A 70,969-nucleotide genomic window follows, 5' to 3' on the forward strand; every position below is an offset into this window, starting at 1 on the left:
CGCGCGCGCCTGCGCGGCCTGTGCCGGCCTGCGCGCGCGCGCCTGCGCGGCCTGTGCCGGCCTGCGCGCGCGCGCCTGCGCGGACTGTACCGGCCTGCGCGCGCGCGCCTGCGTGGCCTGCCCGCGCGCGCCTGCGCGGCCTGCGCCGGCCTGCCCGCGCGCGCCTGCGCGGCCTGCGCCGGCCTGCCCGCGCGCGCCTGCGCGGCCTGTGCCGGCCTGCGCGCGCGCGCCTGCGCGGCCTGTGCGGCCTGCGCCGGCCTGTCCCCGCGCGCCTGCGCGGCCTGTGCGGCCTGCGCCGGCCTGTCCCCGCGCGCCTGCGCGGCCTGTGCCGGCATGCGCGCGCGCGCCTGCGCGGACCGTGCCGGCCTGCGCGCGCGCGTAGGCAGCCCGTGCCGACGCGCGCGCGCGCGCCTTGGCCGACCACTGCATGAAAATTTGCACGTCACCTCAAAATGACATGATTAATTCATTTTTGTTGAAATAATTAATTTTTGAGGTGTGAAAATTTTTATTTAATTATTTTAATTATTAAAAAAATAATAAATAAAAGGAAAAAAATGGGAAAAATATGAAGACACAATAGAATAATATTTTAATTTTTTACGCATCGTATTTGTATCGCGAAATATTTATTTTATTATATTCAGTTATATTGTGCGTCCCAAATGTTTGAAAAATAATTGAGAAAAAAACTGGAGAGTTCACGTTCGCGCGGACACTGCCGACGTGCGCGCGCAGGCAGCCACTGCCGACGTGCACGCGCAGCAGCCACTGCCGACGGCCGCGCGCAGGCAGCCAGTGCCTACGTGCGCGCGCAGGCAGCCACTGCCGACGTGCGCGCGCGCGCCTGTGCGGGCACTGCCGACGTGCGCGCGCGCGCGCCTCGGGCGTCGCGTCACCTCAAAATCACATGATTAATTCATTTTTGTTGAAATAATTTATTTTTGAGTTATGAAAATTTTTATTTAATTATTTTAATTATTAAAAAAAAAAAAAAAAAAAACGCTTGCGCGGACGCCGGGCCTCGGGCGTCCACTGCATGAAAATTTTCGCGTCACCTCAAAATCACATAATTAATTGATTTTTGTTGAAATAATTTATTTTTGAGTTATGAAAATTTTTATTTAATTATTTTAATTATTAAAAAAAAAAAAAAAAAAAAAAACGCTTGCGCAGACGCTGCCGGCGCGCGTGCGCAGGCGGACACTGCCGGGCGGGCGCACGCGCGCCTGCGCGGGCACTGCCGGGCGGGGCCGCGCGCGCCTGCGCGGGCACTGCAAGGCGGGCGCGCGCGCGCCTGCGCGGGCACTGCCGGGCGGGGCCGGGCGCGCCTGCGCGGGCACAGCCGGGCGGGCGCGCGCGCGCCAGCGCGGGCACTGCCGGGCGCGGCCGCGCGCGCCTGCGCGGGCACTGCCGGGCGGGGGCGCGCGCGCATGCGCGGGCACTGCCGGGCGGGGGCGCGCGCGTCTGCGCGGGCACTGCCGGGCGGGCGCGCGCGCGCCTGCGCGGGCACTGCCGGGCGGGGCCGCGCGCGCCTGCGCGGGCACTGCCGGGCGGGGCCCCGTGCGCCTGCGCGGGCACTGCCGGGCGGGCGCGCGCGCGCCTGCGCGGGCACTGCCGGGCGGGGCCGCGCGCGCCTGCGCGGGCACTGCCGGGCGGGCGCGCGCGCGCCTGCGCGGGCACTGCCGGGCGGGGCCGGGCGCGCCTGCGCGGGCACTGCCGGGCGGGGCCGCGCGCGCCTGCGCGGGCACTGCCGGGCGGCGCCGCGCGCGCCTGCGCGGGCACTGCCGGGCGGGCGCCCGCGCCTGCGCGGGCACTGCCGGGCGGGCGCGCGCGCGCCTGCGCGGGCACTGCCGGGCGGGGCCGCGCGGGCACTCGGGCGGGCGCGCGCGCGCCTGCGCGGACTGTGCCGGCCTGCGCGCGGGCGCCAGAGCGGGCACTGCCGGGCGCGCGGGCGCCTGCGCGGCCTGCGCGCGCGCGCCTGCGCGGCCTGCGCGGCGTGTGCCGGCCTGCCCGCGCGCGCCTGCGCGGCCTGTGCCGGCCTGCGCGCGCGCGCCTGCGCGGCCTGTGCGGCCTGCGCCGGCCTGCCCGCGCGTGCCTGCGCGGCCTGTGCCGGCATGCCTGCGCGGCCTGCGCGGCGTGTGCCGGCCTGCCCGCGCGCGCCTGCGCGGCCTGTGCCGGCCTGCCTGCGCGGCGTGTGCCGGCCTGCCCGCGCGCGCCTGCGCGGCCTGTGCCGGCCTGCGCGCGCGCGCCTGCGCGGACTGCACCGGCCTGCGCGCACGCGCCTGCGCGGCCTGTGCCGGCATGCGCGCGCGCGCCTGCGCGGCCTGTGCCGGCCTGCGCGCGCGCCTGCGCGGCCTGTACGGCCTGCGCCGGCCTGTCCCCGCGCGCCTGCGCGGCCTGTGCCGGCATGCGCGCGCGCGCCTGCGCGGCCTGTGTTGGCCTGCGCGGACCGTGCCGGCCTGCGCGCGCGCGCCTGCGCGGCCTGTGCGGCCTGCGCGGCCCGTGCCGGCCTGCGCGCGCGTGCAGGCAGCCCTTGCCGACGCGCGCGCGCGCGCGCCTTGGCCGACCACTGCATGAAAATTTGCACGTCACCTCAAAATGACATGATTAATTCGTTTTTGTTGAAATAATTAATTTTTGAGGTGTGAAAATTTTTATTTAATTATTTTAATTATTAAAAAAATAATAAATAAAAGGAAAAATATGGGAAAAATATGAAGACACAATAGAATAATATTTTAATTTTTTACGCATCGTATTTGTATCGCGAAATATTTATTTTATTATATTCAGTTATATTGTGCGTCCCAAATGTTTAAAAAATAATTGAGAAAAAAACTGGAGAGTTCACGTTCGCGCGGACACTGCCGACGTGCGCGCGCAGTCAGCCACTGCCGACGTGCGCGCGCAGTCAGCCACTGACGACGTGCGCGCGCAGCAGCCACTGCCGACGGCCGCGCGCAGCAGCCACTGCCGAGGGCCGCGCGCAGGCAGCCAATGCCGACGTGCGCGCGCGCGCCTGTACGGACAGTGCCGACGGCCGCGCGCGCGCCTGTGCGGGCACTGCCGACGTGCGCGCGCGCGCGCAGGCAGCCCGTGCCGACGTGCGCGCGCGCGCGCCTCGGGCGTCGCGTCACCTCAAAATCACATGATTAATTCATTTTTGTTGAAATAATTTATTTTTGAGTTATGAAAATTTTTATTTAATTATTTTAATTATTAAAAAAAAAAAAAAAAAACGCTTGCGCGGACGCCGGGCCTCGGGCGTCCACTGCATGAAAATTTTCGCGTCACCTCAAAATCACATGATTAATTCATTTTTGTTGAAATAATTTATTTTTGAGTTATGAAAATTTTTATTTAATTATTTTAATTATTAAAAAAAAAAAAAAAAAACGCTTGCGCGGACGCTGCCGGCGCGCGCGCGCAAGCGGGCACTGCCGGGCGGGCGCGCGCAGCCGCCACTGCCGACGGCCGCGCGCAGGCAGCCACTGCCGACGTGCGCGCGCGCGCCTGTACGGACAGTGCCGACGGCCGCGCGCGCGCCTGTGCGGGCACTGCCGACGTGCGCGCGCAGGCAGCCCATGCCGACGTGCGCGCGCGCGCGCCTCGGGCGTCGCGTCACCTCAAAATCACATTATTAATTCATTTTTGTTGAAATAATTTACTTTTGAGTTATGAAAATTTTTATTTAATTATTTTAATTATTAAAAAAAAAAAAAAAACGCTTGCGCGGACGCCAGGCCTCGGGCGTCCACTGCATGAAAATTTTCGCGTCACCTCAAAATCACATGATTAATTCATTTTTGTTGAAATAATTTACTTTTGAGTTATGAAAATTTTTATTTAATTATTTTAATTATTAAAAAAAAAAAAAAAAAAAAAAACGCTTGCGCGGACGCCGGGCCTCGGGCGTCCACTGCATGAAAATTTTCGCGTCACCTCAAAATCACATGATTAATTGATTTTTGTTGAAATAATTTATTTTTGACTTATGAAAATTTTTATTTATTATTTTAATTATTAAAAAAAAAAAAAAAAAAATGCTTGCGCGGACGCTGCCGCCGCGCGCGCGCAGGCGGGCACTTGCCGTGCGGGCGCGCGCGCGCCTGCGCGGGCACTGCCGGGCGGGGCCGGGCGCGCCTGCGCGGGCACAGCCGGGCGGGGCCGCAATCGCCTGCGCGGGCACTGCCGGGCGGGGCCGCGCGCGCCTGCGCGGGCACTGCCGGGCGGGGCCGCGCGCGCCTGCGCGGACTGTGCCGGCCTGCGCGCGGGCGCCAGTGCGGGCACTGCCGGGCGCGCGGGCGCCTGCGCGCGCGCGCCTGCGCGGCGTGTGCCGGCCTGCCCGCGCGCGCCTGCGCGGCCTGTGCCGGCCTGCGCGCGCGCGCCAGCGCGGCCTGTGCCGGCCTGCGCGCGCGCGCCTGCGCGGCCTGTGCGGCCTGCGCCGGCCTGCCCGCGCGTGCCTGCGCGGCCTGTGCCGGCATGCCTGCGCGGCCTGCGCGGCGTGTGCCGGCCTGCCCGCGCGCGCCTGCGCGGCCTGTGCCGGCCTGCCTGCGCGGCGTGTGCCGGCCTGCCCGCGCGCGCCTGCGCGGCCTGTGCCGGCCTGCGCGCGCGCGCCTGCGCGGACTGTACCGGCCTGCGCGCACGCGCCTGCGCGGCCTGCGCCGGCATGCGCGCGCGCGCCTGCGCGGCCTGTGCCGGCCTGCGCGCGCGCCTGCGCGGCCTGTACGGCCTGCGCCGGCCTGTCCCCGCGCGCCTGCGCGGCCTGTGCCGGCATGCGCGCGCGCGCCTGCGCGGCCTGTGTTGGCCTGCGCGGACCGTGCCGGCCTGCGCGCGCGCGCCTGCGCGGCCTGTGCGGCCTGCGCGGCCCGTGCCGGCCTGCGCGCGCGTGCAGGCAGCCCGTGCCGACGCGCGCGCGCGCCTTGGCCGACCACTGCATGAAAATTTGCACGTCACCTCAAAATGACATGATTAATTCGTTTTTGTTGAAATAATTAATTTTTGAGGTGTGAAAATTTTTATTTAATTATTTTAATTATTAAAAAAATAATAAATAAAAGGAAAAATATGGGAAAAATATGAAGACACAATAGAATAATATTTTAATTTTTTACGCATCGTATTTGTATCGCGAAATATTTATTTTATTATATTCAGTTATATTGTGCGTCCCAAATGTTTGAAAAATAATTGAGAAAAAAACTGGAGAGTTCACGTTCGCGCGGACACTGCCGACGTGCGCGCGCAGGCAGCCACTGCCGATGTGCGCGCGCAGGCAGCCACTGCCGACGGCCGCGCGCAGCAGCCACTGCCGACGTGCGCGCGCGCGCTTGTACGGACAGTGCCGACGGCCGCGCGCGTGCCTGTGCGGGCACTGCCGACGTGCGCGCGCGCGCGCAGGCAGCCCGTGCCGACGTGCGCGCGCGCGCGCCTCGGGCGTCGCGTCACCTCAAAATCACATGATTAATTCATTTTTGTTGAAATAAGTTATTTTTGAGTTATGAAAATTTTTATTTAATTATTTTAATTATTAAAAAAAAAAAAAAAAAAACGCTTGCGCGGACGCCGGGCCTCGGGCGTCCACTGCATGAAAATTTTCGCATCACCTCAAAATCACATGATTAATTCATTTTTGTTGAAATAATTTATTTTTGAGTTATGAAAATTTTTATTTAATTATTTTAATTATTAAAAAAAAAAAAAACGCTTGCGCGGACGCCGGGCCTCGGGCGTCCACTGCATGAAAATTTTCGCATCACCTCAAAATCACATGATTAATTCATTTTTGTTGAAATAATTTATTTTTGAGTTATGAAAATTTTTATTTAATTATTTTAAATATTAAAAAAGAAAAAACGCTTGCGCGGACGCTGCCGGCGCGCGCAGCAACCACTGCCGACGGCCGCGCGCAGGCAGCCACTGCCGACGGCCGCGCGCAGGCAGCCACTGCCGACGTGCGCGCGCGCGCCTGTACGGACAGTGCCGACGGCCGCGCGCGCGCTTGTGCGGGCACTGCCGACGTGCGCGCGCAGGCAGCCCGTGCCGACGTGCGCGCGCGCGCGCCTTGGGCGTCGCGTCACCTCAAAATCACATGATTAATTCATTTTTGTTGAAATAATTTACTTTTGAGTTATGAAAATTTTTATTTAATTATTTTAATTATTAAAAAAAAAAAAAAAAAAAAAACGCTTGCGCGGACGCCGGGCCTCGGGCGTCCACTGCATGAAAATTTTCGCGTCACCTCAAAATCACATGATTAATTCATTTTTGTTGAAATAATTTATTTTTGAGTTATGAAAATTTTTATTTAATTATTTTAATTATTAAAAAAAAAAAACGCTTGCGCGGACGCTGCCGGCGCGCGCGCGCAGGCGGGCACTGCCGGGCGGGCGCGCGCGCGCCTGCGCGGGCACTGCCGGGCGGGGCCGCGCGCGCCTACGCGGGCACTGCCGGGCGGGGCCGCGCGCGCCTGCGCGGGCACTGCAGGGCGGGCGCGCGCGCGCCTGCGCGGGCACTGCCGGGCGGGCGCGCGCGCGCCTGCGCGGGCACTGCCGGGCGCGCCTGCGCGGGCACTGCCGGGCGGGGCCGCGCGCGCCTGCGCGGGCACTGCCGGGCGGGGCCGCGCGCGCCTGCGCGGGCACTGCCGGGCGGGGCCGGGCGCGCCTGCGCGGGCACAGCCGGGCGGCGCCGGGCGCGCCTGCGCGGGCACTGCCGGGCGGGGCCGCGCGCGCCTGCGCGGGCACTGCCGGGCGGGGCCGCGCGCGCCTGCGCGGGCACTGCCGGGCGGGCGCCCGCGCCTGCGCGGGCACTGCCGGGCGGGCGCGCGCGCGCCTGCGCGGGCACTGCCGGGCGGGGCCGCGCGGGCACTCGGGCGGGCGCGCGCGCGCCTGCGCGGACTGTGCCGGCCTGCGCGCCGCCGCCAGTGCGGGCACTGCCGGGCGCGCGGGCGCCTGCGCGGCCTGCGCGGCGTGTGCCGGTCTGCCCGCGCGCGCCTGCGCGGCCTGTGCCGGCCTGCGCGCGCGCGCCTGCGCGGCCTGTGCCGGCCTGCGCGCGCGCGCCTGCGCGGCCTGTGCCGGCCTGCGCGCGCGCGCCTGCGCGGCCTGTGCGGCCTGCGCCGGCCTGCCCACGCGCGCCTGCGCGGCCCGTGCCGGCATTCGCGCGCGCGCCTGCGCGGCCCGTGCCGGCCTGCGCGCGCGCGCAGGCAGCCCGTGCCGACGCGCGCGCGCGCGCGCCTTGGCCGACCACTGCATGAAAATTTGCACGTCACCTCAAAATGACATGATTAATTCATTTTTGTTGAAATAATTAATTTTTGAGGTGTGAAAATTTTTATTTAATTATTTTAATTATTAAAAAAATAATAAATAAAAGGAAAAAAATGGGAAAAATATGAAGACACAATAGAATAATATTTTAATTTTTTACGCATCGTATTTGTATCGCGAAATATTTATTTTATTATATTCAGTTATATTGTGCGTCCCAAATGTTTGAAAAATAATTGAGAAAAAAACTGGAGAGTTCACGTTCGCTCGGACACTGCCGACGTGCGCGCGCAGGCAGCCACTGCCGACGTGCGCGCGCAGCAGCCACTGCCGACGGCCGCGCGCAGGCAGCCACTGCCGACGTGCGCGCGCGCGCCTGTACGGAAAGTGCCGACGGCCGCGCGCGCGCCTGTGCGGGCACTGCCGACGTGCGCGCGCGCGCACGCATCCCGTGCCGACGTGCGCGCGCGCGCGCCTCGGGCGTCGCGTCACCTCAAAATCACATGATTAATTCATTTTTGTTGAAATAATTTATTTTTGAGTTATGAAAATTTTGATTTAATTATTTTAATTATTAAAAAAAACAAAAAAAAACGCTTGCGCGGACGCCGGGCCTCGGGCGTCCACTGCATGAAAATTTTCGCGTCACCTCAAAATCACATGATTAATTCATTTTTGTTGAAATAATTTATTTTTGAGTTATGAAAATTTTTATTTAATTATTTTAATTATTAAAAAAAAAAAAAAAAAAAAACGCTTGCGCGGACGCTGCCGGCGCGCGCGCGCAGGCGGGCACTGCCGGGCGGGCGCGCGCAGCAGCCTCTGCCGACGGCCTGTGCCGGCCTGCGCGCGCGCGCCTGCGCGGTCTGTGCCGGCCTGCGCGCGCGCACCTGCGCGGCCTGTGCGGCCTGCGCCGGCCTGTCCCCGCGCGCGTGCGCGGCCTGTGCCGGCATGCGCGCGCGCGCCTGCGCGGACCTTGCCGGCCTGCGCGCGCGCGCCTGCGCGGACCTTGCCGGCCTGCGCGCGCGCGCCTGCGCGGCCTGCGCGGCCCGTGCCGGCATGCGCGCGCGCGCCTGCGCGGCCCGTGCCGGCCTGCGCGCGCGCCTGCGCGGCCAGTGCCGGCCTGCGCGCGCGCGCAGGCAGCCCGTGCCGACGCGCGCGCGCGCGCCTTGGCCGACCACTGCATGAAAATTTGCACGTCACCTCAAAATGACATGATTAATTCATTTTTGTTGAAATAATTAATTTTTGAGGTGTGAAAATTTTTATTTAATTATTTTAATTATTAAAAAAATAATAAATAAAAGGAAAAAAATGGGAAAAATATGATGACACAATAGAATAATATTTTAATTTTTTACGCGTCCCAAATGTTTGAAAAATAATTGAGAAAAAAACTGGAGAGTTCACGTTCGCGCGGACACTGCCGACGTGCGCGCGCAGCAGCCACTGCCGACAGCCGCGCTCAGGCAGCCACTGCCGACGTGCGCGCGCGCGCCTTTGCGGGCACTGCCGACGTGCGCGCGCGCGCGCAGGCAGCCCGTGCCGACGTGCGCGCGCGCGCGCCTCGGGCGTCGCGTCACCTCAAAATCACATGATTAATTCATTTTTGTTGAAATAATTTATTTTTGAGTTATGAAAATTTTTATTTAATTATTTTTATTATTAAAAAAAAAAAAAAAAACGCTTGCGCGGACGCCGGGCCTCGGGCGTCCACTGCATGAAAATTTTCGCGTCACCTCAAAATCACATGATTAATTCATTTTTGTTGAAATAATTTATTTTTGAGTTATGAAAATTTTTATTTAATTATTTTAATTATTAAAAAAAAAAAAAAAAAACGCTTGCGCGGACGCCGGGCCTCGGGCGTCCACTGCATGAAAATTTTCGCGTCACCTCAAATCACATGATTAATTCATTTTTGTTGAAATAATTTATTTTTGAGTTATGAAAATTTTTATTTAATTATTTTAATTTTTAAAAAAAAAAAAAAAAAAACGCTTGCGCGGACGCTGCCGGCGCGCGCGTGCAGGCGGGCACTGCCGGGCGGGCGCGCGCAGCAGCCACTGCCGACGGCCGCGCGCAGGCAGCCACTGCCGACGTGCCCGCACGCGCCTGTACGGACAGTGCCGACGGCCGCGCGCGCGCCTGTGCGGGCACTGCCGACGTGCGCGCGCAGGCAGCCCGTGCCGACGTGCGCGCGCGCGCGCCTCGGGCGTCGCGTCACCTCAAAATCACATGATTAATTCATTTTTGTTGAAATAATTTACTTTTGAGTTATGAAAATTTTTATTTAATTATTTTAATTATTAAAAAAAAAAAAAAAAAAACACTTGCGCGGACGCCAGGCCTCGGGCGTCCACTGCATGAAAATTTTCGCGTCACCTCAAAATCACATGATTAATTCATTTTTGTTGAAATAATTTATTTTTGAGTTATGAAAATTTTTATTTAATTATTTTAATTATTAAAAAAAAAAAAAAAAAAAAAACGCTTGAGCGGACGCTGCCGGCGCGCGCGCGCAGGCGGGCACTGCCGGGCGGGCGCGCGCAGCAGCCACTGCCGACGGCCGCGCGCAGGCAGCCACTGCCGACGGCCGCGCGCAGGCAGCCTCTGCCGACGTGCGCGCGCGCGCCTGTACGGACACTGCCGACGTGCGCGCGCGCGCGCCTCGGGCGTCGCTTCACCTCAAAATCACATGATTAATTCATTTTTGTTGAAATAATTTACTTTTGAGTTATGAAAATTTTTATTTAATTATTTTAATTATTAAAAAAAAAAAAAAAACGCTTGCGCGGACGCCGGGCCTCGGGCGTCCACTGCATGAAAATTTTCGCGTCACCTCAAAATCACATGATTAATTTATTTTTGTTGAAATAATTTATTTTTGAGTTATGAAAATTTTTATTTAATTATTTTAATTATTAAAAAAAAAAAAAAAAAACGCTTGCGCGGACGCCGGGCCTCGGGCGTCCACTGCATGAAAATTTTCGCGTCACCTCAAAATCACATGATTAATTCATTTTTGTTGAAATAATTTATTTTTGAGTTATGAAAATTTTTATTTAATTATTTTAATTATTAAAAAAAAAAAAAAACGCTTGCGCGGACGCCGGGCCTCGGGCGTCCACTGCATGAAAATTTTCGCGTCACCTCAAAATCACATGATTAATTCATTTTTGTTGAAATAATTTATTTTTGAGTTATGAAAATTTTTATTTAATTATTTTAATTATTAAAAAAAAAAAAAAAAAAAACGCTTGCGCGGACGCTGCCGGCGCGCGCGCGCAGGCGGGCACTGCCGGGCGGGCGCGCGCAGCAGCCTCTGCCGACGGCCGCGCGCAGGCAGCCACTGCCGACGTGCGCGCGAACGCCTGTACGGACAGTGCCGACGGCCGCGCGCGCGCCTGTGCGGGCACTGCCGACGTGCGCGCGCAGGCAGCCCGTGCCGACGTGCGCGCGCGCGCGCCTCGGGCGTCGCGTCACCTCAAAATCACATGATTAATTCATTTTTGTTGAAATAATTTACTTTTGAGTTATGAAAATTTTTATTTAATTATTTTAATTATTAAAAAAAAAAAAAAAAAACGCTTGCGCGGACGCCGGGCCTCGGGCGTCCACTGCATGAAAATTTTCGCGTCACCTCAAAATCACATGATTAATTCATTTTTGTTGAAATAATTTATTTTTGAGTTATGAAAATTTTTATTTAATTATTTTAATTATTAAAAAAAAAAAAAAAAAACGCTTGCGCGGACGCCGGGCCTCGGGCGTCCACTGCATGAAAATTTTCGCGTCACCTCAAATCACATGATTAATTCATTTTTGTTGAAATAATTTATTTTTGAGTTATGAAAATTTTTATTTAATTATTTTAATTTTTAAAAAAAAAAAAAAAAAAACGCTTGCGCGGACGCTGCCGGCGCGCGCGTGCAGGCGGGCACTGCCGGGCGGGCGCGCGCAGCAGCCACTGCCGACGGCCGCGCGCAGGCAGCCACTGCCGAGGTGCCCGCACGCGCCTGTACGGACAGTGCCGACGGCCGCGCGCGCGCCTGTGCGGGCACTGCCGACGTGCGCGCGCAGGCAGCCCGTGCCGACGTGCGCGCGCGCGCGCCTCGGGCGTCGCGTCACCTCAAAATCACATGATTAATTCATTTTTGTTGAAATAATTTACTTTTGAGTTATGAAAATTTTTATTTAATTATTTTAATTATTAAAAAAAAAAAAAAAAAAAAAAACACTTGCGCGGACGCCAGGCCTCGGGCGTCCACTGCATGAAAATTTTCGCGTCACCTCAAAATCACATGATTAATTCATTTTTGTTGAAATAATTTATTTTTGAGTTATGCAAATTTTTATTTAATTATTTTAATTATTAAAAAAAAAAAAAAAAAAAAAAACGCTTGAGCGGACGCAGCCGGCGCGCGCGCGCAGGCGGGCACTGCCGGGCGGGCGCGCGCAGCAGCCACTGCCGACGGCCGCGCGCAGGCAGCCACTGCCGACGGCCGCGCGCAGGCAGCCTCTGCCGACGTGCGCGCGCGCGCCTGTACGGACAGTGCCGACGGCCGCGCGCGCGCCTGTGCGGGCACTGCCGACGTGCGCGCGCGCGCGCCTCGGGCGTCGCTTCACCTCAAAATCACATGATTAATTCATTTTTGTTGAAATAATTTACTTTTGAGTTATGAAAATTTTTATTTAATTATTTTAATTATTAAAAAAAAAAAAAACGCTTGCGCGGACGCCGGGCCTCGGGCGTCCACTGCATGAAAATTTTCGCGTCACCTCAAAATCACATGATTAATTTATTTTTGTTGAAATAATTTATTTTTGAGTTATGAAAATTTTTATTTAATTATTTTAATTATTAAAAAAAAAAAAAAAAAACGCTTGCGCGGACGCCGGGCCTCGGGCGTCCACTGCATGAAAATTTTCGCGTCACCTCAAAATCACATGATTAATTCATTTTTGTTGAAATAATTTATTTTTGAGTTATGAAAATTTTTATTTAATTATTTTAATTATTAAAAAAAAAAAAACGCTTGCGCGGACGCCGGGCCTCGGGCGTCCACTGCATGAAAATTTTCGCGTCACCTCAAAATCACATGATTAATTCATTTTTGTTGAAATAATTTATTTTTGAGTTATGAAAATTTTTATTTAATTATTTTAATTATTAAAAAAAAAAAAAAAAAAAAAAAACGCTTGAGCGGACGATGCCGGCGCGCGCGCGCAGGCGGGCACTGCCGGGCGGGCGCGCGCAGCAGCCACTGCCGACGGCCGCGCGCAGGCAGCCACTGCCGACGGCCGCGCGCAGGCAGCCTCTGCCGACGTGCGCGCGCGCGCCTGTACGGACACTGCCGACGTGCGCGCGCGCGCGCCTCGGGCGTCGCTTCACCTCAAAATCACATGATTAATTCATTTTTGTTGAAATAATTTACTTTTGAGTTATGAAAATTTTTATTTAATTATTTTAATTATTAAAAAAAAAAAAAAAAACGCTTGCGCGGACGCCGGGCCTCGGGCGTCCACTGCATGAAAATTTTCGCGTCACCTCAAAATCACATGATTAATTTATTTTTGTTGAAATAATTTATTTTTGAGTTATGAAAATTTTTATTTAATTATTTTAATTATTAAAAAAAAAAAAAAAAAACGCTTGCGCGGACGCCGGGCCTCGGGCGTCCACTGCATGAAAATTTTCGCGTCACCTCAAAATCACATGATTAATTCATTTTTGTTGAAATAATTTATTTTTGAGTTATGAAAATTTTTATTTAATTATTTTAATTATTAAAAAAAAAAAAAAACGCTTGCGCGGACGCCGGGCCTCGGGCGTCCACTGCATGAAAATTTTCGCGTCACCTCAAAATCACATGATTAATTCATTTTTGTTGAAATAATTTATTTTTGAGTTATGAAAATTTTTATTTAATTATTTTAATTATTAAAAAAAAAAAAAAAAAAAAAAACGCTTGCGCGGACGCTGCCGGCGCGCGCGCGCAGGCGGGCACTGCCGGGCGGGCGCGCGCAGCAGCCTCTGCCGACGGCCGCGCGCAGGCAGCCACTGCCGACGTGCGCGCGAACGCCTGTACGGACAGTGCCGACGGCCGCGCGCGCGCCTGTGCGGGCACTGCCGACGTGCGCGCGCAGGCAGCCCGTGCCGACGTGCGCGCGCGCGCGCCTCGGGCGTCGCGTCACCTCAAAATCACATGATTAATTCATTTTTGTTGAAATAATTTACTTTTGAGTTATGAAAATTTTTATTTAATTATTTTAATTATTAAAAAAAAAAAAAAAAACGCTTGCGCGGACGCCGGGCCTCGGGCGTCCACTGCATGAAAATTTTCGCGTCACCTCAAAATCACATGATTAATTCATTTTTGTTGAAATAATTTATTTTTGAGTTATGAAAATTTTTATTTAATTATTTTAATTATTAAAAAAAAAAAAAAAAACGCTTGCGCGGACGCTGCCGGCGCGCGCGCGCAGGCGGGCACTACCGGGCGGGCGCGCGCGCGCAGGCGGGCACTGCCGGGCGGGCGCGCGCAGCAGCCACTGCCGACGGCCGCGCGCAGGCAGCCACTGCCGACGTGCGCGCGCAGGCAGCCCGTGCCGACGGGCGCGCGCGCGCCTCGGGCGTCGCGTCATCTCAAAATCACATGATTAATTCATTTTTGTTGAAATAATTTATTTTTGAGTTATGAAAATTTTTATTTAATTATTTTAATTATTAAAAAAAAAAAAAAAAAAAAAAACGCTTGCGCGGACGCTGCCGGCGCGCGCGCGCAGGCGGGCACTGCCGGGCGGGCGCGCGCAGCAGCCACTGCCGACGGCCGCGCGCAGGCAGCCACTGCCGACGTGCGCGCGCGCGCCTGTACGGACAGTGCCGACGGCCGCGCGCGCGCCTGTGCGGGCACTGCCGACGTGCGCGCGCAGGCAGCCCGTGCCGACGTGCGCGCGCGCGCGCCTCGGGCGTCGCGTCACCTCAAAATCACATGATTAATTCATTTTTGTTGAAATAATTTACTTTTGAGTAATGAAAATTTTTATTTAATTATTTTAATTATTAAAAAAAAAAAAAAAAACGCTTGCGCGGACGCCGGGCCTCGGGCGTCCACTGCATGAAAATTTTCGCGTCACCTCAAAATCACATGATTAATTCATTTTTGTTGAAATAATTTATTTTTGAGTTATGAAAATTTTTATTTAATTATTTTAATTATTAAAAAAAAAAAAAAAAAACGCTTGCGCGGACGCCGGGCCTCGGGCGTCCACTGGATGAAAATTTTCGCGTCACCTCAAATCACATGATTAATTCATTTTTGTTGAAATAATTTATTTTTGAGTTATGAAAATTTTTATTTAATTATTTTAATTTTTAAAAAAAAAAAAAAAAAAAACGCTTGCGCGGACGCTGCCGGCGCGCGCGTGCAGGCGGGCACTGCCGGGCGGGCGCGCGCAGCAGCCACTGCCGACGGCCGCGCGCAGGCAGCCACTGCCGAGGTGCCCGCACGCGCCTGTACGGACAGTGCCGACGGCCGCGCGCGCGCCTGTGCGGGCACTGCCGACGTGCGCGCGCAGGCAGCCCGTGCCGACGTGCGCGCGCGCGCGCCTCGGGCGTCGCGTCACCTCAAAATCACATGATTAATTCATTTTTGTTGAAATAATTTACTTTTGAGTTATGAAAATTTTTATTTAATTATTTTAATTATTAAAAAAAAAAAAAAAAAAAAACACTTGCGCGGACGCCAGGCCTCGGGCGTCCACTGCATGAAAATTTTCGCGTCACCTCAAAATCACATGATTAATTCATTTTTGTTGAAATAATTTATTTTTGAGTTATGCAAATTTTTATTTAATTATTTTAATTATTAAAAAAAAAAAAAAAAAAAAAAACGCTTGAGCGGACGCAGCCGGCGCGCGCGCGCAGGCGGGCACTGCCGGGCGGGCGCGCGCAGCAGCCACTGCCGACGGCCGCGCGCAGGCAGCCACTGCCGACGGCCGCGCGCAGGCAGCCTCTGCCGACGTGCGCGCGCGCGCCTGTACGGACAGTGCCGACGGCCGCGCGCGCGCCTGTGCGGGCACTGCCGACGTGCGCGCGCGCGCGCCTCGGGCGTCGCTTCACCTCAAAATCACATGATTAATTCATTTTTGTTGAAATAATTTACTTTTGAGTTATGAAAATTTTTATTTAATTATTTTAATTATTAAAAAAAAAAAAAACGCTTGCGCGGACGCCGGGCCTCGGGCGTCCACTGCATGAAAATTTTCGCGTCACCTCAAAATCACATGATTAATTTATTTTTGTTGAAATAATTTATTTTTGAGTTATGAAAATTTTTATTTAATTATTTTAATTATTAAAAAAAAAAAAAAAAAACGCTTGCGCGGACGCCGGGCCTCGAGCGTCCACTGCATGAAAATTTTCGCGTCACCTCAAAATCACATGATTAATTCATTTTTGTTGAAATAATTTATTTTTGAGTTATGAAAATTTTTATTTAATTATTTTAATTATTAAAAAAAAAAAACGCTTGCGCGGACGCCGGGCCTCGGGCGTCCACTGCATGAAAATTTTCGCGTCACCTCAAAATCACATGATTAATTCATTTTTGTTGAAATAATTTATTTTTGAGTTATGAAAATTTTTATTTAATTATTTTAATTATTAAAAAAAAAAAAAAAAAAAAAAACGCTTGCGCGGACGCTGCCGGCGCGCGCGCGCAGGCGGGCACTGCCGGGCGGGCGCGCGCAGCAGCCTCTGCCGACGGCCGCGCGCAGGCAGCCACTGCCGACGTGCGCGCGAACGCCTGTACGGACAGTGCCGACGGCCGCGCGCGCGCCTGTGCGGGCACTGCCGACGTGCGCGCGCAGGCAGCCCGTGCCGACGTGCGCGCGCGCGCGCCTCGGGCGTCGCGTCACCTCAAAATCACATGATTAATTCATTTTTGTTGAAATAATTTACTTTTGAGTTATGAAAATTTTTATTTAATTATTTTAATTATTAAAAAAAAAAAAAAAAAACGCTTGCGCGGACGCCGGGCCTCGGGCGTCCACTGCATGAAAATTTTCGCGTCACCTCAAAATCACATGATTAATTCATTTTTGTTGAAATAATTTATTTTTGAGTTATGAAAATTTTTATTTAATTATTTTAATTATTAAAAAAAAAAAAAAAAAACGCTTGCGCGGACGCTGCCGGCGCGCGCGCGCAGGCGGGCACTACCGGGCGGGCGCGCGCGCGCAGGCGGGCACTGCCGGGCGGGCGCGCGCAGCAGCCACTGCCGACGGCCGCGCGCAGGCAGCCACTGCCGACGTGCGCGCGCAGGCAGCCCGTGCCGACGGGCGCGCGCGCGCCTCGGGCGTCGCGTCACCTCAAAATCACATGATTAATTCATTTTTGTTGAAATAATTTATTTTTGAGTTATGAAAATTTTTATTTAATTATTTTAATTATTAAAAAAAAAAAAAAAAAACGCTTGCGCGGACGCTGCCGGCGCGCGCGCGCAGGCGGGCACTGCCGGGCGGGCGCGCGCAGCAGCCACTGCCGACGGCCGCGCGCAGGCAGCCACTGCCGACGTGCGCGCGCGCGCCTGTACGGACAGTGCCGACGGCCGCGCGCGCGCCTGTGCGGGCACTGCCGACGTGCGCGCAGGCAGCCCGTGCCGACGTGCGCGCGCGCGCGCCTCGGGCGTCGCGTCACCTCAAAATCACATGATTAATTCATTTTTGTTGAAATAATTTACTTTTGAGTAATGAAAATTTTTATTTAATTATTTTAATTATTAAAAAAAAAAAAAAAAATGCTTGCGCGGACGCCGGGCCTCGGGCGTCCACTGCATGAAAATTTTCGCGTCACCTCAAAATCACATGATTAATTCATTTTTGTTGAAATAATTTATTTTTGAGTTATGAAAATTTTTATTTAATTATTTTAATTATTAAAAAAAAAAAAAAAAAACGCTTGCGCGGACGCCGGGCCTCGGGCGTCCACTGCATGAAAATTTTCGCGTCACCTCAAATCACATGATTAATTCATTTTTGTTGAAATAATTTCTTTTTGAGTTATGAAAATTTTTATTTAATTATTTTAATTTTTAAAAAAAAAAAAAAAAAAAACGCTTGCGCGGACGCTGCCGGCGCGCGCGTGCAGGCGGGCACTGCCGGGCGGGCGCGCGCAGCAGCCACTGCCGACGGCCGCGCGCAGGCAGCCACTGCCGACGTGCGCGCGCAGGCAGCCCGTGCCGACGGGCGCGCGCGCGCCTCGGGCGTCGCGTCACCTCAAAATCACATGATTAATTCATTTTTGTTGAAATAATTTATTTTTGAGTTATGAAAATTTTTATTTAATTATTTTAATTATTAAAAAAAAAAAAAAAAAAAAAACGCTTGCGCGGACGCTGCCGGCGCGCGCGCGCAGGCGGGCACTGCCGGGCGGGCGCGCGCAACAGCCACTGCCGACGGCCGCGCGCAGGCAGCCACTGCCGACGTGCGCGCGCGCGCCTGTACGGACAGTGCCGACGGCCGCGCGCGCGCCTGTGCGGGCACTGCCGACGTGCGCGCGCAGGCAGCCCGTGCCGACGTGCGCGCGCGCGCGCCTCGGGCGTCGCGTCACCTCAAAATCACATGATTAATTCATTTTTGTTGAAATAATTTACTTTTGAGTAATGAAAATTTTTATTTAATTATTTTAATTATTAAAAAAAAAAAAAAAACGCTTGCGCGGACGCCGGGCCTCGGGCGTCCACTGCATGAAAATTTTCAAGTCACCTCAAAATCACATGATTAATTCATTTTTGTTGAAATAATTTATTTTTGAGTTATGAAAATTTTTATTTAATTATTTTAATTATTAAAAAAAAAAAAAAAACGCTTGCGCGGACGCCGGGCCTCGGGCGTCCACTGCATGAAAATTTTCGCGTCACCTCAAATCACATGATTAATTCATTTTTGTTGAAATAATTTATTTTTGAGTTATGAAAATTTTTATTTAATTATTTTAATTTTTTTAAAAAAAAAAAAAAAACGCTTGCGCGGACGCTGCCGGCGCGCGCGTGCAGGCGGGCACTGCCGGGCGGGCGAGCGCAGCAGCCACTGCCGACGGCCGCGCGCAGGCAGCCACTGCCGACGTGCGCGCGCGCGCCTGTACGGACAGTGCCGACGGCCGCGCGCGCGCCTGTGCGGGCACTGCCGACGTGCGCGCGCGCGCGCCTCGGGCGTCGCGTCACCTCAAAATCACATGATTAATTCATTTTTGTTGAAATAATTTACTTTTGAGTTATGAAAATTTTTATTTAATTATTTTAATTATTAAAAAAAAAAAAAAAAAACGCTTGCGCGGACGCCGGGCCTCGGGCGTCCACTGCATGAAAATTTTCGCGTCACCTCAAAATCACATGATTAATTCATTTTTGTTGAAATAATTTATTTTTGAGTTATGAAAATTTTTATTTAATTATTTTAATTATTAAAAAAAAAAAAAAAAAAACGCTTGCGCGGACGCCGGGCCTCGGGCGTCCACTGCATGAAAATTTTCGCGTCACCTCAAAATCACATGATTAATTCATTTTTTTTGAAATAATTTATTTTTGAGTTATGAAAATTTTTATTTAATTATTTTAATTATTAAAAAAAAAAAAAAAAAAAAAACGCTTGCGCGGACGCTGCCGGCGCGCGCGCGCAGGCGGGCACTGCCGGGCGGGCGCGCGCAGCAGCCACTGCCGACGGCCGCGCGCAGGCAGCCACTGCCGACGTACGTGCGCGCGCCTGTACGGACAGTGCCGACGGCCGCGCGCGCGCCTGTGCGGGCACTGCCGACGTGCGCGCGCAGGCAGCCCGTGCCGACGTGCGCGCGCGCGCGCCTCGGGCGTCGCGTCACCTCAAAATCACATGATTAATTCATTTTTGTTGAAATTATTTACTTTTGAGTTATGAAAATTTTTATTTAATTATTTTCATTATTAAAAAAATAAAAAAAAAAAAACGCTTGCGCGGACGACAGGCCTCGGGCGTCCACTGCATGAAAATTTTCGCGTCACCTCAAAATCACATGATTAATTCATTTTTGTTGAAATAATTTATTTTTGAGTTATGAAAATTTTTATTTAATTATTTTAATTATTAAAAAAAAAAAAAAAAAAAAAAAACGCTTGCGCGGACGCTGCCGGCGCGCGCGCGCAGGCGGGCACTGCCGGGCGGGCGCGCGCGCGCCTGCGCGGGCACTGCCGGGCGTGGCCGCGCGCGCCTGCGCGGGCACTGCCGGGCGGGGCCGCGCGCGCCTGCGCGGGCACTGCCGGGCGGGCGCGCGCGCGCCTGCGCGGGCACTGCCGGGCGGGGCCGGGCGCGCCTGCGCGGGCACAGCCGGGCGGGGCCGGGCGCGCCTGCGCGGGCACTGCCGGGCGGGGCCGGGCGCGCCTGCGCGGGCACAGCCGGGCGGGGCCGGGCGCGCCTGCGCGGGCACTGCCGGGCGGGGCCGCGCGCGCCTGCGCGGGCACTGCCGGGCGGGCGCGCGCGCGCCTGCGCGGGCACTGCCGGGCGGGGCCGCGCGGGCACTCGGGAGGGCGCGCGCGCGCCTGCGCATACTGTGCCGGCCTGCGCGCGGGCGCCAGTTCGGGCACTGCCGGGCGCGCGGGCGCCTGCGCGCGCGCTCCTGCGCGGCCTGCGCGGCGTGTGCCGGCCTGCCCGCGCGCGCCTGCGCGGCCTGTGCCGGCCTGCGCGCGCGCGCCTGCGCGGCCTGTGCGGCCTGCGCCGGCCTGCCCGCGCGCGCCTGCGCGGCCTGTGCCGGCCTGACCGCGCGCGCCTGCGCGGCGTGTGCCGGCCTGACCGCGCGCGCCTGCGCGGCCTGTGCCGGCATGCATGCGCGGCCTGCGCGGCGTGTGCCGGCCTGCCCGCGCGCGCCTGCGCGGCCTGTGCCGGCCTGCGCGCGCGCGCCTGCGCGAACTGTACCGGCCTGCGCGCGCGCGCCTGCGCGGCCTGCGCCGGCCTGCCCGCGCGGCCTGTGCCGGCATGCGCGCGCGCGCCTGCGCGGCCTGTGCCGGCCTGCGCGCGCGCACCTGCGCGGCCTTTGCGGCCTGCGCCGGCCTGTCCCCGCGCGCGTGCGCGGCCTGTGCCGGCATGCGCGCGCGCGCCTGCGCGGCCTGTGTTGGCCTGCGCGGACCGTGCCGGCCTGCGCGCGCGCGCCTGCGCGGCCTGCGCGGCCCGTGCCGGCATGCGCGCGCGCGCCTGCGCGGCCCGTGCCGGCCTGCGCGCGCGCCTGCGCGGCCAGTGCCGGCCTGCGCGCGTGCGCAGGCAGCTCGTGCCGACGCGCGCGCGCGCGCCTTGGCCGACCACTGCATGAAAATTTGCACGTCACCTCAAAATGACATGATTAATTCATTTTTGTTGAAATAATTAATTTTTGAGGTGTGAAAATTTTTATTTAATTATTTTAATTATTAAAAAAATAATAAATAAAAGGAAAAAAATGGGAAAAATATGAAGACACAATAGAATAATATTTTAATTTTTTACGCATCGTATTTGTATCGCGAAATATTTATTTTATTATAGTCAGTTATATTGTGCGTCCCAAATGTTTGAAAAATAATTGAGAAAAAAACTGGAGAGTTTACGTTCGCGCGGACACTGCCGACGTGCGCGCGCAGGCAGCCACTGCCGACGTGCGCGCGCAGCAGCCACTGCCGACGGCCGCGCGCAGCTGCCACTGCCGACGGCCGCGCGCAGGCAGCCACTGCCGACGTGCGCGCGCGCCTTTGCGGGCACTGCCGACGTGCGCGCGCGCGCAGGCAGCCCGTGCCGACGTGCGCGCGCGCGCGCCTCGGGCGTCGCGTCACCTCAAAATCACATGATTAATTCATTTTTGTTGAAATAATTTATTTTTGAGTTATGAAAATTTTTATTTAATTATTTTTATTATTAAAAAAAAAAAAAAAAAAAAACGCTTGCGCGGACGCTGCAGGCGGGCACTGCCGGGCGGGCGCGCGCAGCAGCCACTGCCGACGGCCGCGCGCAGGCAGCCACTGCCGACGTGCGCGCGCGCGCCTGTACGGACAGTGCCGACGGCCGCGCGCGCGCCTGTGCGGGCACTGCCGACGTGCGCGCGCAGGCAGCCCGTGCCGACGTGCGCGCGCGCGCGCCTCGGGCGTCGCGTCACCTCAAAATCACATGATTAATTCATTTTTGTTGAAATAATTTACTTTTGAGTAATGAAAATTTTTATTTAATTATTTTAATTATTAAAAAAAAAAAAAAAAAAACGCTTGCGCGGACGCCGGGCCTCGGGCGTCCACTGCATGAAAATTTTCGCGTCACCTCAAAATCACATGATTAATTCATTTTTGTTGAAATAATTTATTTTTGAGTTATGAAAATTTTTATTTAATTATTTTAATTATTAAAAAAAAAAAAAAAAAAAAACGCTTGCGCGGACGCTGCCTGCGCGCGCGCAGGCGGGCACTGCCGGGCGGGCGCGCGCGCGCATGCGGGCACTGCCGGGCGGGCGCGCGCAGCAGCCACTGCCGACGGCCGCGCGCAGGCAGCCACTGCCGACGTGCGCGCGCGCGCCTGTACGGACAGTGCCGACGGCCGCGCGCGCGCCTGTGCGGGCACTGCTGACGTGCGCGCGCAGGCAGCCCGTGCCGACGTGCGCGCGCGCGCGCCTCGGGCGTCGCGTCACCTCAAAATCACATGATTAATTCATTTTTGTTTAAATAATTTACTTTTGAGTTATGAAAATTTTTATTTAATTATTTTAATTATTAAAAAAAAAAAAAAAAATGCTTGCGCGGACGCCGGGCCTCGGGCGTCCACTGCATGATAATTTTCGCGTCACCTCAAAATCACATGATTAATTCATTTTTGTTGAAATAATTTATTTTTGAGTTATGAAAATTTTTATTTAATTATTTTAATTATTAAAAAAAAAAAAAAAAAACGCTTGCGCGGACGCCGGGCCTCGGGCGTCCACTGCATGAAAATTTTCGCGTCACCTCAAAATCACATGATTAATTCATTTTTCTTGAAATAATTTATTTTTGAGTTATGAAAATTTTTATTTAATTATTTTAATTATTAAAAAAAAAAAAAAAAAAAAACGCTTGCGCGGACGCTGCCGGCGGGCGCGCGCAGGCGGGCACTGCCGGGCGGGCGCGCGCGCGCCTGCGCGGGCACTGCCGGGCGGGGCCGCGCGCGCCTGCGCGGGCACTGCCGGGCGGGGCCGCGCGCGCCTGCGCGGGCACTGCCGGGCGGGGCCGAACGCGCCTGCGCGGGCACAGCCGGGCGGGGCCGCGCGCGCCTGCGCGGGCACTGCCGGGCGGGCGCCCCGCCTGCGCGGGCACTGCCGGGCGGGGCCGCGCGGGCACTCGGGCGGGCGCGCGCGCGCCTGCGCGGACTGTGCCGGCCTGCGCGCGGGCGCCAGTGCGGGCACTGCCGGGCGCCCGGGCGCCTGCGCGGCCTGCGCGGCGTGTGCCGGCCTGCCCGCGCGCGCCTGCGCGGCCTGTGCCGGCCTGCGCGCGCTCGCCTGCGCGGCCTGTGCGGCCTGCGCCGGCCTGCCCGCGGGCGCCTGCTAGGCCTGTGCCGGCATGCCTGCGCGGCCTCCGCGGCGTGTGCCGGCCTGCCCGCGCGCGCCTGCGCGGCCTGTGCCGGCATGCCTGCGCGGCGTGTGCCGGCCTGCCCGCGCGCGCCTGCGCGGCCTGTGCCGGCCTGCGCGCGCGCGCCTGCGCGGCCTGTGCCGGCCTGCGCGCGCGCGCCTGCACGGACTGTACCGGCCTGCGCGCGCGCGCCTGCGCGGCCTGCGCCGGCCTGCCCGCGCGCGCCTGTGCGGCCTGTGCCGGCATGCGCGCGCGCGCCTGCGCGGCCTGTGCCGGCCTGCGCGGTCTGTGCCGGCCTGCGCGCGCGCACCTGCGCGCCCTGTGCGGCCTGCGCCGGCCTGTCCCCGCGTGCCTGCGCGGCCTGTGCCGGCCTGCGCGCGCGCGCCTGCGCGGCCTGTGTTGGCCTGCGCGCGCGCGCCTGCGCGGCCTGCGCGGCCCGTGCCGGCATGCGCGCGCGCGCCTGCGCGGCCCGTGCCGACGCGCGCGCGCGCGCGCCTTGGCCGACCACTGCATGAAAATTTGCACGTCACCTCAAAATGACATGATTAATTCATTTTTGTTGAAATAATTAATTTTTGAGGTGTGAAAATTTTTATTTAATTATTTTAATTATTAAAAAAATAATAAATAAAAGGAAAAAAATGGGAAAAATATGAAGACACAATAGAATAATATTTTAATTTTTTACGCATTGTATTTGTATCGCGAAATATTTATTTTATTATATTCAGTTATATTGTGCGTCCCAAATGTTTGAAAAATAATTGAGAAAAAAACTGGAGAGTTCACGTTCGCGCGGACACTGCCGACGTGCGCGCGCAGGCAGCCACTGCCGACGTGCGCGCAGCAGCCACTGCCGACGGCCGCGCGCAGCAGCCACTGCCGACGGCCGCGCGCAGGCAGCCACTGCCGACGTGCGCGCGCGCGCCTGTACGGACAGTGCCGACGGCCGCGCGCGCGCCTGTGCGGGCACTGCCGACGTGCGCGCGCGCGCAGGCAGCCCGTGCCGACGTGCGCGCGCGCGCGCCTCGGGCGTCGCGTCACCTCAAAATCACATGATTAATTCATTTTTGTTGAAATAATTTATTTTTGAGTTATGAAAATTTTTATTTAATTATTTTAATTATTAAAAAAAAAAAAAAAAAAAAACGCTTGCGCGGACGCTGCCGGCGCGCGCGCGCAGGCGGGCACTGCCGGGCGGGCGCGCGCAGCAGCCACTGCCGACGGCCGCGCGCAGGCAGCCACTGCCAAAGGCCGCGCGCAGGCAGCCACTGCCGACGTGCGCGCGCGCGCCTGTACGGACAGTGCCGACGGCCGCGCGCGCGCCTGTGCGGGCACTGCCGACGTGCGCGCGCGCGCGCCTCGGGCGTCGCGTCACCTCAAAATCACATGATTAATTCATTTTTGTTGAAATAATTTACTTTTGAGTTATGAAAATTTTTATTTAATTATTTTAATTATTAAAAAAAAAAAAAAAAACGCTTGCGCGGACGCCGGGCCTCGGGCGTCCACTGCATGAAAATTTTCGCGTCACCTCAAAATCACATGATTAATTCATTTTTGTTGAAATAATTTATTTTTGAGTTATGAAAATTTTTATTTAATTATTTTAATTATTAAAAAAAAAAAAAAAAAAAAACGCTTGCGCGGACGCTGCCGGCGCGCGCGCGCAGGCGGGCACTGCCGGGCGGGCGCGCGCAGCAGCCACTGCCGACGGCCGCGCGCAGGCAGCCACTGCCGACGTGCGCGCGCGCGCCTGTACGGACAGTGCCGACGGCCGCGCGCGCGCCTGTGCGGGCACTGCCGACGTGCGCGCGCGCGCGCCTCGGGCGTCGCGTCACCTCAAAATCACATGATTAATTCATTTTTGTTGAAATAATTTACTTTTGAGTTATGAAAATTTTTATTTAATTATTTTAATTATTAAAAAAAAAAAAAAAAAACGCTTGCGCGGACGCCGGGCCTCGGGCGTCCACTGCATGAAAATTTTCGCGTCACCTCAAAATCACATGATTAATTCATTTTTGTTGAAATAATTTATTTTTGAGTTATGAAAATTTTTATTTAATTATTTTAATTATTAAAAAAAAAAAAAAAAAACGCTTGCGCGGACGCCGGGCCTCGGGCGTCCACTGCATGAAAATTTTCGCGTCACCTCAAAATCACATGATTAATTCATTTTTTTTGAAATAATTTATTTTTGAGTTATGAAAATTTTTATTTAATTATTTTAATTATTAAAAAAAAAAAAAAAAAAAAAACGCTTGCGCGGACGCTGCCGGCGCGCGCGCGCAGGCGGGCACTGCCGGGCGGGCGCGCGCAGCAGCCACTGCCGACGGCCGCGCGCAGGCAGCCACTGCCGACGTACGTGCGCGCGCCTGTACGGACAGTGCCGACGGCCGCGCGCGCGCCTGTGCGGGCACTGCCGACGTGCGCGCGCAGGCAGCCCGTGCCGACGTGCGCAGCGCGCGCGCCTCGGGCGTCGCGTCACCTCAAAATCACATGATTAATTCATTTTTGTTGAAATTATTTACTTTTGAGTTATGAAAATTTTTATTTAATTATTTTCATTATTAAAAAAATAAAAAAAAAAAAAAACGCTTGCGCGGACGCCAGGCCTCGGGCGTCCACTGCATGAAAATTTTCGCGTCACCTCAAAATCACATGATTAATTCATTTTTGTTGAAATAATTTATTTTTGAGTTATGAAAATTTTTATTTAATTATTTTAATTATTAAAAAAAAAAAAAAAAAAAAAACGCTTGCGCGGACGCTTCCGGCGCGCGCGCGCAGGCGGGCACTGCCGGGCGGGCGCGCGCGCGCCTGCGCGGGCACTGCCGGGCGTGGCCGCGCGCGCCTGCGCGGGCACTGCCGGGCGGGGCCGCGCGCGACTGCGCGGGCACTGCCGGGCGGGGCCGCGCGCGCCTGCGCGGGCACTGCCGGGCGGGCGCGCGCGCGCCTGCGCGGGCACTGCCGGGCGGGGCCGGGCGCGCCTGCGCGGGCACAGCCGGGCGGGGCCGGGCGCGCCTGCGCGGGCACAGCCGGGCGGGGCCGGGCGCGCCTGCGCGGGCACTGCCGGGCGGGGCCGCGCGCGCCTGCGCGGGCACTGCCGGGCGGGCGCGCGCGCGCGCCTGCGCATACTGTGCCGGCCTGCGCGCGGGCGCCAGTTCGGGCACTGCCGGGCGCGCGGGCGCCTGCGCGGCCTGCGCGGCGTGTGCCGGCCTGCCCGCGCGCGCCTGCGCGGCCTGTGCCGGCCTGCGCGCGCGCGCCTGCGCGGCCTGTGCGGCCTGCGCCGGCCTGCCCGCGCGCGCCTGCGCGGCCTGTGCCGGCATGCCTGCGCGTCCTGCGCGGCGTGTGCCGGCCTGACCGCGCGCGCCTGCGCGGCCTGTGCCGGCATGCATGCGCGGCCTGCGCGGCGTGTGCCGGCCTGCCCGCGCGCGCCTGCGCGGCCTGTGCCGGCCTGCGCGCGCGCGCCTGCGCGAACTGTACCGGCCTGCGCGCGCGCGCCTGCGCGGCCTGCGCCGGCCTGCCCGCGCGGCCTGTGCCGGCATGCGCGCGCGCGCCTGCGCGGCCTGTGCCGGCCTGCGCGCGCGCGCCTGCGCGGTCTGTGCCGGCCTGCGCGCGCGCACCTGCGCGGCCTTTGCGGCCTGCGCCGGCCTGTCCCCGCGCGCGTGCGCGGCCTGTGCCGGCATGCGCGCGCGCGCCTGCGCGGCCTGTGTTGGCCTGCGCGGACCGTGCCGGCCTGCGCGCGCGCGCCTGCGCGGCCTGCGCGGCCCGTGCCGGCATGCGCGCGCGCGCCTGCGCGGCCCGTGCCGGCCTGCGCGCGCGCCTGCGCGGCCAGTGCCGGCCTGCGCGCGTGCGCAGGCAGCTCGTGCCGACGCGCGCGGCGCGCGCCTTGGCCGACCACTGCATGAAAATTTGCACGTCACCTCAAAATGACATGATTAATTCATTTTTGTTGAAATAATTAATTTTTGAGGTGTGAAAATTTTTATTTAATTATTTTAATTATTAAAAAAATAATAAATAAAAGGAAAAAAATGGGAAAAATATGAAGACACAATAGAATAATATTTTAATTTTTTACGCATCGTATTTGTATCGCGAAATATTTATTTTATTATAGTCAGTTATATTGTGCGTCCCAAATGTTTGAAAAATAATTGAGAAAAAAACTGGAGAGTTTACGTTCGCGCGGACACTGCCGACGTGCGCGCGCAGGCAGCCACTGCCGACGTGCGCGCGCAGCAGCCACTGCCGACGGCCGCGCGCAGCTGCCACTGCCGACGGCCGCGCGCAGGCAGCCACTGCCGACGTGCGCGCGCGCCTTTGCGGGCACTGCCGACGTGCGCGCGCGCGCAGGCAGCCCGTGCCGACGTGCGCGCGCGCGCGCGCCTCGGGCGTCGCGTCACCTCAAAATCACATGATTAATTCATTTTTGTTGAAATAATTTATTTTTGAGTTATGAAAATTTTTATTTAATTATTTTTATTATTAAAAAAAAAAAAAAACGCTTGCGCGGACGCCGGGCCTCGGGCGTCCACTGCATGAAAATTTTCACGTCACCTCAAAATCACATGATTAATTCATTTTTGTTGAAATAATTTATTTTTGAGTTATGAAAATTTTTATTTAATTATTTTAATTATTAAAAAAAAAAAAAAAAAACGCTTGCGCGGACGCCGAGCCTCGGGCGTCCACTCCATGAAAATTTTCGCGTCACCTCAAAATCACATGATTAATTCATTTTTGTTGAAATAATTTATTTTTGAGTTATGAAAATTTTTATTTAATTATTTTAATTATTAAAAAAAAAAAAAAAAAAAACGCTTGGGCGGACGCTGCCGGCGCGCGCGCGCAGGCGGGCACTGCCGGGCGGGCGCGCGCGCGCAGGCGGGCACTGCCTGGCGGGCGCGCGCGCGCAGGCGGGCACTGCCGGGCGGGCGCGCGCGCGCAGGCGGGCACTGCCGGGCGGGCGCGCGCGCGCAGGCGGGCACTGCCGGGCGGGCGCGCGCGCGCAGGCGGGCACTGCCGGGCGGCCGCGCGCAGCAGCCACTGCCGACGTGCGCGCGCGCGCCTGTACGGACAGTGCCGACGGCCGCGCGCGCGCCTGTGCGGGCACTGCCGACGTGCGCGCGCAGGCAGCCCGTGCCGACGTGCGCGCGCGCGCGCCTTGGGCGTCGCGTCACCTCAAAATCACATGATTAATTCATTTTTGTTGAAAATAATTTACTTTTGAGTTATGAAAATTTTTATTTAATTATTTTAATTATTAAAAAAAAAACGCTTGCGCGGACGCCGGGCCTCGGGCGTCCACTGCATGAAAATTTTCGCGTCACCTCAAAATCACATGATTAATTCATTTTTGTTGAAATAATTTATTTTTGAGTTATGAAAATTTTTATTTAATTATTTTAATTATTAAAAAAAAAAACGCTTGCGCGGACGCTGCCGGCGCGCGCGCGCAGGCGGGCACTGCCGGGCGGGCGCGCGCAGCAGCCACTGCCGACGGCCGCGCGCAGGCAGCCACTGCCGACGTGCGCGCGTGCGCCTGTACGGACAGTGCCGACGGCCGCGCGCGCGCCTGTGCGGGCACTGCCGACGTGCGCGCGCGCGCGGCCTCGGGCGTCGCTTCACCTCAAAATCACATGATTAATTCATTTTTGTTGAAATAATTTACTTTTGAGTTATGAAAATTTTTATTTTAATTATTTTAATTATTAAAAAAAAAAAAGAACGCTTGCGCGGACGCCGGGCCTCGGGCGTCCACTGCATGAAAATTTTCGCGTCACCTCAAAATCACATGATTAATTCATTTTTGTTGAAATAATTTATTTTTGAGTTATGAAAATTTTTATTTAATTATTTTAATTATTAAAAAAAAAAAAAAAAAAACGCTTGCGCGGACGCCGGGCCTCGGGCGTCCACTGCATGAAAATTTTCGCGTCACCTCAAAATCACATGATTAATTCATTTTTGTTGAAATAATTTATTTTTGAGTTATGAAAATTTTTATTTAATTATTTTAATTATTAAAAAAAAAAAAAAACGCTTGCGCGGACGCCGGGCCTCGGGCGTCCACTGCATGAAAATTTTCGCGTCACCTCAAAATCACATGATTAATTCATTTTTGTTGAAATAATTTATTTTTGAGTTATGAAAATTTTTATTTAATTATTTTAATTATTAAAAAAAAAAAAAAAAACGCTTGCGCGGACGCTGCCGGCGCGCGCGCAGGCGGGCACTGCCGGGCGGGCGCGCGCGCGCATGCGGGCACTGCCGGGCGGGCGCGCGCAGCAGCCACTGCCGACGGCCGCGCGCAGGCAGCCACTGCCGACGTGCGCGCGCGCGCCTGTACGGACAGTGCCGACGGCCGCGCGCTCGCCTGTGCGGGCACTGCCGACGTGCGCGCGCAGGCAGCCCGTGCCGACGTGCGCGCGCGCGCGCCTCGGGCGTCGCGTCACCTCAAAATCACATGATTAATTCATTTTTGTTGAAATAATTTACTTTTGAGTTATGAAAATTTTTATTTAATTATTTTAATTATTAAAAAAAAAAAAAAAACGCTTGCGCGGACGCCGGGCCTCGGGCGTCCACTGCATGATAATTTTCGCGTCACCTCAAAATCACATGATTAATTCATTTTTGTTGAAATAATTTATTTTTGAGTTATGAAAATTTTTATTTAATTATTTTAATTATTAAAAAAAAAAAAAAAAACGCTTGCGCGGACGCTGCCGGCGCGCGCGCGCAGGCGGGCACTACCGGGCGGGCGCGCGCAGCAGCCACTGCCGACGGCAGCGCGCAGGCAGCCACTGCCGACGTGCGCGCGCAGGCAGCCCGTGCCGACGGGCGCGCGCGCGCCTCGGGCGTCGCGTCACCTCAAAATCACATGATTAATTCATTTTTGTTGAAATAATTTATTTTTGAGTTATGAAAATTTTTATTTAATTATTTTAATTATTAAAAAAAAAAAAAAAAAAAAAAAACGCTTGCGCGGACGCTGCCGGCGCGCGCGCGCAGGCGGGCACTGCCGGGCGGGCGCGCGCAGCAGCCACTGCCGACGGCCGCGCGCAGGCAGCCACTGCCGACGTGCGCGCGCGCGCCTGTACGGACAGTGCCGACGGCCGCGCGCGCGCCTGTGCGGGCACTGCCGACGTGCGCGCGCAGGCAGCCCGTGCCGACGTGCGCGCGCGCGCGCCTCGGGCGTCGCGTCACCTCAAAATCACATGATTAATTCATTTTTGTTGAAATAATTTACTTTTGAGTTATGAAAATTTTTATTTAATTATTTTAATTATTAAAAAAAAAAAAAAAAAAAAAACGCTTGCGCGGACGCCGGGCCTCGGGCGTCCACTGCATGAAAATTTTCGCGTCACCTCAAAATCACATGATTAATTCATTTTTCTTGAAATAATTTATTTTTGAGTTATGAAAATTTTTATTTAATTATTTTAATTATTAAAAAAAAAAAAAAAAAAACACCGCTTGCGCGGACGCTGCCGACGGGCGCGCGCAGGCGGGCACTGCCGGGCGGGGCCGCGCGCGCCTGCGCGCGCCTGCGCGGGCACTGCCGGGCGGGCGCGCGCGCGCCTGCGCGGGCACTGCCGGGCGGGGCCGCGCGCGCCTGCGCGGGCACTGCAGGGCGGGCGCGCGCGCGCCTGCGCGGGCACTGCAGGGCGGGCGCGCGCGCGCCTGCGCGGGCACTGCAGGGCGGGCGCGCGCGCGCCTGCGCGGGCACTGCAGGGCGGGCGCGCGCGCGCCTGCGCGGGCACTGCCGGGCGGGGCCGCGCGCGCCTGCGCGGGCACTGCCGGGCGGGCGCGGGCGCGCGCGCGCCTGCGCGGGCACTGCCGGGCGGGGCCGGGCGCGCCAGCGTGGGCACTGCCGGGCGGGCGCGCGCGCGCCTGCGCGGGCACTGCCGGGCGGGGCCGCGCGCGCCTGCGCGGGCACTGCCGGGCGGGCGCGCGCGCGCCTGCGCGGGCACTGCCGGGCGGGGCCGCGCGCGCCTGCGCGGGCACTGCCGGGCGGGCGCGCGCGCGCCTGCGCGGGCACTGCCGGGCGGGGCCGCGCGGGCACTCGGGCGGACGCGCGCGCGCCTGCGCGGACTGTGCCGGCCTGCGCGCGGGCGCCAGTGCGGGCACTCCCGGGCGCCCGGGCGCCTGCGCTCGCGCGCCTGCGCGGCCTGCGCGGCGTGTGCCGGCCTGCCCGCGCGCGCCTGCGCGGCCTGTGCCGGCCTGCGCGCGCTCGCCTGCGCGGCCTGTGCGGCCTGCGCCGGCCTGCCCGCGCGCGCCTGCGCGGCCTGTGCCGGCATGCCTGCGCGGCCTCCGCGGCGTGTGCCGGCCTGCCCGCGCGCGCCTGCGCGGCCTGTGCCGGCATGCCTGCGCGGCCTGCGCGGCGTGTGCCGGCCTGCCCGCGCGCGCCTGCGCGGCCTGTGCCGGCCTGCGCGCGCGCGCCTGCGCGGCCTGTGCCGGCCTGCGCGCGCGCGCCTGTGCCGGCCTGCGCGCGCGCGCCTGCACGGACTGTACCGGCCTGCGCGCGCGCGCCTGCGCGGCCTGCGCCGGCCTGCCCGCGCGCGCCTGCGCGCGCGCGCCTGCGCGGTCTGTGCCGGCCTGCGCGCGCGCACCTGCGCGCCCTGTGCGGCCTGCGCCGGCCTGTCCCCGCGCGCCTGCGCGGCCTGTGCCGGCATGCGCGCGCGCGCCTGCGCGGCCTGTGTTGGCCTGCGCGGACCGTGCCGGCCTGCGCGCGCGCGCCTGCGCGGCCCGTGCCGGCATGCGCGCGCGCGCCTGCGCGGCCAGTGCCGGCCTGCGCGCGCGCGCACGCGCGCCTTGGCCGACCACTGCATGAAAATTTGCACGTCACCTCAAAATGACATGATTAATTCATTTTTGTTGAAATAATTAATTTTTGAGGTGTGAAAATTTTTATTTAATTATTTTAATTATTAAAAAAATAATAAATAAAAGGAAAAAAATGGGAAAAATATGAAGACACAATAGAATAATATTTTAATTTTTTACGCATTGTATTTGTATCGCGAAATATTTATTTTATTATATTCAGTTATATTGTGCGTCCCAAATGTTTGAAAAATAATTGAGAAAAAAACTGGAGAGTTCACGTTCGCGCGGACACTGCCGACGTGCGCGCGCAGGCAGCCACTGCCGACGTGCGCGCGCAGCAGCCACTGCCGACGGCCGCGCGCAGCAGCCACTGCCGACGGCCGCGCGCAGGCAGCCACTGCCCACGTGCGCGCGCGCGCCTGTGCGGGCACTGCCGACGTGCGCGCGCGCGCGCAGGCAGCCCGTGCCGACGTGCGCGCGCGCGCCTCGGGCGTCGCGTCACCTCAAAATCACATGATTAATTCATTTTTGTTGAAATAATTTATTTTTGAGTTATGAAAATTTTTATTTAATTATTTTAATTATTAAAAAAAAAAAAAAAAAAACGCTTGCGCGGACGCTGCCGGCGCGCGCGCGCAGGCGGGCACTGCCGGGCGGGCGCGCGCGCGCAGGCGGACACTGCCGGGCGGGCGCGCGCGCGCAAGCGGGCACTGCCGGGCGGGCGCGCGCAGCAGCCACTGCCGACGGCCGCGCGCAGGCAGCCACAGCCGACGTGCGCGCGCGCGCCTGTACGGACAGTGCCGACGGCCGCGCACGCGCCTGTGCGGGCACTGCCGACGTGCGCGCGCAGGCAGCCCGTGCCGACGTGCGCGCGCACGCGCCTCGGGCGTCGCATCACCTCAAAATCACATTATTAATTCATTTTTGTTGAAATAATTTACTTTTGAGTTATGAAAATTTTTATTTAATTATTTTAATTATTAAAAAAAAAAAAAAAAAAAAACGCTTGCGCGGACGACGGGCCTCGGGCGTCCACTGCATGAAAATTTTCGAGTCACCTCAAAATCACATGATTAATTCATTTTTGTTGTAATAATTTATTTTTGAGTTATGAAAATTTTTATTTAATTATTTTAATTATTAAAAAAAAAAAAAAACGCTTGCGCGGACGCCGGGCCTCGGGCGTCCACTGCATCAAAATTTTCGCGTCACCTCAAAATCACATGATTAATTCATTTTTCTTGAAATAATTTATTTTTGAGTTATGAAAATTTTTATTTAATTATTTTAATTATTAAAAAAAAAAAAAAAAAACACCGCTTGCGCGGACGCTGCCGGCGGGCGCGCGCAGGCGGGCACTGCCGGGCGGGGCCGCGCGCGCCTGCGCGGGCACTGCAGGGCGAGCGCGCGCGCGCCTGCGCGGGCACTGCCGGGCGGGCGCGCGCGCGCCTGCGCGGGCACTGCCGGGCGGGGCCGGGCGCGCCTGCGCGGGCACTGCCGGGCGGGGCCGCGCGCGCCTGCGCGGGCACTGCCGGGCGGGGCCGCGCGCGCCTGCGCGGGCACTGCCGGGCGGGCGCGCGCGCGCCTGCGCGGGCACTGCCGGGCGGGCGCCTGCGCGGGCACTGCCGGGCGGGGCCGCGCGCGCCTGCGCGGGCACTGCAGGGCGGGCGCGCGCGCGCCTGCGCGGGCACTGCAGGGCGGGCGCGCGCGCGCCTGCGCGGGCACTGCCGGGCGGGCGCGCGCGCGCCTGCGCGGGCACTGCCGGGCGGGGCCGGGCGCGCCTGCGCGGGCACAGCCGGGCGGGGCCGGGCGCGCCTGCGCGGGCACTGCCGGGCGGGGCCGCGCGCGCCTGCGCGGGCACTGCCGGGCGGGCGCGCGCGCGCCTGCGCGGGCACTGCCGGGCGGGCGCGCGCGCGCCTGCGCGGGCACTGCCGGGCGGGCGCGCGCGCGCCTGCGCGGGCACTGCCGGGCGGGGCCGCGCGGGCACTCGGGCGGGCGCGCGCGCGCCTGCGCGGACTGTGCCGGCCTGCGCGCCGCCGCCAGTGCGGGCACTGCCGGGCGCGCGGGCGCCTGCGCGCGCGCGCCTGCGCGGCCTGCGCGGCGTGTGCCGGTCTGCCCGCGCGCGCCTGCGCGGCCTGTGCCGGCCTGCGCGCGCGCGCCTGCGCGGCCTGTGCGGCCTGCCCGCGCGCGCCTGCGCGGCCTGCGCGGCCCGTGCCGGCATGCGCGCGCGCGCCTGCGCGGCCCGTGCAGGCCTGCGCGCGCGCCTGCGCGCGCGCGCAGGCAGCCCGTGCCGACGCGCGCGCGCGCGCGCCTTGGCCGACCACTGCATGAAAATTTGCACGTCACCTCAAAATGACATGATTAATTCATTTTTGTTGAAATAATTAATTTTTGAGGTGTGAAAATTTTTATTTAATTATTTTAATTATTAAAAAAATAATAAATAAAAGGAAAAAAATGGGAAAAATGTGAAGACACAATAGAATAATATTTTAATTTTTTACGCATCGTATTTGTATCGCGAAATATTTATTTTATTATATTCAGTTATATTGTGCGTCCCAAATGTTTGAAAAATAATTGAGAAAAAAACTGGAGAGTTCACGTTCGCGCGGACACTACCGACGTGCGCGCGCAGGCAGCCACTGCCGACGTGCGCGCGCAGCAGCCACTGCCGACGGCCGCGCGCAGCAGCCACTGCCGACGGCCGCGCGCAGGCAGCCACTGCCGACGTGCGCGCGCGCGCCTGTACGGACAGTGCCGACGGCCGCGCGCGCGCCTGTGCGGGCACTGCCGACGTGCGCGCGCGCGCGCCTGTGCGGGCACTGCCGACGTGCGCGCGCGCGCGCCTCGGGCGTCGCGTCACCTCAAAATCACATGATTAATTCATTTTTGTTGAAATAATTTATTTTTGAGTTATGAAAATTTTTATTTAATTATTTTAATTATTAAAAAAAAAAAAAAAAAAACGATTGCGCGGACGCCGGGCCTCGGGCGTCCACTGCATGAAAATTTTCGCGTCACCTCAAAATCACATGATTAATTCATTTTTGTTGAAATAATTAATTTTTGAGTTATGAAAATTTTTATTTAATTATTTTAATTATTAAAAAAAAAAAAAAAAACGCTTGCGCGGACGCTGCCGGCGCGCAGGCGCAGGCGGGCACTGCCGGGCGGGCGCGCGCAGCAGCCACTGCCGACGGCCGCGCGCAGGCAGCCACTGCCGACGTGCGCGCGTGCGCCTGTACGGACAGTGCCGACGGCCGCGCGCGCGCCTGTGCGGGCACTGCCGACGTGCGCGCGCGCGCGCCTCGGGCGTCGCTTCACCTCAAAATCACATGATTAATTCATTTTTGTTGAAATAATTTACTTTTGAGTTATGAAAATTTTTATTTAATTATTTTAATTATTAAAAAAAAAAAAGAACGCTTGCGCGGACGCCGGGCCTCGGGCGTCCACTGCATGAAAATTTTCGCGTCACCTCAAAATCACATGATTAATTCATTTTTGTTGAAATAATTTATTTTTGAGTTATGAAAATTTTTATTTAATTATTTTAATTATTAAAAAAAAAAAAAAAAAAACGCTTGCGCGGACGCCGGGCCTCGGGCGTCCACTGCATGAAAATTTTCGCGTCACCTCAAAATCACATGATTAATTCATTTTTGTTGAAATAATTTATTTTTGAGTTATGAAAATTTTTATTTAATTATTTTAATTATTAAAAAAAAAAAAAAACGCTTGCGCGGACGCCGGGCCTCGGGCGTCCACTGCATGAAAATTTTCGCGTCACCTCAAAATCACATGATTAATTCATTTTTGTTGAAATAATTTATTTTTGAGTTATGAAAATTTTTATTTAATTATTTTAATTATTAAAAAAAAAAAAAAAACGCTTGCGCGGACGCTGCCGGCGCGCGCGCGCAGGCGGGCACTGCCGGGCGGGCGCGCGCGCGCATGCGGGCACTGCCGGGCGGGCGCGCGCAGCAGCCACTGCCGACGGCCGCGCGCAGGCAGCCACTGCCGACGTGCGCGCGCGCGCCTGTACGGACAGTGCCGACGGCCGCGCGCTCGCCTGTGCGGGCACTGCCGACGTGCGCGCGCAGGCAGCCCGTGCCGACGTGCGCGCGCGCGCGCCTCGGGCGTCGCGTCACCTCAAAATCACATGATTAATTCATTTTTGTTGAAATAATTTACTTTTGAGTTATGAAAATTTTTATTTAATTAATTTAATTATTAAAAAAAAAAAAACAAAACGCTTGCGCGGACGCCGGGCCTCGGGCGTCCACTGCATGATAATTTTCGCGTCACCTCAAAATCACATGATTAATTCATTTTTGTTGAAATAATTTATTTTTGAGTTATGAAAATTTTTATTTAATTATTTTAATTATTAAAAAAAAAAAAAAAACGCTTGCGCGGACGCTGCCGGCGCGCGCGCGCGCGCGCAGGCGGGCACTGCCGGGCGGGCGCGCGCAGCAGCCTCTGCCGACGGCCGCGCGCAGGCAGCCACTGCCGACGTGCGCGCGAACGCCTGTACGGACAGTGCCGACGGCCGCGCGCGCGCCTGTGCGGGCACTGCCGACGTGCGCGCGCAGGCAGCCCGTGCCGACGTGCGCGCGCGCGCGCCTCGGGCGTCGCGTCACCTCAAAATCACATGATTAATTCATTTTTGTTGAAATAATTTACTTTTGAGTTATGAAAATTTTTATTTAATTATTTTAATTATTAAAAAAAAAAAAAAAAAACGCTTGGGCGGACGCCGGGCCTCGGGCGTCCACTGCATGAAAATTTTCGCGTCACCTCAAAATCACATGATTAATTCATTTTTGTTGAAATAATTTATTTTTGAGTTATGAAAATTTTTATTTAATTATTTTAATTATTAAAAAAAAAAAAAAAACGCTTGCGCGGACGCCGGGCCTCGGGCGTCCACTGCATGAAAATTTTCGCGTCACCTCAAAATCACATGATTAATTCATTTTTGTTGAAATAATTTATTTTTGAGTTATGAAAATTTTTATTTAATTATTTTAATTATTAAAAAAAAAAAAAAAACGCTTGCGCGGACGCCGGGCCTCGGGCGTCCACTGCATGAAAATTTTCGCGTCACCTCAAAATCACATGATTAATTCATTTTTGTTGAAATAATTTATTTTTGAGTTATGAAAATTTTTATTTAATTATTTTAATTATTAAAAAAAAAAAAAAAAAAAAAAACGCTTGCGCGGACGCTGCCGGCGCGCGCGCGCAGGCGGGCACTGCCGGGCGGGCGCGCGCGCGCCTGCGCGGGCACTGCCGGGCGGGGCCGCGCGCGCCTGCGCGGGCACTGCCGGGCGGGCGCGCGCGCGCCTGCGCGGGCACTGCCGGGCGGGGCCGGGCGCGCCTGCGCGGGCTGTGCCGGGCGGGCGCGCGCGCGCCAGCGCGGGCACTGCCGGGCGGGCGCGCGCGCGCCTGCGCGGGCACTGCCGGGCGGGGCCGGGCGCGCGGGCACTGCCGGGCGGGCGCGCGCGCGCCTGCGCGGGCACTGCCGGGCGGGGCCGGGCGCGCCTGCGCGGGCACAGCCGGGCAAGGCCGGGCGCGCCTGCGCGGGCACAGCCGGGCGGGGCCGGGCGCGCCTGCGCGGGCACTGCCGGGCGGGACCGCGCGCGCCTGCGCGGGCACTGCCGGGCGGGGCCGCGCGGGCACTCGGGCGGGGCCGCGCGGGCACTCGGGCGGGCGCGCGCGCGCCTGCGCGGACTGTGCCGGCCTGCGCGCGGGCGCCTGCGCGGCCTTCGCGGCGTGTGCCGGCCTGCGCCCGCGCGCCTGCGCGGCCTGTGCCGGCATCCCTGCGCGGCCTGCGGGGCGTGTGCCGGCCTGCCCGCGCGCGCCTGCGCGGCCTGTGCCGGCATGCCTGCGCGGCCTGCGCGGCCTGTGCCGGCCTGAGCGCGCGCGCCTGAGCGGACTGTACCGGCCTGCGCGCGCGCGCCTGCTCGGCCTGCGCCGGCCTGCCCGCGCGCCTGCGCGGCCTGTGCCGGCATGCGCGCGCGCGCCTGCGCGGCCTGTGCCGGCATGCGCGCGCGCGCCTGCGCGGCCTGTGCCGGCCTGCGCGCGCGCGCCTGCGCGGTCTGTGCCGGCCTGCGCGCGCGCACCTGCGCGGCCTGTGCGCCCTGCGCCGGCCTGTCCCCGCGCGCCTGCGCGGCCTGTGCCGGCATGCGCGCGCGCGCCTGCGCGGCCTGTGCCGGCATGCGCGCGCGCGCCTGCGCGGCCTGTGTTGGCCTGCGCGGACCGTGCCGGCCTGCGCGCGCGCGCCTGCGCGGCCTGCGCGGCCCGTGCCGGCATGCGCGCGCGCGCCTGCGCGGCCCGTGCCGGCATGCGCTCGCGCGCAGGCAGCCCGTGCCGACGCGCGCGCGCGCGCCTTGGCCGACCACTGCATGAAAATTTGCACGTCACCTCAAAATGACATGATTAATTCATTTTTGTTGAAATAATTAATTTTTGAGGTGTGAAAATTTTTATTTAATTATTTTAATTATTAAAAAAATAATAAATAAAAGGAAAAAAATGGGAAAAATATGAAGACACAATAGAATAATATTTTAATTTTTTACGCATCGTATTTGTATCGCGAAATATTTATTTTATTATATTTAGTTATATTGTGCGTCCCAAATGTTTGAAAAATAATTGAGAAAAAAACTGGAGAGTTCACGTTCGCGCGGACACTACCGACGTGCGCGCGCAGGCAGCCACTGCCGACGTGCGCGCGCAGCAGCCACTGCCGACGGCCGCGCGCAGCAGCCACTGCCGACGGCCGCGCGCAGGCAGCCACTGCCGACGTGCGCGCGCGCGCCTGTACGGACAGTGCCGACGGCCGCGCGCGCGCCTGTGCGGGCACTGCCGACGTGCGCGCGCGCGCGCCTGTGCGGGCACTGCCGACGTGCGCGCCCGCGCGCCTGTGCGGGCACTGCCGACGTGCGCGCGCGCGCGCCTCGGGCGTCGCGTCACCTCAAAATCACATGATTAATTCATTTTTGTTGAAATAATTTATTTTTGAGTTATGAAAATTTTTATTTAATTATTTTAATTATTAAAAAAAAAAAAAAAAAAACGATTGCGCGGACGCCGGGCCTCGGGCGTCCACTGCATGAAAATTTTCGCGTCACCTCAAAATCACATGATTAATTCATTTTTGTTGAAATAATTTATTTTTGAGTTATGAAAATTTTTATTTAATTATTTTAATTATTAAAAAAAAAAAAAAAAAACGCTTGCGCGGACGCTGCCGGCGCGCAGGCGCAGGCGGGCACTGTCGGGCGGGCGCGCGCAGCAGCCACTGCCGACGGCCGCGCGCAGGCAGCCTCTGCCGACGTGCGCGCGTGCGCCTGTACGGACAGTGCCGACGGCCGCGCGCGCGCCTGTGCGGGCACTGCCGACGTGCGCGCGCGCGCGCCTCGGGCGTCGCTTCACCTCAAAATCACATGATTAATTCATTTTTGTTGAAATAATTTACTTTTGAGTTATGAAAATTTTTATTTAATTATTTTAATTATTAAAAAAAAAAAAGAACGCTTGCGCGGACGCCGGGCCTCGGGCGTCCACTGCATGAAAATTTTCGCGTCACCTCAAAATCACATGATTAATTCATTTTTGTTGAAATAATTTATTTTTGAGTTATGAAAATTTTTATTTAATTATTTTAATTATTAAAAAAAAAAAAAAAAAAAACGCTTGCGCGGACGACGGGCCTCGGGCGTCCACTGCATGAAAATTTTCGCGTCACCTCAAAATCACATGATTAATTCATTTTTGTTGAAATAATTTATTTTTGAGTTATGAAAATTTTTATTTAATTATTTTAATTATTAAAAAAAAAAAAAAAAAACGATTGCGCGGACGCCGGGCCTCGGGCGTCCACTGCATGAAAATTTTCGCGTCACCTCAAAATCACATGATTAATTCATTTTTGTTGAAATAATTTATTTTTGAGTTATGAAAATTTTTATTTAATTATTTTAATTATTAAAAAAAAAAAAAAAAACGCTTGCGCGGACGCTGCCGGCGCGCAGGCGCAGGCGGGCACTGCCGGGCGGGCGCGCGCAGCAGCCACTGCCGACGGCCGCGCGCAGGCAGCCTCTGCCGACGTGCGCGCGTGCGCCTGTACGGACAGTGCCGACGGCCGCGCGCGCGCCTGTGCGGGCACTGCCGACGTGCGCGCGCGCGCGCCTCGGGCGTCGCTTCACCTCAAAATCACATGATTAATTCATTTTTGTTGAAATAATTTACTTTTGAGTTATGAAAATTTTTATTTAATTATTTTAATTATTAAAAAAAAAAAAGAACGCTTGCGCGGACGCCGGGCCTCGGGCGTCCACTGCATGAAAATTTTCGCGTCACCTCAAAATCACATGATTAATTCATTTTTGTTGAAATAATTTATTTTTGAGTTATGAAAATTTTTATTTAATTATTTTAATTATTAAAAAAAAAAAAAAAAAAAAACGCTTGCGCGGACGCCGGGCCTCGGGCGTCCACTGCATGAAAATTTTCGCGTCACCTCAAAATCACATGATTAATTCATTTTTGTTGAAATAATTTATTTTTGAGTTATGAAAATTTTTATTTAATTATTTTAATTATTAAAAAAAAAAAAAAACGCTTGCGCGGACGCCGGGCCTCGGGCGTCCACTGCATGAAAATTTTCGCGTCACCTCAAAATCACATGATTAATTCATTTTTGTTGAAATAATTTATTTTTGAGTTATGAAAATTTTTATTTAATTATTTTAATTATTAAAAAAAAAAAAAAAAAAACGCTTGCGCGGACGCTGCCGGCGCGCGCGCGCAGGCGGGCACTGCCGGGCGGGCGCGCGCAGCAGCCACTGCCGACGGCCGCGCGCAGGCAGCCACTGCCGACGTGCGCGCGCGCGCCTGTACGGACAGTGCCGACGGCCGCGCACTCGCCTGTGCGGGCACTGCCGACGTGCGCGCGCAGGCAGCCCGTGCCGACGTGCGCGCGCGCGCGCCTCGGGCGTCGCGTCACCTCAAAATCACATGATTAATTCATTTTTGTTGAAATAATTTACTTTTGAGTTATGAAAATTTTTATTTAATTATTTTAATTATTAAAAAAAAAAAAAAAACGCTTGCGCGGACGCCGGGCCTCGGGCGTCCACTGCATGATAATTTTCGCGTCACCTCAAAATCACATGATTAATTCATTTTTGTTGAAATAATTTATTTTTGAGTTATGAAAATTTTTATTTAATTATTTTAATTATTAAAAAAAAAAAAAAAAAAGCTTGCGCGGACGCTGCCGGCGCGCAGCGCGCGCGCAGGCGGGCACTGCCGGGCGGGCGCGCGCAGCAGCATCTGCCGACGGCCGCGCGCAGGCAGCCACTGCCGACGTGCGCGCGAACGCCTGTACGGACAGTGCCGACGGCCGCGCGCGCGCCTGTGCGGGCACTGCCGACGTGCGCGCGCAGGCAGCCCGTGCCGACGTGCGCGCGCGCGCGCCTCGGGCGTCGCGTCACCTCAAAATCACATGATTAATTCATTTTTGTTGAAATAATTTATTTTTGAGTTATGAAAATTTTTATTTAATTATTTTAATTATTAAAAAAAAAAAAAAACGCTTGCGCGGACGCCGGGCCTCGGGCGTCCACTGCATCAAAATTTTCGCGTCACCTCAAAATCACATGATTAATTCATTTTTCTTGAAATAATTTATTTTTGAGTTATGAAAATTTTTATTTAATTATTTTAATTATTAAAAAAAAAAAAAAAAAACACCGCTTGCGCGGACGCTGCCGGCGGGCGCGCGCAGGCGGGCACTGCCGGGCGGGGCCGCGCGCGCGCCTGCGCGGGCACTGCCGGGCGGGCGCGCGCGCGCCTGCGCGGGCACTGCCGGGCGGGGCCGGGCGCGCGCGCGCCTGCGCGGGCACTGCCGGGCGGGGCCGCGCGCGCCTGCGCGGGCACTGCCGGGCGGGGCCGCGCGCGCCTGCGCGGGCACTGCAGGGCGGGCGCGCGCGCGCCTGCGCGGGCACTGCAGGGCGGGCGCGCGCGCGCCTGCGCGGGCACTGCAGGGCGGGCGCGCGCGCGCCTGCGCGGGCACTGCCGGGCGGGGCCGCGCGCGCCTGCGCGGGCACTGCCGGGCGGGCGCGCGCGCGCCTGCGCGGGCACTGCCGGGCGGGGCCGGGCGCGCCAGCGTGGGCACTGCCGGGCGGGCGCGCGCGCGCCTGCGCGGGCACTGCCGGGCGGGGCCGCGCGCGCCTGCGCGGGCACTGCCGGGCGGGCGCGCGCGCGCCTGCGCGGGCACTGCCGTGCGGGGCCGCGCGCGCCTGCGCGGGCACTGCCGGGCGGGCGCGCGCGCGCCTGCGCGGGCACTGCCGGGCGGGGCCGCGCGCGCCTGCGCGGGCACTGCCGGGCGGGCGCGCGCGCGCCTGCGCGGGCACTGCCGGGCGGGGCCGGGCGCGCCTGCGCGGGCACAGCCGGGCCGGGCCGGGCGCGCCTGCGCGGGCACTGCCGGGCGGGGCCGCGCGCGCCTGCGCGGGCACTGCCGGGCGGGGCCGCGCGCGCCTGCGCGGGCACTGCCGGGCGGGCGCGCGCGCGCCTGCGCGGGCACTGCCGGGCGGGCGCGCGCGCGCCTGCGCGGGCACTGCCGGGCGGGGCCGCGCGGGCACTCGGGCGGGCGCGCGCGCGCCTGCGCGGACTGTGCCGGCCTGCGCGCCGCCGCCAGTGCGGGCACTGCCGGGCGCGCGGGCGCCTGCGCGGCCTGCGCGGCGTGTGCCGGTCTGCCCGCGCGCGCCTGCGCGGCCTGTGCCGGCCTGCGCGCGCGCGCCTGCGCGGCCTGTGCGGCCTGCCCGCGCGCGCCTGCGCGGCCTGCGCGGCCCGTGCCGGCATGCGCGCGCGCGCCTGCGCGGCCCGTGCAGGCCTGCGCGCGCGCGCAGGCAGCCCGTGCCGACGCGCGCGCGCGCGCGCCTTGGCCGACCACTGCATGAAAATTTGCACGTCACCTCAAAATGACATGATTAATTCATTTTTGTTGAAATAATTAATTTTTGAGGTGTGAAAATTTTTATTTAATTATTTTAATTATTAAAAAAATAATAAATAAAAGGAAAAAAAGGGGAAAAATGTGAAGACACAATAGAATAATATTTTAATTTTTTACGCATCGTATTTGTATCGCGAAATATTTATTTTATTATATTCAGTTATATTGTGCGTCCCAAATGTTTGAAAAATAATTGAGAAAAAAACTGGAGAGTTCACGTTCGCGCGGACACTACCGACGTGCGCGCGCAGGCAGCCACTGCCGACGTGCGCGCGCAGCAGCCACTGCCGACGGCCGCGCGCAGCAGCCACTGCCGACGGCCGCGCGCAGGCAGCCACTGCCGACGTGCGCGCGCGCGCCTGTACGGACAGTGCCGACGGCCGCGCGCGCGCCTGTGCGGGCACTGCCGACGTGCGCGCGCGCGCGCCTGTGCGGGCACTGCCGACGTGCGCGCGCGCGCGCCTCGGGCGTCGCGTCACCTCAAAATCACATGATTAATTCATTTTTGTTGAAATAATTTATTTTTGAGTTATGAAAATTTTTATTTAATTATTTTAATTATTAAAAAAAAAAAAAAACGATTGCGCGGACGCCGGGCCTCGGGCGTCCACTGCATGAAAATTTTCGCGTCACCTCAAAATCACATGATTAATTCATTTTTGTTGAAATAATTTATTTTTGAGTTATGAAAATTTTTATTTAATTATTTTAATTATTAAAAAAAAAAAAAAAACGCTTGCGCGGACGCTGCCGGCGCGCAGGCGCAGGCGGGCACTGCCGGGCGGGCGCGCGCAGCAGCCACTGCCGAAGGCCGCGCGCAGGCAGCCACTGCCGACGTGCGCGCGTGCGCCTGTACGGACAGTGCCGACGGCCGCGCGCGCGCCTGTGCGGGCACTGCCGACGTGCGCGCGCGCGCGCCTCGGGCGTCGCTTCACCTCAAAATCACATGATTAATTCATTTTTGTTGAAATAATTTACTTTTGAGTTATGAAAATTTTTATTTAATTATTTTAATTATTAAAAAAAAAAAAGAACGCTTGCGCGGACGCCGGGCCTCGGGCGTCCACTGCATGAAAATTTTCGCGTCACCTCAAAATCACATGATTAATTCATTTTTGTTGAAATAATTTATTTTTGAGTTATGAAAATTTTTATTTAATTATTTTAATTATTAAAAAAAAAAAAAAAAAACGCTTGCGCGGACGCCGGGCCTCGGGCGTCCACTGCATGAAAATTTTCGCGTCACCTCAAAATCACATGATTAATTCATTTTTGTTGAAATAATTTATTTTTGAGTTATGAAAATTTTTATTTAATTATTTTAATTATTAAAAAAAAAAAAAAAACGCTTGCGCGGACGCCGGGCCTCGGGCGTCCACTGCATGAAAATTTTCGCGTCACCTCAAAATCACATGATTAATTCATTTTTGTTGAAATAATTTATTTTTGAGTTATGAAAATTTTTATTTAATTATTTTAATTATTAAAAAAAAAAAAAAAAAAAGCTTGCGCGGACGCCGGGCCTCGGGCGTCCACTGCATGAAAATTTTCGCGTCACCTCAAAATCACATGATTAATTCATTTTTGTTGAAATAATTTATTTTTGAGTTATGAAAATTTTTATTTAATTATTTTAATTATTAAAAAAAAAAAAAAAAAAAAAAACGCTTGCGCGGACGCTGCCGGCGCGCGCGCGCATGCGGGCACTGCCGGGCGGGCGCGCGCAGCAGCCACTGCCGACGGCCGCGCGCAGGCAGCCACTGCCGACGTGCGCGCGCGCGCCTGTACGGACAGTGCCGACGGCCGCGCGCTCGCCTGTGCGGGCACTGCCGACGTGCGCGCGCAGGCAGCCCGTGCCGACGTGCGCGCGCGCGCGCCTCGGGCGTCGCGTCACCTCAAAATCACATGATTAATTCATTTTTGTTGAAATAATTTACTTTTGAGTTATGAAAATTTTTATTTAATTATTTTAATTATTAAAAAAAAAAAAAAAAACGCTTGCGCGGACGCCGGGCCTCGGGCGTCCACTGCATGATAATTTTCGCGTCACCTCAAAATCACATGATTAATTCATTTTTGTTGAAATAATTTATTTTTGAGTTATGAAAATTTTTATTTAATTATTTTAATTATTAAAAAAAAAAAAAAACGCTTGCGTGGACGCTGCCGGCGCGCGCGCGCGCGCAGGCGGGCACTGCCGGGCGGGCGCGCGCAGCAGCCTCTGCCGACGGCCGCGCGCAGGCAGCCACTGCCGACGTGCGCGCGAACGCCTGTACGGACAGTGCCGAAGGCCGCGCGCGCGCCTGTGCGGGCACTGCCGACATGCGCGCGCGCGCGCCTCGGGCGTCGCGTCACCTCAAAATCACATGATTAATTCATTTTTGTTGAAATAATTTACTTTTGAGTTATGAAAATTTTTATTTAATTATTTTAATTATTAAAAAAAAAAAAAAAAAAACGCTTGGGCGGACGCCGGGCCTCGGGCGTCCACTGCATGAAAATTTTCGCGTCACCTCAAAATCACATGATTAATTCATTTTTGTTGAAATAATTTATTTTTGAGTTATGAAAATTTTTATTTAATTATTTTAATTATTAAAAAAAAAAAAAAACGCTTGCGCGGACGCCGGGCCTCGGGCGTCCACTGCATGAAAATTTTCGCGTCACCTCAAAATCACATGATTAATTCATTTTTGTTGAAATAATTTATTTTTGAGTTATGAAAATTTTTATTTAATTATTTTAATTATTAAAAAAAAAAAAAAAAAAAGCTTGCGCGGACGCCGGGCCTCGGGCGTCCACTGCATGAAAATTTTCGCGTCACCTCAAAATCACATGATTAATTCATTTTTGTTGAAATAATTTATTTTTGAGTTATGAAAATTTTTATTTAATTATTTTAATTATTAAAAAAAAAAAAAAAAAAAAAAAACGCTTGCGCGGACGCTGCCGGCGCGCGCGCGCAGGCGGGCACTGCCGGGCGGGCGCGCGCGCGCCTGCGCGGGCACTGCCGGGCGGGGCCGGGCGCGCCTGCGCGGGCACAGCCGGGCAAGGCCGGGCGCGCCTGCGCGGGCACAGCCGGGCGGGGCCGGGCGCGCCTGCGCGGGCACTGCCGGGCGGGACCGCGCGCGCCTGCGCGGGCACTGCCGGGCGGGGCCGCGCGGGCACTCGGGCGGGCGCGCGCGCGCCTGCGCGGACTGTGCCGGCCTGCGCGCGGGCGCCTGCGCGGCCTGCGCGGCGTGTGCCGGCCTGCGCGCGCGCGCCTGCGCGGCCTGTGCGGCCTGCGCCGGCGCGGCCTGTGCCGGCATCCCTGCGCGGCCTGCGGGGCGTGTGCCGGCCTGCCCGCGCGCGCCTGCGCGGCCTGTGCCGGCATGCCTGCGCGGCCTGCGCGGCGTGTGCCGGCCTGCCCGCGCGCGCCTGCGCGGCCTGTGCCGGCCTGCGCGCGCGCGCCTGAGCGGACTGTACCGGCCTGCGCGCGCGCGCCTGCTCGGCCTGCGCCGGCCTGCCCGCGCGCTTGCGCGGCCTGTGCCGGCATCCGCGTGCGCGCCTGCGCGGCCTGTGCCGGCATGCGCGCGCGCGCCTGCGCGGCCTGTGCCGGCCTGCGCGCGCGCGCCTGCGCGGTCTGTGCCGGCCTGCGCGCGCGCACCTGCGCGGCCTGTGCGCCCTGCGCCGGCCTGTCCCCGCGCGCCTGCGCGGCCTGTGCCGGCATGCGCGCGCGCGCCTGCGCGGCCTGTGCCGGCATGCGCGCGCGCGCCTGCGCGGCCTGTGTTGGCCTGCGCGGACCGTGCCGGCCTGCGCGCGCGCGCCTGCGCGGCCTGCGCGGCCCGTGCCGGCATGCGCGCGCGCGCCTGCGCGGCCCGTGCCGGCATGCGCTCGCGCGCAGGCAGCCCGTGCCGACGCGCGCGCGCGCCTTGGCCGACCACTGCATGAAAATTTGCACGTCACCTCAAAATGACATGATTAATTCATTTTTGTTGAATTAATTAATTTTTGAGGTGTGAAAATTTTTATTTAATTATTTTAATTATTAAAAAAATAATAAATAAAAGGAAAAAAATGGGAAAAATATGAAGACACAATAGAATAATATTTTAATTTTTTACGCATCGTATTTGTATCGCGAAATATTTATTTTATTATATTCAGTTATATTGTGCGTCCCAAATGTTTGAAAAATAATTGAGAAAAAAACTGGAGAGTTCACGTTCGCGCGGCCACTGCCGACGTGCGCACGCAGGCAGCCACTGCCGACGTGCGCGCGCAGCAGCCACTGCCGACGGCCGCGCGCAGCAGCCACTGCCGACGTGCGCGCGCGCGCCTGTACGGACAGTGCCGACGGCCGCGCGCGCGCATGTGCGGGCACTGCCGACGTGCGCGCGCGCGCGCAGGCAGTCCGTGCCGACGTGCGCGCGCGCGCGCCTCGGGCGTCGCGTCACCTCAAAATCACATGTCTAATTCATTTTTGTTGAAATAATTTATTTTTGAGTTATGAAAATTTTTATTTAATTATTTTAATTATTAAAAAAAAAAAAAAAAAACGCTTGCGCGGACGCCGGGCCTCGGGCGTCCACTGCATGATAATTTTCGCGTCACCTCAAAATCACATGATTAATTCATTTTTGTTGAAATAATTTATTTTTGAGTTATGAAAATTTTTATTTAATTATTTTAATTATTAAAAAAAAAAAAAAAAACGCTTGCGCGGACGCTGCCGGCGCGCGCGCGCGCGCAGGCGGGCACTGCCGGGCGGGCGCGCGCAGCAGCCTCTGCCGACGGCCGCGCGCAGGCAGCCACTGCCGACGTGCGCGCGAACGCCTGTACGGACAGTGCCGACGGCCGCGCGCGCGCCTGTGCGGGCACTGCCGACGTGCGCGCGCAGGCAGCCCGTGCCGACGTGCGCGCGCGCGCGCCTCGGGCGTCGCGTCACCTCAAAATCACATGATTAATTCATTTTTGTTGAAATAATTTACTTTTGAGTTATGAAAATTTTTATTTAATTATTTTAATTATTAAAAAAAAAAAAAAAAAAAACGCTTGGGCGGACGCCGGGCCTCGGGCGTCCACTGCATGAAAATTTTCGCGTCACCTCAAAATCACATGATTAATTCATTTTTGTTGAAATAATTTATTTTTGAGTTATGAAAATTTTTATTTAATTATTTTAATTATTAAAAAAAAAAAAAAACGCTTGCGCGGACGCCGGGCCTCGGGCGTCCACTGCATGAAAATTTTCGCGTCACCTCAAAATCACATGATTAATTCATTTTTGTTGAAATAATTTATTTTTGAGTTATGAAAATTTTTATTTAATTATTTTAATTATTAAAAAAAAAAAAAAAAAAACGCTTGCGCGGACGCCGGGCCTCGGGCGTCCACTGCATGAAAATTTTCGCGTCACCTCAAAATCACATCATTAATTCATTTTTGTTGAAATAATTTATTTTTGAGTTATGAAAATTTTTATTTAATTATTTTAATTATTAAAAAAAAAAAAAAAACGCTTGCGCGGACGCTGCCGGCGCGCGCGCGCAGGCGGGCACTGCCGGGCGGGCGCGCGCGCGCCTGCGCGGGCACTGCCGGGCGGGGCCGCGCGCGCCTGCGCGGGCACTGCCGGGCGGGGCCGGGCGCGCCTGCGCGGGCTGTGCCGGGCGGGCGCGCGCGCGCCAGCGCGGGCACTGCCGGGCGGGCGCGCGCGGGCACTGCCGGGCGGGGCCGGGCGCGCGGGCACTGCCGGGCGGGGCCGCGCGCGCCTGCGCGGGCACAGCCGGGCAAGGCCGGGCGCGCCTGCGCGGGCACAGCCGGGCGGGGCCGGGCGCGCCTGCGCGGGCACTGCCGGGCGGGACCGCGCGCGCCTGCGCGGGCACTGCCGGGCGGGGCCGCGCGGGCACTCGGGCGGGCGCGCGCGCGCCTGCGCGGACTGTGCCGGCCTGCGCGCGGGCGCCTGCGCGGCCTGCGCGGCGTGTGCCGGCCTGCGCCCGCGCGCCTGCGCGGCCTGTGCGGCCTGCGCCGGCGCGGCCTGTGCCGGCAACCCTGCGCGGCCTGCGGGGCGTGTGCCGGCCTGCCCGCGCGCGCCTGCGCGGCCTGTGCCGGCATGCCTGCGCGGCCTGCGCGGCGTGTGCCGGCCTGCCCGCGCGCGCCTGCGCGGCCTGTGCCGGCCTGAGCGCGCGCGCCTGAGCGGACTGTACCGGCCTGCGCGCGCGCGCCTGCTCGGCCTGCGCCGGCCTGCCCGCGCGCCTGCGCGGCCTGTGCCGGCATGCGCGCGCGCGCCTGCGCGGCCTGTGCCGGCCTGCGCGGTCTGTGCCGGCCTGCGCGCGCGCACCTGCGCGGCCTGTGCGCCCTGCGCCGGCCTGTCCCCGCGCGCCTGCGCGGCCTGTGCCGGCATGCGCGCGCGCGCCTGCGCGGCCTGCGCGGCCCGTGCCGGCATGCGCGCGCGCGCCTGCGCGGCCCGTGCCGGCATGCGCTCGCGCGCAGGCAGCCCGTGCCGACGCGCGCGCGCGCGCCTTGGCCGACCACTGCATGAAAATTTGCACGTCACCTCAAAATGACATGATTAATTCATTTTTGTTGAAATAATTAATTTTTGAGGTGTGAAAATTTTTATTTAATTATTTTAATTATTAAAAAAATAATAAATAAAAGGAAAAAAATGGGAAAAATATGAAGACACAATAGAATAATATTTTAATTTTTTACGCATCGTATTTGTATCGCGAAATATTTATTTTATTATATTCAGTTATATTGTGCGTCCCAAATGTTTGAAAAATAATTGAGAAAAAAACTGGAGAGTTCACGTTCGCGCGGACACTACCGACGTGCGCGCGCAGGCAGCCACTGCCGACGTGCGCGCGCAGCAGCCACTGCCGACGGCCGCGCGCAGCAGCCACTGCCGACGGCCGCGCGCAGGCAGCCACTGCCGACGTGCGCGCGCGCGCCTGTACGGACAGTGCCGACGGCCGCGCGCGCGCCTGTGCGGGCACTGCCGACGTGCGCGCGCGCGCGCCTGTGCGGGCACTGCCGACGTGCGCGCGCGCGAGCCTCGGGCGTCGCGTCACCTCAAAATCACATGATTAATTCATTTTTGTTGAAATAATTTATTTTTGAGTTATGAAAATTTTTATTTAATTATTTTAATTATTAAAAAAAAAAAAAAAAAAACGATTGCGCGGACGCCGGGCCTCGGGCGTCCACTGCATGAAAATTTTCGCGTCACCTCAAAATCACATGATTAATTCATTTTTGTTGAAATAATTTATTTTTGAGTTATGAAAATTTTTATTTAATTATTTTAATTATTAAAAAAAAAAAAAAAAAACGCTTGCGCGGACGCTGCCGGCGCGCAGGCGCAGGCGGGCACTGCCGGGCGGGCGCGCGCAGCAGCCACTGCCGACGGCCGCGCGCAGGCAGCCTCTGCCGACGTGCGCGCGTGCGCCTGCACGGACAGTGCCGACGGCCGCGCGCGCGCCTGTGCGGGCACTGCCGACGTGCGCGCGCGCGCGCCTCGGGCGTCGCTTCACCTCAAAATCACATGATTAATTCATTTTTGTTGAAATAATTTACTTTTGAGTTATGAAAATTTTTATTTAATTATTTTAATTATTAAAAAAAAAAAAGAACGCTTGCGCGGACGCCGGGCCTCGGGCGTCCACTGCATGAAAATTTTCGCGTCACCTCAAAATCACATGATTAATTCATTTTTGTTGAAATAATTTATTTTTGAGTTATGAAAATTTTTATTTAATTATTTTAATTATTAAAAAAAAAAAAAAAAAAAAACGCTTGCGCGGACGCCGGGCCTCGGGCGTCCACTGCATGAAAATTTTCGCGTCACCTCAAAATCACATGATTAATTCATTTTTGTTGAAATAATTTATTTTTGAGTTATGAAAATTTTTATTTAATTATTTTAATTATTAAAAAAAAAAAAAAAAACGATTGCGCGGACGCCGGGCCTCGGGCGTCCACTGCATGAAAATTTTCGCGTCACCTCAAAATCACATGATTAATTCATTTTTGTTGAAATAATTTATTTTTGAGTTATGAAAATTTTTATTTAATTATTTTAATTATTAAAAAAAAAAAAAAAAACGCTTGCGCGGACGCTGCCGGCGCGCAGGCGCAGGCGGGCACTGCCGGGCGGGCGCGCGCAGCAGCCACTGCCGACGGCCGCGCGCAGGCAGCCTCTGCCGACGTGCGCGCGTGCGCCTGTACGGACAGTGCCGACGGCCGCGCGCGCGCCTGTGCGGGCGCTGCCGACGTGCGCGCGCGCGCGCCTCGGGCGTCGCTTCACCTCAAAATCACATGATTAATTCATTTTTGTTGAAATAATTTACTTTTGAGTTATGAAAATTTTTATTTAATTATTTTAATTATTAAAAAAAAAAAAGAACGCTTGCGCGGACGCCGGGCCTCGGGCGTCCACTGCATGAAAATTTTCGCGTCACCTCAAAATCACATGATTAATTCATTTTTGTTGAAATAATTTATTTTTGAGTTATGAAAATTTTTATTTAATTATTTTAATTATTAAAAAAAAAAAAAAAAAAAAACGCTTGCGCGGACGCCGGGCCTCGGGCGTCCACTGCATGAAAATTTTCGCGTCACCTCAAAATCACATGATTAATTCATTTTTGTTGAAATAATTTATTTTTGAGTTATGAAAATTTTTATTTAATTATTTTAATTATTAAAAAAAAAAAAAAACGCTTGCGCGGACGCCGGGCCTCGGGCGTCCACTGCATGAAAATTTTCGCGTCACCTCAAAATCACATGATTAATTCATTTTTGTTGAAATAATTTATTTTTGAGTTATGAAAATTTTTATTTAATTATTTTAATTATTAAAAAAAAAAAAAAAAAAACGCTTGCGCGGACGCTGCCGGCGCGCGCGCGCAGGCGGGCACTGCCGGGCGGGCGCGCGCAGCAGCCACTGCCGACGGCCGCGCGCAGGCAGCCACTGCCGACGTGCGCGCGCGCGCCTGTACGGACAGTGCCGACGGCCGCGCGCTCGCCTGTGCGGGCACTGCCGACGTGCGCGCGCAGGCAGCCCGTGCCGACGTGCGCGCGCGCGCCTCGGGCGTCGCGTCACCTCAAAATCACATGATTAATTCATTTTTGTTGAAATAATTTACTTTTGAGTTATGAAAATTTTTATTTAATTATTTTAATTATTAAAAAAAAAAAAAAAAAACGCTTGCGCGGACGCCGGGCCTCGGGCGTCCACTGCATGATAATTTTCGCGTCACCTCAAAATCACATGATTAATTCATTTTTGTTGAAATAATTTATTTTTGAGTTATGAAAATTTTTATTTAATTATTTTAATTATTAAAAAAAAAAAAAAAACGCTTGCGCGGACGCTGCCGGCGCGCGCGCGCGCGCAGGCGGGCACTGCCGGGCGGGCGCGCGCAGCAGCCTCTGCCGACGGCCGCGCGCAGGCAGCCACTGCCGACGTGCGCGCGAACGCCTGTACGGACAGTGCCGACGGCCGCGCGCGCGCCTGTGCGGGCACTGCCGACGTGCGCGGGCAGGCAGCCCGTGCCGACGTGCGCGCGCGCGCGCCTCGGGCGTCGCGTCACCTCAAAATCACATGATTAATTCATTTTTGTTGAAATAATTTACTTTTGAGTTATGAAAATTTTTATTTAATTATTTTAATTATTAAAAAAAAAAAAAAAAAACGCTTGGGCGGACGCCGGGCCTCGGGCGTCCACTGCATGAAAATTTTCGCGTCACCTCAAAATCACATGATTAATTCATTTTTGTTGAAATAATTTATTTTTGAGTTATGAAAATTTTTATTTAATTATTTTAATTATTAAAAAAAAAAAAAAAAACGCTTGGGCGGACGCCGGGCCTCGGGCGTCCACTGCATGAAAATTTTCGCGTCACCTCAAAATCACATGATTAATTCATTTTTGTTGAAATAATTTATTTTTGAGTTATGAAAATTTTTATTTAATTATTTTAATTATTAAAAAAAAAAAAAAAAAAACGCTTGCGCGGACGCCGGGCCTCGGGCGTCCACTGCATGAAAATTTTCGCGTCACCTCAAAATCACATGATTAATTCATTTTTGTTGAAATAATTTATTTTTGAGTTATGAAAATTTTTATTTAATTATTTTAATTATTTAAAAAAAAAAAAAAAAAAAACGCTTGCGCGGACGCTGCCGGCGCGCGCGCGCAGGCGGGCACTGCCGGGCGGGCGCGCGCGCGCAGGCGGGCACTGCCGGGCGGGCGCGCGCAGCAGCCACTGCCGACGGCCGCGCGCAGGCAGCCACTGCCGACGTGCGCGCGCGCCTGTGCGGGCACTGCCGACGTGCGCGCGCAGGCAGCCCGTGCCGACGTGCGCGCGCGCGCGCCTCGAGCGTCGCGTCACCTAAAAATCACATGATTAATTCATTTTTGTTTAAATAATTTACTTTTGAGTTATGAAAATTTTTATTTAATTATTTTAATTATTAAAAAAAAAAAAAAAAAAAAAAACGCTTGCGCGGACGCCGGGCCTCGGGCGTCCACTGCATGAAAATTTTCGCGTCACCTCAAAATCACATGATTAATTCATTTTTGTTGAAATAATTTATTTTTGAGTTATGAAAATTTTTATTTAATTATTTTAATTATTAAAAAAAAAAAAAAAACGCTTGCGCGGACGCTGCCGGCGCGCGCGCGCAGGCGGGCACTGCCGGGCGAGCGCGCGCGCGCAGGCGGGAACTGCCGGGCGGGCGCGCGCAGCAGCCACTGCCGACGGCCGCGCGCAGGCAGCCACTGCCGACGGCCGCGCGCAGGCAGCCACTGCCGACGTGCGCGCGCGCGCCTGTACGGACAGTGCCGACGGCCGCGCGCGCGCCAGTGCGGGCACTGCCGACGTGCGCGCGCGCGCGCCTCGGGCGTCGCGTCACCTCAAAATCACATGATTAATTCATTTTTGTTGAAATAATTTATTTTTGAGTTATGAAAATTTTTATTTAAATATTTTAATTATTAAAAAAAAAAAAAAAAAAAAACGCTTGCGCGGACGCTGCCGGCGCGCGCGCGCAGGCGGGCACTGCCGGGCGGGCGCGCGCAGCAGCCACTGCCGACGGCCGCGCGCAGGCAGCCACTGCCGACGTGCGCGCGCGCGCCTGTACGGACAGTGCCGACGGCCGCGCGCGCGCCTGTGCGGGCACTGCCGACGTGCGCGCGCAGGCAGCCCGTGCCGACGTGCGCGCGCGCGCGCCTCGGGCGTCGCGTCACCTCAAAATCACATGATTAATTCATTTTTGTTGAAATAATTTACTTTTGAGTTATGAAAATTTTTATTTAATTATTTTAATTATTAAAAAAAAAAAAAAAAAAAAAAAAACGCTTGCGCGGACGCCGGGCCTCGGGCGTCCACTGCATGAAAATTTTCGCGTCACCTCAAAATCACATGATTAATTCATTTTTCTTGAAATAATTTATTTTTGAGTTATGAAAATTTTTATTTAATTATTTTAATTATTAAAAAAAAAAAAAAAAAACACCGCTTGCGCGGACGCTTCCGGCGGGCGCGCGCAGGCGGGCACTGCCGGGCGGGGCCGCGCGCGCCTGCGCGGGCACTGCAGGGCGAGCGCGCGCGCGCCTGCGCGGGCACTGCCGGGCAGGCGCGCGCGCGCCTGCGCGGGCACTGCCGGGCGGGCGCGCGCGCGCCTGCGCGGGCACTGCCGGGCGGGGCCGCGCGCGCCTGCGCGGGCACTGCCGGGCGGGCGCGCGCGCGCCTGCGCGGGCACTGCCGGGCGGGCGCGCGCGCGCCTGCGCGGGCACTGCCGGGCGGGGCCGCGCGCGCCTGCGCGGGCACTGCCGGGCGGGCGCGCGCGCGCCTGCGCGGGCACTGCCGGGCGGGGCCGGGCGCGCCTGCGCGGGCACTGCCGGGCGGGGCCGCGCGCGCCTGCGCGGGCACTGCCGGGCGGGCGCCCGCGCCTGCGCGGGCACTGCCGGGCGGGCGCCCGCGCCTGCGCGGGCACTGCCGGGCGGGCGCCCGCGCCTGCGCGGGCACTGCCGGGCGGGGCCGCGCGGGCACTCGGGCGGACGCGCGCGCGCCTGCGCGGACTGTGCCGGCCTGCGCGCGGGCGCCAGTGCGGGCACTCCCGGGCGCCCGGGCGCCTGCGCTCGCGCGCCTGCGCGGCCTGCGCGGCGTGTGCCGGCCTGCCCGCGCGCGCCTGCGCGGCCTGTGCCGGCCTGCGCGCGCTCGCCTGCGCGGCCTGTGCGGCCTGCGCCGGCCTGCCCGCGCGCGCCTGCGCGGCCTGTGCCGGCATGCCTGCGCGGCCTCCGCGGCGTGTGCCGGCCTGCCCGCGCGCGCCTGCGCGGCCTGTGCCGGCATGCCTGCGCGGCCTGCGCGGCGTGTGCCGGCCTGTGCCGGCCTGCGCGCGCGCGCCTGCGCGGCCTGTGCCGGCCTGCGCGCGCGCGCCTGCACGGACTGTACCGGCCTGCGCGGCCTGCGCCGGCCTGCCCGCGCGCGCCTGCGCGGCCTGTGCCGGCCTGCGCGCGCGCGCCTGCGCGGTCTGTGCCGGCCTGCGCGCGCGCACCTGCGCGCCCTGTGCGGCCTGCGCCGGCCTGTCCCCGCGCGCCTGCGCGGCCTGTGCCGGCATGCGCGCGCGCGCCTGCGCGGCCTGTGTTGGCCTGCGCGGACCGTGCCGGCCTGCGCGCGCGCGCCTGCGCGGCCTGCGCGGCCCGTGCCGGCATGCGCGCGCGCGCCTGCGCGGCCAGTGCCGGCCTGCGCGCGCGCGCAGGCAGCCCGTGCCGACGCGCGCGCACGCGCGCCTTGGCCGACCACTGCATGAAAATTTGCACGTCACCTCAAAATGACATGATTAATTCATTTTTGTTGAAATAATTAATTTTTGAGGTGTGAAAATTTTTATTTAATTATTTTAATTATTAAAAAAATAATAAATAAAAGGAAAAAAATGGGAAAAATATGAAGACACAATAGAATAATATTTTAATTTTTTACGCATTGTATTTGTATCGCGAAATATTTATTTTATTATATTCAGTTATATTGTGCGTCCCAAATGTTTGAAAAATAATTGAGAAAAAAACTGGAGAGTTCACGTTCGCGCGGACACTGCCGACGTGCGCGCGCAGGCAGCCACTGCCGACGGCCGCGCGCAGGCAGCCACTGCCGACGTGCGCGCGCGCGCCTGTGCGGGCACTGCCGACGTGCGCGCGCGCGCGCAGGCAGCCCGTGCCGACGTGCGCGCGCGCGCCTCGGGCGTCGCGTCACCTCAAAATCACATGATTAATTCATTTTTGTTGAAATAATTTATTTTTGAGTTATGAAAATTTTTATTTAATTATTTTATTTATTAAAAAAAAAAAAAAAAAAAACGCTTGCGCGGACGCTGCCGGCGCGCGCGCGCAGGCGGGCACTGCCGGGCGGGCGCGCGCGCGCAGGCGGGCACTGCCGGGCGGGCGCGCGCAGCAGCCACTACCGACGGCCGCGCGCAGGCAGCCACAGCCGACGTGCGCGCGCGCGCCTGTACGGACAGTGCCGACGGCCGCGCACGCGCCTGTGCGGGCACTGCCGACGTGCGCGCGCAGGCAGCCCGTGCCGACGTGCGCGCGCACGCGCCTCGGGCGTCGCATCACCTCAAAATCACATTATTAATTCATTTTTGTTGAAATAATTTACTTTTGAGTTATGAAAATTTTTATTTAATTATATTAATTATTAAAAAAAAAAAAAAAAAAAAACGCTTGCGCGGACGACGGGCCTCGGGCGTCCACTGCATGAAAATTTTCGAGTCACCTCAAAATCACATGATTAATTCATTTTTGTTGTAATAATTTATTTTTGAGTTATGAAAATTTTTATTTAATTATTTTAATTATTAAAAAAAAAAAAAAAACGCTTGCGCGGACGCCGGGCCTCGGGCGTCCACTGCATCAAAATTTTCGCGTCACCTCAAAATCACATGATTAATTCATTTTTCTTGAAATAATTTATTTTTGAGTTATGAAAATTTTTATTTAATTATTTTAATTATTAAAAAAAAAAAAAAAAAACACCGCTTGCGCGGACGCTGCCGGCGGGCGCGCGCAGGCGGGCACTGCCGGGCGGGGCCGCGCGCGCCTGCGCGGGCACTGCAGGGCGAGCGCGCGCGCGCCTGCGCGGGCACTGCCGGGCGGGCGCGCGCGCGCCTGCGCGGGCACTGCCGGGCGGGGCCGGGCGGGGCCGCGCGCGCCTGCGCGGGCACTGCAGGGCGGGCGCGCGCGCGCCTGCGCGGGCACTGCAGGGCGGGCGCGCGCGCGCCTGCGCGGGCACTGCCGGGCGGGGCCGCGCGCGCCTGCGCGGGCACTGCCGGGCGGGGCCGCGCGCGCCTGCGCGGGCACTGCCGGGCGGGGCCGGGCGCGCCTGCGCGGGCACTGCCGGGCGGGGCCGCGCGCGCCTGCGCGGGCACTGCAGGGCGGGCGCGCGCGCGCCTGCGCGGGCACTGCCGGGCGGGCGCGCGCGCGCCTGCGCGGGCACTGCCGGGCGGGGCCGCGCGCGCGCCTGCGCGGGCACTGCCGGGCGGGGCCGCGCGCGCCTGCGCGGGCACTGCCGGGCGGGCGCGCGCGCGCCTGCGCGGGCACTGCCGGGCGGGGCCGGGCGCGCCAGCGTGGGCACTGCCGGGCGGGCGCGCGCGCGCCTGCGCGGGCACTGCCGGGCGGGCGCGCGCGCGCCTGCGCGGGCACTGCCGGGCGGGCGCGCGCGCGCCTGCGCGGGCACTGCCGGGCGGGCGCGCGCGCGCCTGCGCGGGCACTGCCGGGCGGGCGCGCGCGCGCCTGCGCGGGCACTGCCGGGCGGGGCCGGGCGCGCCTGCGCGGGCACAGCCGGGCGGGGCCGGGCGCGCCTGCGCGGGCACTGCCGGGCGGGGCCGCGCGCGCCTGCGCGGGCACTGCCGGGCGGGGCCGCGCGCGCCTGCGCGGGCACTGCCGGGCGGGCGCCCGCGCCTGCGCGGGCACTGCCGGGCGGGCGCGCGCGCGCCTGCGCGGGCACTGCCGGGCGGCGCCGCGCGGGCACTCGGGCGGGCGCGCGCGCGCCTGCGCGGACTGTGCCGGCCTGCGCGCCGCCGCCAGTGCGGGCACTGCCGGGCGCGCGCGCGCCTGCGCGGCCTGCGCGGCGTGTGCCGGTCTGCCCGCGCGCGCCTGCGCGGCCTGTGCCGGCCTGCGCGCGCGCGCCTGCGCGGCCTGTGCGGCCTGCGCCGGCCTGCCCGCGCGCGCCTGCGCGGCCTGCGCGGCCCGTGCCGGCATGCGCGCGCGCGCCTGCGCGGCCCGTGCAGGCCTGCGCGCGCGCCTGCGCGGCCCGTGCAGGCCTGCGCGCGCGCGCAGGCAGCCCGTGCCGACGCGCGCGCGCGCGCGCCTTGGCCGACCACTGCATGAAAATTTGCACGTCACCTCAAAATGACATGATTAATTCATTTTTGTTGAAATAATTAATTTTTGAGGTGTGAAAATTTTTATTTAATTATTTTAATTATTAAAAAAATAATAAATAAAAGGAAAAAAATGGGAAAAATGTGAAGACACAATAGAATAATATTTTAATTTTTTACGCATCGTATTTGTATCGCGAAATATTTATTTTATTATATTCAGTTATATTGTGCGTCCCAAATGTTTGAAAAATAATTGAGAAAAAAACTGGAGAGTTCACGTTCGCGCGGACACTACCGACGTGCGCGCGCAGGCAGCCACTGCCGACGTGCGCGCGCAGCAGCCACTGCCGACGGCCGCGCGCAGCAGCCACTGCCGACGGCCGCGCGCAGGCAGCCACTGCCGACGTGCGCGCGCGCGCCTGTACGGACAGTGCCGACGGCCGCGCGCGCGCCTGTGCGGGCACTGCCGACGTGCGCGCGCGCGCGCCTGTGCGGGCACTGCCGACGTGCGCGCGCGCGCGCCTCGGGCGTCGCGTCACCTCAAAATCACATGATTAATTCATTTTTGTTGAAATAATTTATTTTTGAGTTATGAAAATTTTTATTTAATTATTTTAATTATTAAAAAAAAAAAAAAAAAAAACGATTGCGCGGACGCCGGGCCTCGGGCGTCCACTGCATGAAAATTTTCGCGTCACCTCAAAATCACATGATTAATTCATTTTTGTTGAAATAATTTATTTTTGAGTTATGAAAATTTTTATTTAATTATTTTAATTATTAAAAAAAAAAAAAAAAAACGCTTGCGCGGACGCTGCCGGCGCGCAGGCGCAGGCGGGCACTGCCGGGCGGGCGCGCGCAGCAGCCACTGCCGACGGCCGCGCGCAGGCAGCCTCTGCCGACGTGCGCGCGTGCGCCTGAACGGACAGTGCCGACGGCCGCGCGCGCGCCTGTGCGGGCACTGCCGACGTGCGCGCGCGCGCGCCTCGGGCGTCGCTTCACCTCAAAATCACATGATTAATTCATTTTTGTTGAAATAATTTACTTTTGAGTTATGAAAATTTTTATTTAATTATTTTAATTATTAAAAAAAAAAAAGAACGCTTGCGCGGACGCCGGGCCTCGGGCGTCCACTGCATGAAAATTTTCGCGTCACCTCAAAATCACATGATTAATTCATTTTTGTTGAAATAATTTATTTTTGAGTTATGAAAATTTTTATTTAATTATTTTAATTATTAAAAAAAAAAAAAAAAAAACGATTGCGCGGACGCCGGGCCTCGGGCGTCCACTGCATGAAAATTTTCGCGTCACCTCAAAATCACATGATTAATTCATTTTTGTTGAAATAATTTATTTTTGAGTTATGAAAATTTTTATTTAATTATTTTAATTATTAAAAAAAAAAAAAAAAAACGCTTGCGCGGACGCTGCCGGCGCGCAGGCGCAGGCGGGCACTGCCGGGCGGGCGCGCGCAGCAGCCACTGCCGACGGCCGCGCGCAGGCAGCCTCTGCCGACGTGCGCGCGTGCGCCTGTACGGACAGTGCCGACGGCCGCGCGCGCGCCTGTGCGGGCACTGCCGACGTGCGCGCGCGCGCGCCTCGGGCGTCGCTTCACCTCAAAATCACATGATTAATTCATTTTTGTTGAAATAATTTACTTTTGAGTTATGAAAATTTTTATTTAATTATTTTAATTATTAAAAAAAAAAAAAACGCTTGCGCGGACGCTGCCGGGCGGGCGCGCGCGCGCAGGCGGGCACTGCCGGGCGGGCGCGCGCGCGCAGGCGGGCACTGCCGGGCGGGCGCGCGCAGCAGCCACTGCCGACGGCCGCGCGCAGGCAGCCACTGCCGACGTGCGCGCGCGCGCGCCTCGGGCGTCGCGTCACCTCAAAATCACATGATTAATTCATTTTTGTTGAAATAATTTATTTTTGAGTTATGAAAATTTTTATTTAATTATTTTAATTATTAAAAAAAAAAAAAAAAAAACGCTTGCGCGGACGCCGGGCCTCGGGCGTCCACTGCATGAAAATTTTCGCGTCACCTCAAAATCACATGATTAATTCATTTTTGTTGAAATAATTTATTTTTGAGTTATGAAAATTTTTATTTAATTATTTTAATTATTAAAAAAAAAAAAAAACGCTTGCGCGGACGCCGGGCCTCGGGCGTCCACTGCATGAAAATTTTCGCGTCACCTCAAAATCACATGATTAATTCATTTTTGTTGAAATAATTTATTTTTGAGTTATGAAAATTTTTATTTAATTATTTTAATTATTAAAAAAAAAAAAAAAAACGCTTGCGCGGACGCTGCCGGCGCGCGCGCGCAGGCGGGCACTGCCGGGCGGGCGCGCGCGCGCATGCGGGCACTGCCGGGCGGGCGCGCGCAGCAGCCACTGCCGACGGCCGCGCGCAGGCAGCCACTGCCGACGTGCGCGCGCGCGCCTGTACGGACAGTGCCGACTGCCGCGCGCTCGCCTGTGCGGGCACTGCCGACGTGCGCGCGCAGGCAGCCCGTGCCGACGTGCGCGCGCGCGCGCCTCGGGCGTCGCGTCACCTCAAAATCACATGATTAATTCATTTTTGTTGAAATAATTTACTTTTGAGTTATGAAAATTTTTATTTAATTATTTTAATTATTAAAAAAAAAAAAAAAAAACGCTTGCGCGGACGCCGGGCCTCGGGCGTCCACTGCATGATAATTTTCGCGTCACCTCAAAATCACATGATTAATTCATTTTTGTTGAAATAATTTATTTTTGAGTTATGAAAATTTTTATTTAATTATTTTAATTATTAAAAAAAAAAAAAAAACGCTTGCGCGGACGCTGCCGGCGCGCGCGCGCGCGCAGGCGGGCACTGCCGGGCAGGCGCGCGCAGCAGCCTCTGCCGACGGCCGCGCGCAGGCAGCCACTGCTGACGTGCGCGCGAACGCCTGTACGGACAGTGCCGACGGCCGCGCGCGCGCCTGTGCGGGCACTGCCGACGTGCGCGCGCGCGCGCCTCGGGCGTCGCGTCACCTCAAAATCACATGATTAATTCATTTTTGTTGAAATAATTTACTTTTGAGTTATGAAAATTTTTATTTAATTATTTTAATTATTAAAAAAAAAAAAAAAAACGCTTGGGCGGACGCCGGGCATCGGGCGTCCACTGCATGAAAATTTTCGCGTCACCTCAAAATCACATGATTAATTCATTTTTGTTGAAATAATTTATTTTTGAGTTATGAAAATTTTTATTTAATTATTTTAATTATTAAAAAAAAAAAAAAAAAACGCTTGCGCGGACGCCGGGCCTCGGGCGTCCACTGCATGAAAATTTTCGCGGCACCTCAAAATCACATGATTAATTCATTTTTGTTGAAATAATTTATTTTTGAGTTATGAAAATTTTTATTTAATTATTTTAATTATTAAAAAAAAAAAAAAAAAACGCTTGCGCGGACGCCGGGCCTCGGGCGTCCACTGCATGAAAATTTTCGCGTCACCTCAAAATCACATGATTAATTCATTTTTGTTGAAATAATTTATTTTTGAGTTATGAAAATTTTTATTTAATTATTTTAATTATTAAAAAAAAAAAAAAACGCTTGCGCGGACGCTGCCGGCGCGCGCGCGCAGGCGGGCACTGCCGGGCGGGCGCGCGCGCGCCTGCGCGGGCACTGCCGGGCGGGGCCGCGCGCGCCTGCGCGGGCACTGCCGGGCGGGGCCGGGCGCGCGGGCACTGCCGGGCGGGCGCGCGCGCGCCTGCGCGGGCACTGCCGGGCGGGGCCGGGCGCGCCTGCGCGGGCACAGCCGGGCGGGGCCGGGCGCGCCTGCGCGGGCACTGCCGGGCGGGACCGCGCGCGCCTGCGCGGGCACTGCCGGGCGGGGCCGCGCGGGCACTCGGGCGGGCGCGCGCGCGCCTGCGCGGACTGTGCCGGCCTGCGCGCGGGCGCCTGCGCGGCCTGCGCGGCGTGTGCCGGCCTGCGCGCGCGCGCCTGCGCGGCCTGTGCGGCCTGCGCCGGCGCGGCCTGTGCCGGCATCCCTGCGCGGCCTGCGGGGCGTGTGCCGGCCTGCCCGCGCGCGCCTGCGCGGCCTGTGCCGGCATGCCTGCGCGGCCTGCGCGGCGTGTGCCGGCCTGCCCGCGCGCGCCTGCGCGGCCTGTGCCGGCCTGCGCGCGCGCGCCTGAGCGGACTGTACCGGCCTGCGCGCGCGCGCCTGCTCGGCCTGCGCCGGCCTGCCCGCGCGCTTGCGCGGCCTGTGCCGGCATGCGCGCGCGCGCCTGCGCGGCCTGTGCCGGCATGCGCGCGCGCGCCTGCGCGGCCTGTGCCGGCCTGCGCGCGCGCGCCTGCGCGGTCTGTGCCGGCCTGCGCGCGCGCACCTGCGCGCGCGCACCTGCGCGGCCTGTGCGCCCTGCGCCGGCCTGTCCCCGCGCGCCTGCGCGGCCTGTGCCGGCATGCGCGCGCGCGCGCGCCTGCGCGGCCTGTGCCGGCATGCGCGCGCGCGCGCGCCTGCGCGGCCTGTGTTGGCCTGCGCGGACCGTGCCGGCCTGTGCGCGCGCGCCTGCGCGGCCTGCGCGGCCCGTGCCGGCATGCGCGCGCGCGCCTGCGCGGCCCGTGCCGGCATGCGCTCGCGCGCAGGCAGCCCGTGCCGACGCGCGCGCGCGCGCCTTGGCCGACCACTGCATGAAAATTTGCACGTCACCTCAAAATGACATGATTAATTCATTTTTGTTGAAATAATTAATTTTTGAGGTGTGAAAATTTTTATTTAATTATTTTAATTATTAAAAAAATAATAAATAAAAGGAAAAAAATGGGAAAAATATGAAGACACAATAGAATAATATTTTAATTTTTTACGCATCGTATTTGTATCGCGAAATATTTATTTTATTATATTCAGTTATATTGTGCGTCCCAAATGTTTGAAAAATAATTGAGAAAAAAACTGGAGAGTTCACGTTCGCGCGGCCACTGCCGACGTGCGCACGCAGGCAGCCACTGCCGACGTGCGCGCGCAGCAGCCACTGCCGACGGCCGCGCGCAGCAGCCACTGCCGACGTGCGCGCGCGCGCCTGTACGGACAGTGCCGACGGCCGCGCGCGCGCATGTGCGGGCACTGCCGACGTGCGCGCGCGCGCGCAGGCAGTCCGTGCCGACGTGCGCGCGCGCGCGCCTCGGGCGTCGCGTCACCTCAAAATCACATGATTAATTCATTTTTGTTGAAATAATTTATTTTTGAGTTATGAAAATTTTTATTTAATTATTTTAATTATTAAAAAAAAAAAAAAAAAACGCTTGCGCGGACGCCGGGCCTCGGGCGTCCACTGCATGAAAATTTTCGCGTCACCTCAAAATCACATGATTAATTCATTTTTGTTGAAATAATTTATTTTTGAGTTATGAAAATTTTTATTTAATTATTTTAATTATTTAAAAAAAAAAAAAAAAAAAAACGCTTGCGCGGACGCTGCCGGCGCGCGCGCGCAGGCGGGCACTGCCGGGCGGGCGCGCGCAGCAGCCACTGCCGACGGCCGCGCGCAGGCAGCCACTGCCGACGTGCGCGCGCGCGCCTGTACGGACAGTGCCGACGGCCGCGCGCGCGCCTGTGCGGGCACTGCCGACGTGCGCGCGCAGGCAGCCCGTGCCGACGTGCGCGCGCGCGCGCCTCGGGCGTCGCGTCACCTCAAAATCACATGATTAATTCATTTTTGTTGAAATAATTTACTTTTGAGTTATGAAAATTTTTATTTAATTATTTTAATTATTAAAAAAAAAAAAAAAAAAAACGCTTGCGCGGACGCCGGGCCTCGGGCGTCCACTGCATGAAAATTTTCGCGTCACCTCAAAATCACATGATTAATTCATTTTTCTTGAAATAATTTATTTTTGAGTTATGAAAATTTTTATTTAATTATTTTAATTATTAAAAAAAAAAAAAAAAAACACCGCTTGCGCGGACGCTGCCGGCGGGCGCGCGCAGGCGGGCACTGCCGGGCGGGCGCGCGCGCGCCTGCGCGGGCACTGCCGGGCGGGGCCGCGCGCGCCTGCGCGGGCACTGCAGGGCGAGCGCGCGCGCGCCTGCGCGGGCACTGCCGGGCGGGCGCGCGCGCGCCTGCGCGGGCACTGCCGGGCGGGGCCGCGCGCGCCTGCGCGGGCACTGCCGGGCGGGCGCGCGCGCGCCTGCGCGGGCACTGCCGGGCGGGCGCGCGCGCGCCTGCGCGGGCACTGCCGGGCGGGGCCGCGCGCGCCTGCGCGGGCACTGCCGGGCGGGCGCGCGCGCGCCTGCGCGGGCACTGCCGGGCGGGGCCGAGCGCGCCTGCGCGGGCACAGCCGGGCGGGGCCGGGCGCGCCTGCGCGGGCACTGCCGGGCGGGGCCGCGCGCGCCTGCGCGGGCACTGCCGGGCGGGCGCCCGCGCCTGCGCGGGCACTGCCGGGCGGGCGCCCGCGCCTGCGCGGGCACTGCCGGGCGGGGCCGCGCGGGCACTCGGGCGGACGCGCGCGCGCCTGCGCGGACTGTGCCGGCCTGCGCGCGGGCGCCAGTGCGGGCACTCCCGGGCGCCCGGGCGCCTGCGCTCGCGCGCCTGCGCGGCCTGCGCGGCGTGTGCCGGCCTGCCCGCGCACGCCTGCGCGGCCTGTGCCGGCCTGCGCGCGCTCGCCTGCGCGGCCTGTGCGGCCTGCGCCGGCCTGCCCGCGCGCGCCTGCGCGGCCTGTGCCGGCATGCCTGCGCGGCCTCCGCGGCGTGTGCCGGCCTGCCCGCGCGCGCCTGCGCGGCCTCTGCCGGCATGCCTGCGCGGCCTGCGCGGCGTGTGCCGGCCTGCCCGCGCGCGCCTGCGCGGCCTGTGCCGGCCTGCGCGCGCGCGCCTGCGCGGCCTGTGCCGGCCTGCGCGCGCGCGCCTGCACGGACTGTACCGGCCTGCGCGGCCTGCGCCGGCCTGCCCGCGCGCGCCTGCGCGGCCTGTGCCGGCCTGCGCGCGCGCGCCTGCGCGGTCTGTGCCGGCCTGCGCGCGCGCACCTGCGCGCCCTGTGCGGCCTGCGCCGGCCTGTCCCCGCGCGCCTGCGCGGCCTGTGCCGGCATGCGCGCGCGCGCCTGCGCGGCCTGTGTTGGCCTGCGCGGACCGTGCCGGCCTGCGCGCGCGCGCCTGCGCGGCCTGCGCGGCCCGTGCCGGCATGCGCGCGCGCGCCTGCGCGGCCAGTGCCGGCCTGCGCGCGCGCGCAGGCAGCCCGTGCCGACGCGCGCGCACGCGCGCCTTGGCCGACCACTGCATGAAAATTTGCACGTCACCTCAAAATGACATGATTAATTCATTTTTGTTGAAATAATTAATTTTTGAGGTGTGAAAATTTTTATTTAATTATTTTAATTATTAAAAAAATAATAAATAAAAGGAAAAAAATGGGAAAAATATGAAGACACAATAGAATAATATTTTAATTTTTTACGCATTGTATTTGTATCGCGAAATATTTATTTTATTATATTCAGTTATATTGTGCGTCCCAAATGTTTGAAAAATAATTGAGAAAAAAACTGGAGAGTTCACGTTCGCGCGGACACTGCCGACGTGCGCGCGCAGGCAGCCACTGCCGACGTGCGCGCGCAGCAGCCACTGCCGACGGCCGCGCGCAGCAGCCACTGCCGACGGCCGCGCGCAGGCAGCCACTGCCGACGTGCGCGCGCGCGCCTGTGCGGGCACTGCCGACGTGCGCGCGCGCGCGCAGGCAGCCCGTGCCGACGTGCGCGCGCGCGCCTCGGGCGTCGCGTCACCTCAAAATCACATGATTAATTCATTTTTGTTGAAATAATTTATTTTTGAGTTATGAAAATTTTTATTTAATTATTTTAATTATTAAAAAAAAAAAAAAAAAAAACGCTTGCGCGGACGCTGCCGGCGCGCGCGCGCAGGCGGGCACTGCCGGGCGGGCGCGCGCGCGCATGCGGGCACTGCCGGGCGGGCGCGCGCAGCAGCCACTGCCGACGGCCGCGCGCAGGCAGCCACTGCCGACGTGCGCGCGCGCGCCTGTACGGACAGTGCCGACGGCCGCGCGCTCGCCTGTGCGGGCACTGCCGACGTGCGCGCGCAGGCAGCCCGTGCCGACGTGCGCGCGCGCGCGCCTCGGGCGTCGCGTCACCTCAAAATCACATGATTAATTCATTTTTGTTGAAATAATTTACTTTTGAGTTATGAAAATTTTTATTTAATTATTTTAATTATTAAAAAAAAAAAAAAAAAACGCTTGCGCAGACGCCGGGCCTCGGGCGTCCACTGCATGATAATTTTCGCGTCACCTCAAAATCACATGATTAATTCATTTTTGTTGAAATAATTTATTTTTGAGTTATGAAAATTTTTATTTAATTATTTTAATTATTAAAAAAAAAAAAAAAAACGCTTGCGCGGACGCTGCCGGCGCGCGCGCGCGCGCAGGCGGGCACTGCCGACGGCCGCGCGCAGGCAGCCACTGCCGACGTGCGCGCGAACGCCTGTACGGACAGTGCCGACGGCCGCGCGCGCGCCTGTGCGGGCACTGCCGACGTGCGCGCGCAGGCAGCCCGTGCCGACGTGCGCGCGCGCGCGCCTCGGGCGTCGCGTCACCTCAAAATCACATGATTAATTCATTTTTGTTGAAATAATTTACTTTTGAGTTATGAAAATTTTTATTTAATTATTTTAATTATTAAAAAAAAAAAAAAAAAAAACGCTTGGGCGGACGCCGGGCCTCGGGCGTCCACTGCATGAAAATTTTCGCGTCACCTCAAAATCACATGATTAATTCATTTTTGTTGAAATAATTTATTTTTGAGTTATGAAAATTTTTATTTAATTATTTTAATTATTAAAAAAAAAAAAAAAACGCTTGCGCGGACGCCGGGCCTCGGGCGTCCACTGCATGAAAATTTTCGCGTCACCTCAAAATCACATGATTAATTCATTTTTGTTGAAATAATTTATTTTTGAGTTATGAAAATTTTTATTTAATTATTTTAATTATTAAAAAAAAAAAAAAAAAAAAAAAACGCTTGCGCGGACGCTGCCGGCGCGCGCGCGCAGGCGGGCACTGCCGGGCGGGCGCGCGCAGCAGCCACTGCCGACGGCCGCGCGCAGGCAGCCACTGCCGACGTGCGCGCGCGCGCCTGTACGGACAGTGCCGACGGCCGCGCGCGCGCCTGTGCGGGCACTGCCGACGTGCGCGCGCAGGCAGCCCGTGCCGACGTGCGCACGCGCGCGCCTCGGGCGTCGCGTCACCTCAAAATCACATGATTAATTCATTTTTGTTGAAATAATTTACTTTTGAGTTATGAAAATTTTTATTTAATTATTTTAATTATTAAAAAAAAAAAAAAAACGCTTGCGCGGACGCCGGGCCTCGGGCGTCCACTGCATGATAATTTTCGCGTCACCTCAAAATCACATGATTAATTCATTTTTGTTGAAATAATTTATTTTTGAGTTATTAAAATTTTTATTTAATTATTTTAATTATGAAAAAAAAAAAAAAAAAAACGCTTGCGCGGACGCCGGGCCTCGGGCGTCCACTGCATGAAAATTTTCGCGTCACCGCAAAATCACATGATTAATTCATTTTTCTTGAAATAATTTATTTTTGAGTTATGAAAATTTTTATTTAATTATTTTAATTATTAAAAAAAAAAAAAAAAAACGCTTGCGCGGACGCTGCCGGCGGGCGCGCGCAGGCGGGCACTGCCGGGCGGGCGCGCGCGCGCCTGCGCGGGCACTGCCGGGCGGGGCCGCGCGCGCCTGCGCGGGCACTGCAAGGCGAGCGCGCGCGCGCCTGCGCGGGCACTGCCGGGCGGGCGCGCGCGCGCCTGCGCGGGCACTGCCGGGCGGGGCCGCGCGCGCCTGCTCGGGCACTGCCGGGCGGGCGCGCGCGCGCCTGCGCGGGCACTCCCGGGCGGGGCCGGGCGCGCCTGCGCGGGCACTCCCGGGCGGGGCCGGGCGCGCCTGCGCGGGCACTGCCGGGCGGGGCCGCGCGCGCCTGCGCGGGCAATGCAGGGCGGGCGCGCGCGCGCATGCGCGGGCACTGCCGGGCGGGCGCGCGCGCGCCTGCGCGGTTACTGCCGGGCAGGGCCGCGCGCGCCTGCGCGGGCACTGCCGGGCGGGGCCGGGCGCGCCAGCGCGGGCACTGCCGGGCGGGCGCGCGCGCGCCTGCGCGGGCACTGCCGGGAGGGGCCGCGCGCGCCTGCGCGGGCACTGCCGGGCGGGCGCGCGCGCGCCTGCACGGGCACTGCCGGGCGGGGCCGCGCGCGCCTGCGCGGGCACTGCCGGGCGGGCGCGCGCGCGCCTGCGCGGGCACTGCCGGGCGGGCGCGCGCGCGCCTGCGCGGGCACTGCCGGGCGGGGCCGAGCGCGCCTGCGCGGGCACAGCCGGGCGGGGCCGGGCGCGCCTGCGCGGGCACTGCCGGGCGGGGCCGCGCGCGCCTGCGCTGGCACTGCCGGGCGGGCGCCCGCGCCTGCGCGGGCACTCGGGCGGGCGCGCGCGCGCCTGCGCGGACTGTGCCGGCCTGCGCGCGGGCGCCAGTGCGGGCACTGCCGGGCGCCCGGGCGCCTGCGCGGCCTGCGCGGCGTGTGCCGGCCTGCCCGCGCGCGCCTGCGCGGCCTGTGCCGGCCTGCGCGCGCTCGCCTGCGCGGCCTGTGCGGCCTGCGCCGGCATGCCCGCGCGCGCCTGCTAGGCCTGTGCCGGCATGCCTGCGCGGCCTCCGCGGCGTGTGCCGGCCTGCCCGCGCGCGCCTGCGCGGCCTGTGCCGGCATGCCGGCGCGGCCTGCGCGGCGTGTGCCGGCCTGCCCGCGCGCGCCTGCGCGGCGTGTGCCGGCCTGCGCGCGCGCGCCTGCGCGGCCTGTGCCGGCCTGCGCGCGCGCGCCTGCACGGACTGTACCGGCCTGCGCGCGCGCGCCTGCGCGGCCTGCGCCGGCCTGCCCGCGCGCGCCTGCGCGGCCTGTGCCGGCATGCGCGCGCGCGCCTGCGCGGCCTGTGCCGGCCTGCGCGCGCGCGCCTGCGCGGTCTGTGCCGGCCTGCGCGCGCGCACCTGCGCGCCCTGTGCGGCCTGCGCCGCCCTGTCCCGGCGCGCCTGCGCGGCCTGTGCCGGCATGCGCGCGCGCGGCTGCGCGGCCTGTGCCGGCATGCGCGCGCGCGCCTGCGCGGCCTGTGCCGGCATGCGCGCGCGCGCCTGCGCGGCCCGTGCCAGCCTGCGCGCGCGCCTGCGCGGCCAGTGCCGGCCTGCGCGCGCGCGCAGGCAGCCCGTGCCGACGCGCGCGCGCGCGCGCCTTGGCCGACCACTGCATGAAAATTTGCACGTCACCTCAAAATGACATGATTAATTCATTTTTGTTGAAATAATTAATTTTTGAGGTGTGAAAATTTTTATTTAATTATTTTAATTATTAAAAAAATAATAAATAAAAGGAAAAAAATGGGAAAAATATGAAGACACAATAGAATAATATTTTAATTTTTTACGCATTGTATTTGTATCGCGAAATATTTATTTTATTATATTCAGTTATATTGTGCGTCCCAAATGTTTGAAAAATAATTGAGAAAAAAACTGGAGAGTTCACGTTCGCGCGGACACTGCCGACGTGCGCGCGCAGGCAGCCACTGCCGACGTGCGCGCAGCAGCCACTGCCGACGGCCGCGCGCAGCAGCCACTGCCGACGGCCGCGCGCAGGCAGCCACTGCCGACGTGCGCGCGCGCGCCTGTACGGACAGTGCCGACGGCCGCGCGCGCGCCTGTGCGGGCACTGCCGACGTGCGCGCGCGCGCAGGCAGCCCGTGCCGACGTGCGCGCGCGCGCGCCTCGGGCGTCGCGTCACCTCAAAATCACATGATTAATTCATTTTTGTTGAAATAATTTATTTTTGAGTTATGAAAATTTTTATTTAATAATTTTAATTATTAAAAAAAAAAAAAAAAAAAAAAACGCTTGCGCGGACGCTGCCGGCGCGCGTGCGCAGGCGGGCACTGCCGGGCGGGCGCGCGCAGCAGCCACTGCCGACGGCCGCGCGCAGGCAGCCACAGCCGACGTGCGCGCGCGCGCCTGTACGGACAGTGCCGACGGCCGCGCACGCGCCTGTGCGGGCACTGCCGACGTGCGCGCGCAGGCAGCCCGTGCCGACGTGCGCGCGCACGCGCCTCCGGCGTCGCATCACCTCAAAATCACATGATTAATTCATTTTTGTTGAAATAATTTACTTTTGAGTTATGAAAATTTTTATTTAATTATTTTAATTATTAAAAAAAAAAAAAAAAAAAAAAAACGCTTGCGCGGAGACGGGCCTCGGGCGTCCACTGCATGAAAATTTTCGAGTCACCTCAAAATCACATGATTAATTCATTTTTGTTGAAATAATTTATTTTTGAGTTATGAAAATTTTTATTTAATTATTTTAATTATTAAAAAAAAAAAAAAACGCTTGCGCGGACGCTGCCGGCGCGCGCGCGCAGGCGGACACTGCCGGGCGGGCGCGCGCGCGCCTGCGCGGGCACAATCGGGCGGGGCCGCGCGCGCCTGCGCGGGCACTGCAGGGCGGGCGCGCGCGCGCCTGCGCGGGCACTGCCGGGCGGGGCCGCGCGCGCCTGCGCGGGCACTGCCGGGCGGGCGCGCGCGCGCCTGCGCGGGCACTGCCGGGCGGGGCCGGGCGCGCCTGCGCGGGCACTGCCGGGCGGGCGCGCGCGCGCCTGCGCGGGCACTGCCGGGCGGGGCCGGGCGCGCGCGCGCCTGCGCGGGCACTGCCGGGCGGGGCCGGGCGCGCCTGCGCGGGCACAGCCGGGCGGGGCCGGGCGCGCCTGCGCGGGCACAGCCGGGCGGGGCCGGGCGCGCCTGCGCGGGCACTGCCGGGCGGGA

The sequence above is a fragment of the Sesamum indicum genome, linkage group LG2 (assembly GCF_026168435.1).
Source record: "Sesamum indicum cultivar Baizhima isolate 11 linkage group LG2, ASM2616843v1, whole genome shotgun sequence".
NCBI classification, from domain to species: Eukaryota; Viridiplantae; Streptophyta; class Magnoliopsida; order Lamiales; family Pedaliaceae; genus Sesamum; species Sesamum indicum.